Source organism: Lathyrus oleraceus, chromosome 7 (genome assembly GCF_024323335.1).
Source record: "Lathyrus oleraceus cultivar Zhongwan6 chromosome 7, CAAS_Psat_ZW6_1.0, whole genome shotgun sequence".
NCBI lineage: Eukaryota > Viridiplantae > Streptophyta > Magnoliopsida > Fabales > Fabaceae > Lathyrus > Lathyrus oleraceus.
The window spans coordinates 505,645,611-505,717,699 of record NC_066585.1 but is presented as its reverse complement, the minus strand read 5'-3'; the positions used below and the strand labels follow the sequence as shown (position 1 = coordinate 505,717,699).

Below are 72,089 nucleotides of genomic sequence, written 5' to 3'. Positions count from 1 at the left end.
GTCTATTACCTTATAGGCAAGAAAAGGTTTCAATTTCTTGGGTTCATAACCCTACAAGGAAAAAGGAATGTCAAGGTCTATCACCTTATAGGAAAGAATGAATTGAATTGCTTGGGTCCATAATCCTACAAGGAAAATGAAATGCCAAGGCCCATCACCTTATAGGCAAGGAAAGGTTACCAAAGTCTATTACCTTATAGGCAAAAAAGGTTTGAATTGCCTAGCTCCATAACCCTACAAGGCAAAAGAAATGACAAGGTCAATCACCTTATAGGCAAGAACGAATTGAATTACTTGGGTCCATAACCCTGCAAGGCAAATGAAATGCCAAGGTCTATCAGCTTATAGGCAAGGAAAGGTTGTCAAGGTCTATTACCTTATAGACAAGAAAAGGTTTGAATTTCCTAGGTCCATAACCCTAAAAGGCAAAAGGAATGCTAAGGTTTATCATCTTATAGGAAAAAAATGAATTTATCGAAAGAGGGTATACAACCATAAGGTGTTGATAGCAAAAGTGCTCCATTATTGAAGTGTTGAATGATTGATGCTTGCTTGAAGAAGACTTGCCAATTCTATGATTCAAATTTCACTAAAGTCTATGAATGAAGACGAATGCTTTGAATAGCTAGGGCCTACACCCCGTATGCAAAGTCATTCTAGACAAGGGTAGGAGAAACTATGTCTCATCATTCCTCATTACTTAAGGCTCATAGCGTGTAACCCTTATCACGATTGGCAAGTGTTATTAAGGCTTCTAATTATTGATCTTGATGATGCCATGTTGTTTGTTATGTTGAGAAAACTTGACAATTGTTTGATTCAAATTGTGCTAAAGTCTATGAACAAGGGTGAATGCTTTGAATAGCTACGACCTACGCCCCGTACGGAAAGTCACTCTAGACAAGGGTATGAGAAACTTTGTCTCATCATTCCTTATTACTTAAGGCTCGTAGCATACAATTTGAATCACAGTTACCAAGTGTTGACCTTCGATGTATCTTGTATAATCCGCTGCTTTATTTGACTGGGATGCCTTGCATGAAAGACTTGACTTGAAGCTTCGAGATCCACAGTATTTAAATTAGTCCCATCAAGTTATCAAGGGACTTTTGATCACTTGAATGGACTTTGGGATTATGCATGATCAAAGGATTTAGTTAGTCAAAATTGCTTTTGATCAACTTAAATCGGGGGGTTTTAATTAACTTGAAAATTATGATTAACCTAATCTAAGGGTTAAGATTATTCTCACTCTATTCCAAAGGGAGCATGTCATGTTAATCAGATACTTCATGAAAAAACTTGATTAAACTAGCTAACATTCTAAGTTAAAATTAAATCCTAAAGGAACATGCGTTTCTATGGCTAAAATAACAAAAATAACCCTACGGGTAAAATGGTCATTTCACATGAATATTCAGTTTAAGGACAAAATTAAAATTTAATTAATATCTTAACTAAAACCTAAAAATTAATCAAGTTCTAAGAAAATTATTTTAATCAAATCAAAGAAACCTAGTTATTTTTAGAAATCTAACTAAACTAAGAATAATAAATTAATATTCTAATTAATCCTAATTTTTATTCTAATTAAAATCTTAATTCTAATTAGTCCTAAAAATCTAACTTAATTAAATTAATCCTAAAAAAATCTAAATCGCCTAATTAATAAAAATAAAACTAAACAAAAAAAATAACAAAATGAATCAAGAAGAAAAGGGATAATTGACTCATATTGGGGGTGTAAAAAGCAATTAAAATAAGGCCCAATGGTCCAAAAGACCCACATAATCAGTTTTGTCTTATATGTTATGTTGAACCAATCATGCTGCGACACGTGGCATTGTCCAGAAAAGTGAAAAAAAAAGGAAAAAGAGGTAGGACACATGTCACGAGACTGTATGTTTTGAATTTGTGCATTTGTTCATCAATTGTCCATACATTCATGAATTTAATCTACCAAAATTATTAAATCCAATAAACAATATGCAAATTATATATTTCACCGGACTCGATTTTTCGCAAGGAATCCAAATATACGATCGAATTTTGCAAATGAGCCATGAATTTTGAAGAATCGACCGAAAAGATGAAGAACAAACTGTACAAAGAATTGATCGATTCACATTCAATATAATGATTCGTAAAAAAGTAATCACATATTCAGAATTGTGACAAAAAAATCGCTTCCAATGATATACTCACATGTAATTAACGGTTAAGAATTAAAAAATTACTATTTTTAAGTTTATGTGTTTTATGCAAAATCAATGTTTATTTAATAAGCAACATTCAAAATAGTAGCTAAAATTGATCAACAAGCAAAAATCCTATAATTCATGGCAAATGTGTGGAAGAGATAAAGGATTACTGACGAAGCAGAGATTTGCTCCGGTTAGTGTTGAAAATCGAAGCGTCGAAAAGAAACCCGGAAAAATTCAAGAATAAGCTCCATTAATCCAATCAACTCCCAAGTTTTGGTAATTATTCTTGACAATGAGTGAATGTAGAAGATGAATCATGAATGTAGAATATTTATGAATAAGTTTGAATTGATGAATCTTGGATGATGATTATTGATAAATCTTGATAAACTTTAGATGGTGATTGTTGATGATAATGTAGGATTGTTGATTGATGATTTATTGAAATTGGATTGTGGCTAAGTTCCACCATTTTAGAACTTTAATGTGAAGTTCTAAATGGTGATGAATATAAACTTTAGTGAGGGTGAGGGACAAGATGAATATTGAGAGAGAAATTGAGAATAAAAAGTGGTAGGAAAATAATGATTAATTGTGAATTTTCCAAGTTAGGTTAGTTTTCCCCAAAATGTGAAAAATAATATGTTTATATATAATTGCTAGCTGAATGATCATCCTTGGATTATGATCCAAATAATTGGTCTATCAATGGTAAGAAGTTAATTTAGTCCTTAGTTGTGGATCACCAATTTCAACCATATGATTAAATGTTAAGAGTGGCTAGGATTGAGTGAAAAAAAATGAAAGTTGAGATTTGTGTTTGTTTGGAAGTTTTGTGTTAGTTTGGAAGTTATGTTAGTTAAGGGTAATTAGGTAAATGAATGGATTGTGGAGAAATAGATAGTTATGGGTAGTTAAAGACCAATGGTGTTGGAGTTTAGCAAAAGTACCAAGTTAGGATGTAAGGCAAAGAGTCACTAGTAATTGAACTTGAATTTTCATGCATTTGCCTTGACTTTTCTACCACTTTTGCCTTGAACTTTTAGTGGCTTAATCCATGACTTTTAGTATTTTTTGAGATGTGATATTTTCCAATAAATGAATGGAATCTTCATTTTATTCCAACTTTGCCCTCTCTTTTTTTAATCCAAGAAAGTCTCTGAAATAATCATGAATCTCAAATAAAGATATGATCCCCACCACAAGTAATACGGGAAATAACCCCGAATAATTACCAAATAATATCCACCTTGAAAATCCACTTAAACCGGTTAAATATATTATCATCGAACCTTTGGCATAAATTTGTTACCATATGCAAATGTCGATGAATACATGATCAAATAGAAACCAAGTATGCAAATGAACAAAACCATAAGCTAGGGGAATTGATTAATAAAAAAAGTATGGCAAATTTTGGGGTAGGACAGCTGCCCATATTTAATCAACCTAAACCTGAATGGTAGAATTGCGAGAGCTTTTAGGATATGCGAGGTATAAGTGGATTAAATACCAAAGTATCTGAAAATTTTCCCGTTGAGAACGGTCATATGAAATATAGGGATGGCATTTTGACTTTTACCAGTTCATCTGTTGGGGTTTATTGATATATTGTAGGGGTGTTAATTGCAAATGAGGGTCATGATATGCATGTTGTTTGTATGTTTTACCATTTTCTGAAACATTAGGCCATGTATGCTAATCTCTGGTATGAGAATGGGGAGCCCATAAGTTTAAACACGAAAGCTCTAGAATACCCTTGCAAATAAGGGGTTTCAAAATGAATCATCAAATCAAAAAATGGAAACAAAGTCAACCATTGAGGTTTGAAAAAGAAGAAATATTATCAACCCTGAAGGTTGGGAAAAAGTCTATCAATCGTGTAGATTGAAAGAGGTTCATCAACCATGAAGGTTGAAAAAAGATTCAACAACCACGAAGGTTGGAAATAAAATATCATCAACCCTAAAGGTTGGAAAAAGATTCAACAACAACGAAGGTTGGAAAAGGATTTGTCAACCATGAAGGTCGGAAAAAGATTCGTCAACCATGAAGGTTAGAAACAAAGGGTTATCAACTATGAAGGTTGAAAAAAGGTTCATCAACCACGAAGGTTGAAAAAAAGGATCATCAACCTTAAAGGTTGGAAAAAGATTCATCAATCATGAATGTTGGAATAAAAGATCACCAACCCTAAAGGTTAAAAAAAACTTACCAATCAAATTGGGCTTTAAAAGATGCCAAGCAAGTTGGGTTTTGAAGGTGCCAATAAAATAACGGGCTTTGATTCCTCTGATTTGCACACACGGCTTCATATTATGCTAGATGAATGATATGCATGAGTGAAGTGATGTGGTTAATACATGATGACGATTCATGTAATGGTTACGCTAGATGCTCATATAGAGGGAGGTGGGAGTTTTGGGATAGGAAAAGGGATCATCCAAACGTGATTCTCCAACACCTACTTCGAGCTCAACAGCTATTGTCACACCTCTGGATCATGTCTGAAACATTGGGAGAGCTTGTACCTGCGTAGCCTCATCATCTGAATATTTCCACCTGGCTTGTCCCAGCGTCTTGAAACTATATTCTCTTGAGTAACCATCTCTGGAAGTGATTGATTTCTCGTGCTCTTGAGGTGGTCTTCCCCAATATGCGCCTTGAAGTAACTTTGCCCTTGTCTAGTTGATTCAGAGAGATTTATAGAATCTCGACGTGCTTTACCCAGATTGATTGGATTATGAAGAGATCTGAGCTTTGGGATATCTGAAGAAGTGTTCAATCTTCCCATTATGTAAGCTTTCTTGATGTCAAGTGACTATTCACGAGTAAAAATTCTGATTTTGAAAATGATAATTGTAATGTCATGCTCATGCAAGTTTTGAAACTCAAGTATGTCCACTAAGATTATGACATATAGTGAACAAATCACTCATCAAAATTCCATATCAGTATCAATATAAATGACAAACAAATCTTTAGGAGCCAGCTTTGACGCAATCTTACCGTAGTATGCTTTCAAAATAAACCTTGCTTGAATTAGGTCTTTTGAGGGTTGTAACGTGGTCTGGTTCACGATTTCAGAAAGAAAGGATATAAATCTCAAAACCTATTCTAACCCACCCATCCTCCGTGATGTTCTCCAGTTCCTATGTTCAGTTAGCTTAAAACAAGCGTTCATGTTTCAGAAAAGGAGTTTGAATATTAGCAATCGTGGTTAAGGAACCCATGATAGTTTGGAGCGATCATCATTCACCTTTTGCTTTTATTTGCAACCATAGAGATTTTCTCTTTCTGAGGAATTTGGTTATTAATCATCTATTTTTGTTTAGTATTTTCCCTTATTTTTGCCTAGGTTGATCCTCTAGATTTGCATCCCACCGGGATGCCCTAACTTTTGCCTAAGTCAATCTTGTTTTCAAGCTTTTGACTTAGCGGGCTTTTGATTTTGCATTTTATTTTTTTATTTCACCTTTTCTTTTGTATTGGATCAAATCCTGTGACACTTTCTTTCTTGATTTATTGTAAGATTTGTGATTGTCTCACTCCTTTTGTTGGTAAGGGATAACCATTCTGAATTTGTGATTTTATCCTCTTAAGAGGGATATGATTTGATTGATCACTTGATGGGATACTTTCCTTCTGAAATTTGAACGCAAGTTCAAACTAACTGACGACTACGCTTCCCCTGGTTAAACATGAGGATTTTATGTGTAAAGAAAGAAACTCATACTTCAAGGCCCAAAGGGGTTGACTAGGGATTATCTTCTATATATCTCCGGTATTTAGGGATTTGAACAATGCCTTACATCATCAACACGATTTTATTCAAAAGCATACAAGCAACGATCTTGTGCACTTTATATTGCATCATTCTCTTTTGATTTTGTTTGAGGAACAGTTTGATACTGATAAATAAAATATGCGTGAACACGAATGGATTTAAGAAAAACATGCACGTTTATTTCTTTATTATTATCATCTTAAAACTAGACAAGTTTTACAAATGAACAACAATTAACAAACAAGAAAATATTACAGATGAGACATGATTGAACAATATGATATTGCTAACTTTGATGCTCCTCTGAAGAAGTAACTGAATCTGAGCAATCTTCACCGATAACTGCATTCACTATCTGTCCATAGTGATCTGGCAACAGGTTAGTTATGACATTGAGTCTTACCTTAGAGAATGACAAGATCTTCTGATCAATCAGCTCTTATACCCTAGATTTGAGAGGTCAACAATCCTTGGTAGAATTTCCTGTATGCCCGGCTAGGTAGGCGCACGAGGCATTAGGATTGTGCTTTGCATGATTTAGGAAAGTGGCAGGCAGAATCTCCTTTGGCACAATTGCCCCTTACTGAACAAGATACTGGAGTAATTGAGCATATGATACAGGGATCTGGTCATGGTGAGGATGCTTTATATAATATGTCAAATGAATTTGTGGGACTTATTTCTATTATATTTATATTCTAACAAATTTAAAATTTGTAAAATATAAAATGTTGCAAAAAAAATTCAAAATTTAAGTTTTTTAGTTTGTATGCCAAAAATTCAATTATTTATTTGTTAGGGTGACCGAGTAGTTAGGATCATTTATTTAAATTGTAGTGATGGGCGAATATTTTGAGAGTTGAGGTAAAAAATTTCCACTTACATAGTTTTGATCTCCTGGACCCTTATAAATTTAAAGAGGAAAAAAGCTCAGCATGACTGGACAAGAGATTTTGTAAAGTATTTATTTGTACAATTTTTTGCTACAAAAATAAAATGATTGAAAAACAATTATATTTGACCTAATAAATAAAATAAATTATTAAATATTATAAGTCAATTTAGAAAGAGAGCTCTAACAGAGTTATAACTTTGAATCAAAGTGATATAAAATTCTAATTCCAAAAAATACAAATTAAATAAAATTAACTAAATTAGAGTGAGGGTTTAAGAAAAATAATTATAAGTCAAAGGACATACCACAAGGATCTTGATACAGTAAAAGGGAACACCGATTCTAATTGGATAATAATTATAACTCAAAGGACATACCACAAGAATCTTGATACAACGGCGTGAGAGAAAAATTGAGAGAGAAGATACAATTGTAAATCTTTGATCGTGAAATCCTAATATGAGAGCATAAATGTTTTATGTGATATGCAACTCCAGATTTTACAAACGTAGGTTTTACGGTCTTTTCTAAATTCTAGCGGTAATTTTAATTATTTATTTATTGTGTATATAACTTTTCCAAATGAAATCAGGTATCAACTTAAATTTTGATATCACATTTAATATTTCTAAAAGCAGATATGAATATATATATATATATATATATATATATATATATATATATATATATATATATATATATATATATATATATATATATATATTATCATTTTATTATTCTATATTTATTTTTCTTAAAAGCAGATATCTTACCTTAAAAAAAATTATTTATAATAAAAGTAACGCACGTTAGATACTAAATTTTCTAAATATGGGGTATTAATGATTAACATTAAATTAGAATTTTCATTTTAATTACAAAATTTTTATTGCATATAAATGTTATATCTTATTTTAATAAAATAGGTATTATGTCAATAATTCTAATGATATTTTTATACAAGTACCTTAAAATAACACTTATGCTACATAAAATAAACACAAAATGACATTCACCCAAAAAAGAACAGTATAGGTAATAGAACACAAAATATTTAATATTTCAAATACTCTGAATTATATTAAAGTGAAAATAAAATATTAATAAATGCCATAAAATCATTATATAATCATTGATTAGATAAATCATTTTCTCATCTTAATCCTATAAAATATTTATAAAATTAAATTCTAAAAATATATAACATATACACGATAATTATATATCGATATGTGATACAACACAATAATTTATAAAAAATTAAATTATTACAAACAAAATAATGAATAAAAATACACAAAATAAAACACATAAAAAAAAGAAAGAAAGTCGAGTAATAATAATAAAAATAATAGAGCTACCGTTACAAAAATAAATGAATTCTAATAAAATGACAAAAATTAATATTTCTTAAGGATAATTTAGAAATTTGATTTAAAAAATTAAGATAATTTTATCAATATAACAAAAATAACTTTTATCATAACTCCTCTCCCTCTCCATTTCTAAAAAAAAATCCTCAATCCATAAGTACTAAAAACTATTCCATAAGGGATCCTAATTATCTCCATTATTCTAACTTCCCATCCTAAAAAAATTAAACCAAACATAATTTAAAATATTATCTCCCCTAAAAAAACTCAAACCAAACATACCCTTATAGATAAGATCTTACCATATCATTCTTTTCTTCTTTTGTTTTTGTTTAAAGTCCAACATTTATGGCTAACAAAAGTTAAAGATGCAATTGACAGAAGGAAAGAACATTGCACTTGCTCTAACACCTTTGATAACTCGTTATATGTCGAAATTCAAGTTAAAACTCCTTTCTAAATTCGATTAAAACCTTAAACAAGTTATGAAAAATTGTCTTTTAGTTTTTACTTTTTAATATTTTTTCTGTCCTTCCTTACTACATATATGAACAACCAAAATTCCATGCACAGTCAGAATTTTATACATAAGCATTAAATAAACAAAACATACCCCCAATCGAATAAATAGTATATTTGATCATTATTATATATTTTTTTTATTATTTATAATAGTGATCAGATAATATATAAGTACAACCATCGAATGAAAGTTTGTCATTTTGAAAAACGGCTAGAATTGAATTCTAAACGTTTTACCGCAAAACTTGTTTAGGAATTTGAAATTGATATGAAGGGTGGCATTCAATGACTCCCAAATTTATAAAACAAAGTGGAGTAACTTATATTTATATTTGCAGTGTGAAAACTTTACGCAATCATTAATGTCTTTATATATAAATAGTTACATTGAAGAGACATTGTTGAATCTGTTGCCTGTTTGGCTTGGAAGGGATCAAGTAAAGAGACTCACATGATTTCTGGCATTTCAACCAAAAACGAGGCAATTAACTGGCTTGGGTTCAGTATCACCTTCAATGAAATGTGCTAGAGAACATGAGAAATAACTACTAGTGTTGGATTCTCAACCAAAATATTAGGCTTCTAATTCAGAGAAACAACACTTAAACACTATAAAGCAAAGGACCACATCGATAATAATTTAAACATAAATTAATTAAATATAATATACATAATTTTAAAAGTGTCGGTGTTACATAACTTAAATATAAAGAAGAATGGTGTGGAAACTAGCTATTATATTTAGTATCTTTGTCTTTTAAGTTTTAGACAAAATGGAGGAGTTGGAGAATATTAATTTAAATTTGAATGATACTTCCTTCGTATTAATTTATAAGAAAAAAATATTTATTTTATATTTATAAATTATAAATAAAAAATATTTATTTTATTTTATTTTAGAATTTTATTTTTAAAAAAATTATTTTTTTAAAGTAAAATTAAATATAAATTTGCATTTAATTTAATTTCTTTCTCATTTTTTCATAAACAACCATCAATTAAAATTATTTCTATATCTTTCTATAAAATATATTTTAAAAAATATACAAAAATTTAAACCTTTTTAATAAGTGTGAAGTATGAGTGTTTTACTTATAAATTAGGATGGATGGAGTAATCCATTACTAAAACATTTTTTTGTTGCAATAGCATTCGCGCTGAATTATGAAGGTGTTAGAAGGTCTTCCGTTTGTTTGGAACAAGGGCTATAAGAAGGTTGAGCTTTAGAATGATTAAATGACAATTATTAAGGCTATCAATGCAAGAGCTTCTTGCATTATAGAAAGAAGTGGCATTCTTCAGCAAAACAAAACCAAATTAAAGGAGGATTGAGGCGTGAGAGTTAAACACTTTCATACATAATCTAATTAACGCGTAGATGCCTTGACAAATATTAGCCTTTAGTATAGTCTAGGATTACAAATTTACCATGGTTATCCAGATTGTTGTGGTTGGAAAATTACAGAGTCACCATCATTCTTTATTCGTTTCTAAAAAATAGGAAAATAATCATAAAATCTAATGTTAAGAATGAGACATAAGCTTCAGGAGTCGGTTAGGAAGAAGAAGGTGTTAAGCACCTTTCATTTTCATTCTACTCAATTGGAGCCCTCTTTAATTCTAGGGTTAAGGGTGTTTGTTTACTAAAATCGATTATTCTTTATTTAATTAATTATTAATATATTTACAAAAAAAAAATATTTATATTATATTTTTAAGGAAAATAATTGATTTACTCGCTAGAGTGTTAGAACTATATGCCTACGTATCCTCATGCGTTATGAAGGATCAGAATACCAATGTTCGGCTAGAAAATGTTTGTTTGTTGATTTTAATTTTTAAAAAGTTCTCAACGTCTCGGGGACGGAGAAAAGTTTGATAAAAATGTCTCAATGCACAAGGGTAGAGAATATGTTATTTGAATATGTTGAAAGTTGATTTTAGATTGATTATGTTGATTGGTAAGGGATTTGCAAAAATATATTTTAAATTTATTTAGAAAATAGGGTGATATATATATATATATATATATATATATATATATATATATATATATATATATATATATATATCATCTTTTTGTTATTTTTGAATATTAAATTATAAAAAAAATTCTTTTTTTCATGATTTTACCAATTGAATTATATTTAGAGAAGGAAACACTATAAAAGAAATATTTCAGTGTAAAGAAAAAAATAAGAGTTAAACATTTTTTTTAATTTTAAGGGGATAAGATATTTATTTATTTTTTGGATTTTTGTATTTTTATGCATTCTAATATTTTTATAATCTAAATATATTAACTAGTAAATAAATAAAAATTAAAATGAATAAAGAAATTAGATTAATTTAAAACTAATGAATATTTTAGAGATTAAATTAAAGATTAATCTAAATAATTGAGTCATTAAATAGAATTAAAACTAAAATTGAAATTAAGAGAAGGTTTGATTCTAGGTCTAAACATCCTAATAAATTAGATCTCCTAATCTAATAACATATTTTGAATTTTTTTAACATTTTAATTTATGATAAAAATAAATTCCTTAAGCTAAATAAAGAAGAGTACTTTGTATTTTTAGAATTAAATGTAAAGAAATATTTTTGTTTAAAAAATTAGAGTGAACTATTATACCTACATAATTATTATATATTAAAAAATTGGAAACCTTTTGATCTTATAAAATTATTAGTCTAATTAAATTAAGTGGTTTTTTTTATTTTGCCTAATTATTAGTCTGAAGGAGTGTTTAAGAAGAACTTGGATCTCGACGTGCTATGATACGACCCTAATAAGGACGGCCCCTAGTATCTGAATCTTGCAAGGTATGCCCCTGATTAACTGGTGCTTGGAGGTGTGACCCTAGGTTGACCAATTCTTGGAATGATTTTCCCCTGGTCAATAGGATATTCAGATGATGTGCCCTTACGATCATTATGATTTTCCCCTGATTAGCATAACCTCTTATGTGCTTTGCCCCTAGTTATGAGCGTCTTGAAACAGTTCGCCTTTGATCAGACCATTGTTGAAGTTTCCTTAATGCTAAGTATTGATTTGCAAGCAAAATATTCTTTTTTAAAAAGTAATTCTAATGCAATGCATATGCAAGTTTTTGAAATTGAGAATTGTTATTAAAAAAAGGATATGGTGCATACATATGCCATGAGGTTGGCGCGAATGAAGATGTGATATTGTGATAAGAAAACGTGATTATGGATGATTTAATAAACATTTGGAGTCAGTTTAACAACAATTTTGCTTAGTATGCTTTCATAGTGAACCTAATTTCAATTAGGACTTTGTAAAGGTTATAATGTGGTTTGATTCACGATTTAAGAAACAAAAGATATAAGGCTCACATTTTAATTTTAACCCACCTCATTCTTCTTGATATTCTTCATTCCTAAATCCAATTAACTCAACATATGCGTTCAGTCTGCAAGAGAACTTTGGCAGTCATGGTGATGAAAGAGATACAACGATTTAAGCACTTGATGAGATCTTTGAGGTGGCAGTCACCTACTTTCGTTTACAAGCTTGTTTCCATTTTACCTTTTCCTATTTCTTTTTTGTTTTTGATCCATATTTTTGCATGGACCGATTTTGTTGAATTTGCGGTCCATCGAAATGCCCTAACTTATGCCTAAGTCTTCTTTTTTTTAGGTTTTTGACTTCTTCTTTTTCGAATTAGCAGGCTTTTTTTTGGGAAACAAATCTTGAGTTTTTGATTTTGGTTTAGAACGGTTGCGACTGCCATGTTGACTTTTGCGAATTTTATCTTCATTGCTTCCTCAATGTTGAATGATGTGAGGAAGAATATGTGGTGAGCTTTATTTCATTGCTTCCTCGATGTTGGATGATGTGCGTGAGGAAGGGGTGTGCTTAAACCTCTTACTTAGATAGACTGATTCTCCTAAGATTAGAATTCATCATTGAATTAATTGAAATCTACTCTGCCCCTGGTTAAGATTAAGGTTTTTTTAATACAAAGAACACCGGCTTCTGGATTGAGGAGGTTGACCATGGATTAACTCCTTATTTCTCTAGTGTTTAGTGAGTGAAACAATACCTTACATCGTCAGCCAGGTCTTACCATTAAAAGCACACGTCGGCAAATTCAGTTATTTTTATTTACATCATTCTCCCTCAAGTTTGCTAATGGTTGAAAAGTGAAATGGAAAAGTGTTGATTTTTTTGTATGGAAAGTGAAGGCATGTAAAATAGTGAATACGAATGGATTGACCTCAAAAGCATGCATGCTTATTTTATTTGAATTACTAATAAAAAAGTACAAATTTACAACAGATGAAACTTAGCAACAAAGAATTTACAAATGGAAATCAAAAGCCTAATGATCCTAAGGACGGGCTTCCTTGTCGGTCCACCAGTCTTGAGAGATTCTTCTTAGTTTTTTTGCACTTGTCCAAGTAAGGGGTGACCTTTATCTTTTCTTCAGCTAGGCATACCTATTATGTTGACAAGATAGTTGTTGATGCTGATACTATTGCTCTTGATGTGGGGGATCATCCATGGTAATGGCATCTGAGTTGTTGTGTAAGCATGTGGTTGTCATAGTGAAAGGGTGCCTTCTCTCCTTAATAAGACTCATATTTCTTGAGTTCATTAGCTTCTGAAGGCTTTCTTTGAGTTCATTTGTGAGTATCGAGAGACTCGCTAGCTGGACGACAGTTGGATAGGGGAGAAAGAGAAAAGGATATGCAAATGTATGTGTATGTATGCAAATGCATGAAAATGCATGGGTATGCAAAAATATTTGTCCTTCATTTTTTGGGTATATGCTAAAAGTTTTTTCATGGAGATGCAATGCAATGCGGGGTTATGATAAAGATAGATCTAAGGAAACTCAAATAGGTTTAGGGATAGTGACAAACATATGGAAACCCATACGGGTTCAGGGATTTTTCCAAACAAAAAGAAACCCTTATAGGTTTAGGGATTGTGACATACAAAAGGAAAGCCCTACGGGTTTAGAATAGTGATGGATATAGAACCCACATATGGGTTTAAGGATAATGTCAAATATAAGGACACCTTGTTTAAGAAGGCTCCTTATAGATAAGGATAATGACCGGCATGGGAAACCCAAACGGGTTTAGGGATAGGTAAGGTAGTATGTAAGCAGGACCTAACTAAGGTAGTCTTCTTATGACAAGTTAATTCTAAGTTTAGACTACACAATCCCTCACTTGTAGGATCTAGAATTTTAGGATAACAGCCATAGAGTCATGAATTATGATGTTGTTTTACCATGGGAATGGGCAAGCCTTTCTACGGTAACCCTTAGGGATAAGTCTCCTATACGAGGGACCTTAGTAACAACCCTTGCAGGTTGATAACGCAAGGTCACAATGGGTGAATTAGGTTCTAGATAATGGTTCTCAAAGTCATTGACCATATTCAAACCCTTAACATAGTGAGGGGTTAGCCCTACTATGAAGACAACCTTAGGGGGTCTATTCTGAGTGTAGCTTTCATGTCTCTTTGAGATGTGACATCTCACCGGTTAGCACTAGTTCTACTTCTTAACTTATGTTTTTTTCTCTAGATTGGGTTTTCAGCTTCCCACACATAACAATCTCAACCAAACGATATGTAGATATAATAATATAATAAAATAAAATAGAAAACATAAAAGAAAAAAGAAAAAGAAAATAATTAAAAGAAACTAAAAAAAAATAACAACAAACAAACAAACAAACACATAAAACCCTAGAGTTAGAGGTTAAAATGGACTCTCTTTAGGGAAACTTAGAAACTCCCCAGCATAATCGACCGTTATCGCGATTGGAAAATTACAGAGTCACCATAATTCAATGTGAGTCTTATCTAATTCTAGGGTTAAGGGTGTTTGTTTACTAAAGTCGATTATTCTTTGCTTAATTACTTATTCATTTTATTACAAGAAAATTATTTTTATTTTGTTTAAGGAAAGGAATTGATTTAATTACATCAAGGACCAAGAAAATATTTTTTATAATTGTACTCGCTAGACTGTTGCAACTTTATGTATACATACCCTCAAGCGTTATGAGGGATCAAAGTATCATAGTTCGGCTAGAAAATATTTGTTTGTCAATTTTAGTTTTTGAAAAATTATCAACGCATCGGGGGCGAAGAAAAGTTCGATAAAAATGTCTCAATGCACAAGGGTAAAAACATGTTATTTGAATGTGTTGAAAGTTGATTTTAGATTGATTAAGTTGATTGATAAGGTGTAACACCAATCAACCAACTTGATTTGCAAAAATATATATATTTTTTTATGAATATTAAACTATAAAAAGATAAATTTTATTTTTTTTCTTCATGATTTTAGCATTTGAATTATATTTAGAGAAGGAAACACTATAACAGAAATATTTCAATGTAAAGAAAAATATGAGTTTAACATTTTTTTTTAATTTTAAGGGGATAAGATATATTTTTTTTGTCTCTTTATGCATTCTAATATTGTTATAATCTAAATATTATAACTAGCAAATAAATACAAATTAAAATGAATAAAAGACTAGATTAAGTTAAAGATTTAAGTACAGTAATAATTAATTTAGAGACTAAATTAAAGATGAATCTAAATAATTGAGTCATTAAATAGAATTAAAATTAAAATTAGGGGTATGTTTGATTCTAGGTCTAAATTTCTTATAAATTAAATCTCCTAACCTAACATATTTTGTATTTTTTAATATTTTACTTTATGATAAAATAAATGCCTTAAACTAAATAAAGCAATGTTTTTTGTATTTTTAGAATTAAATGTAAACAAATATTTTTGTTTAGAAAATTAGAGTGAATTATACATACACAATTATTATATATAAGAATATTAGAAACATTTTGGTCTTATCAAATTATTACCCTAATAAAATTAACTATTTTTTTATTATCCCTAGTTATGCAAAATAAATCCTAAGATTATCTTAATTACCCTAATTACCCTAGCATCATCAAAATAGTATATAAAAATATTAAGTATTTGTTTTTGGAATTTTTAATATTAAGTATAAAATAAATGTTTTTTTGTTATAGATTTTTGAAGGTGAAGTGATAATTTTTTTGTTACTATATTTTTTCAGAAAAGGTGGGAGAGACCATTTTTTTTACAAATATTAAAAAAAAAAAAGAATTCTTAATTTTATTTAAAATATCTACAAAAATTCTTTTTAATGAAAACCATGTACAAAATCAAATATAAAAAATTATCAGAAACCCGAAAGCAGTATCAAATATGGATTAATTTATACAATTTCAAATCGATATTAATTTCAATCCATACAAAGATAAGACATAATCATGCCACCAATTTCAAATAGATATTAATTTCAACCTATAGGGAAGAGATTTTCGCTTTCTTCACGCCACCAATTTTAATCTTTGCCTTTTGATCCGATCTTTTCTCTTTTTCATAGATAAAATGGATGTTGTTAGGAGATTTAGGGTTTAGTTGTTGATGTTCTTCAATGTGAAAGCAACATTGGATAAGGATTTGTAAATTGTGGATGTTAGTCAGGATCCTGGGGGAGATAGTGGGTCTATTTATATCAACAAAATTAGGTTGAAATAATAATTGAGAAATTAAGAGGGAATTAAAATATAAAAGCAAAAATAATTTCTAATTAAACTAACAATTTTTTTATGATTTTATGCAATAAAGATGATATTTTATATTTATGATTTTTTACATTAAAAAATATTACAAAAAATAACATAAAACATGAAAAACTAAAAAACTAAAAATAGAATAAAATTAAATACAATATTTAAATGAAAAATAAACCCCTTTTAAACTTATTTTTTTGATTTATTTTAATTATCCATATTGATTATTTTCAAAAAAATGAAAATTTTATCCTAAAAACAGAATAATCTAAAAAGAACAAAAATATTTAATTATATTAAAACTCAAATAAAATGTTAAATGAAATTGGATTACTATCCAAAAATAAAATGTGAACGAAATATTTCCCAATCTCTTTATTTTATGTTTTTTGACTATTTTATGCAGAAAATTATGATTTTAATAAAAAAATGATATTTTAAAAAATTCCTAATAATACAAAATGAAAATTAATAATAAAACATAAAAAAATATAATTTTATGATTTTTTTATAAGTTTTAAAACAATGCAAAAAAATAAAAAAGTAAAAATAAAGTTTAAAGCAAATAAAAATGAAACAATGCAAAAAAGATGAAAAATGCAAGATTTGAACCTAGGACCTTGGGTTAGCAGAAGCCTTACATGTGCTCTCTTACCAACTATGTCATTTCACTTATTCAAAATAAAGAGGTACTAGAAAATATATGAAGGATGGTCGATATTTGGGGTACGACACAAACGATGTGGTTGGTTTACTCGCAAACGATATAGCAGGGATTTCGGTTTCCATGGTGATATCTATTAGTCTCATTTTTTGGTTTGGGTTTCGGCCTCCCCAGTAAAAAAAACACTTTCGTTAAGAAGTGTAGGAAAAAAATCAATCTAATTCATAAAAAGCATCAACTCCATTAATTATAGTAATTTCAATAAAATGACATTCATTCAATCTATCTATAAATTTTATAGAAAAAGTTATATTTTCTTTAATGGGTGAATACCTGTTTTTAAACAATTTAGTGGCTGAAGTCTACCTTATTAAAGATGAACAAGTGAAATGTCATGAGTTAGAATCCATGATCTTACACTCGATGTCCCTATACAACTACCAATTGAGTTGTCTTAACGGAACGGTGAAAACCTTTTAATATATGCATCATGATAAACGTGTTCAAAACCGAACCAACTCAATAGAAAACCGCAAATCGAACCAAAATAAACAAAAATTCGCATTTGGTTCAGATGTGTTTAGGTTATCTTTAACAAAACTGCACGGTTTGATTTGGTTCGCGGTTTGTATTTGCAAACTGTATCAAACCTCATTATGTTACAACCTAAATTTCACTTAACTCATATCCAACCCAAACCTAAATCTATTATGCTTTAGCCTTACAATTAAAAACGATTTTCTCTTCCTCAATTTCAGCCTTCTCAAATCTCTCCTAGCACCGTCGCACTTTATTCGTCACATACATATTGCCTCTTCTTCACTAATTTCTACTCTTTTATATTATTTATTTTTCACCTTCTCATTTTTGCAACTGTTTTCTCTTTCAATCACACATATTCTTCTCTAATCGCTCCTCTCTTTTGTTCTTTCTTTTTCATCTTCACAAATCTCTCATCTCCTCTATTTTTTAGTTTCATTATAATGTTTTTAATATTATTTTACGTTTATTATTCCACTCTTGTCCAATCAAATTTTTACATATTAAATGAGAAATTATTGTCAAAATATGATGAGTTTTTTTTGTTATTTATTAGTGTATGAATGAATAAATACAAATTTATGTTGTCATCTATATGTGTATGCATGACAAAACAAAGTCTACTTTTAATATATAAAAGTTAATTACCACCATAATTACTTAATTACCCTAATTACAATCCATAATACAGCTACTTTCATGTTCCTATGAGTAATTTCGTACTAAACTCTATTTATACTACTAAAAAAATATTACCGTTATTTTATTGTTGTTGCAATCTTATCATTCCAAAATGAAATCAATATTCTGAAATCAAATTAATTATTATTGTAGTTTTTTGCCAAATAATATCGTTACTTGATTTTCTTTAAATGACAAAATGAATATTTAATTGTATAATTATATGTTATTAAATTATAACTTTAAAATTAAAAATAACTATTTAATATAATTGATTAATATTAATTGAGTAATTTAATATTATTGTTAATTTGCCTACCAATTAATTATTATTATTGTTATTATTATTATTATTGATATTTACCCGCCATATATGATAAGAATATTTTTAAATATGCCAGCGTGTTATTGCAAAATTACAACTACACTATTTTCAAAACTAATTTATAACAAATTTATTTTTATTTGCCAAAAAAATGTATAACTAATTTATTTTTTGCTTTTACAATTTTAGAAAAGTTCCATCATTTTAAAACTAATAAAATAATTTTAAAATTATATTTATATTTTTTATGGAAATATTAAATTATACATAAAAAGACTTTTTTAGCCAAAAAAAATATATTTATTTATTGAATTTTTTTAACTTTGACTATCTATTTAATCTAATGAAATAATTATAAAAGTATATTATATTTTTTAAGGAAATATTAAATTATACATAAAAATAATTTATTAGTAAATGATTATTATTTAAATACATAACATGCATTTATACATAATTTAAAATACTTACGATCTACTCCTTATCTTCCAACAAAAAGGCATTAATATTTTATTCATAATTATTAATTAATTATGTATTCAAAATAAAAATATTGTTTGATGGTAATAAAAATATTGTTTGATGGTTGAGAGAGAGTTTGTTTCAATTAAAGATTATAATAAATAATATTTGAATATGTTTTTTCTTTTGTATATGGATTGAATACTTCTTAAACTTATTTATAAATTATTTTTTTATTTATAAAAAATAAAAAGAGTATTAATAGAAGAAGTTTAGATCGGATATCATCTTAGTAACTAAGTTGGAGGATGTATTTATTAAATATATCTTAATTCTATTAAATTAATAGTTAGTAGAATATCATTAGAATTAAATTGAAAAATAACATTTACAATGAATCATTAAACTTAAACATCACAAATTTGTGAGATTTTAATAAATAATAATAGAGGAAAAAGATTTTAAAATTTGCAAATTTTGTTCAAAAGAGAAAAGTGATCTTTTTTATAAAAGAAAAAAGAGAGACTTTAAACTTTTTTTTTAATCTTTATAATATTAGAACAATAATTATATTATAGGTGTACCGCGCAAATGTATTGATAAATTTTATTAAGTTATTATTAAAAATAAGTTTATTAGTGTAAAAATAATATAGATATATTAGCATGATTTATTTCTTTTAAATATTGTGTTTTTAATATAAAAATAATAATTTAATAACTTTTATTTTATGAAAAGTAATATATATATATATATATATATATATATATATATATATATATATATATATATATATATATATATATATATATATATATATATATAAAGAAAGAAATTGAGGAATCACTTGATAAAATGAAAAAAAAAACTAAACAACATAATCGAGAACACTTTAATTACATGTGTAATTCATTTATTTATGGCAGGTTGGGACTTACAAATACAAAATAATCCTAATAGCATAACATATAGTATTAATTTTAAATATATTATTAACCCATTAACTTTCAATATATTAATCCTAATATATTGCAAAATATGTCAGCGTGTTATTGCAAAATTACATCTATGTAAAATTCAATTAATAATAGATTGACATTGGAATGACCCTATATTATTGTTCATAATAAGTAACCGATTTTAATTTATAGAGTTTGGATCTCAATTAAATCAAATCAAATCAAATAATAAATATACTATTTAAATTTTAAAAATATTCTTATCATATATGGCGGGTAAATATCAATAATAATAATAACAATAATAATAATTAATTGGTAGGTAAATTAACAATAATATTAAATTACTCAATTAATATTAATCAACTATATTAAATAGTTATTTTTAATTTAAAGTTATAATTTAATAACATATAATTATACAATCAAAACGATGTTATATATGTGTAACATCAAAGGTTGGATCCTTTTCAGCATTTTGCCACACATCTCTATCAAATTTATATACTTTTTTTTTCTAGGTTATTAGGTTTGTAATTTTATAGTCATCTAAATTTGCAGTTACATTAATTTTTGAATTTTTTTTCAGTGAAAATGAGTAGAAAAGTTGATTATGTGAAAGACATCAATGACTCAAAAGAAACTTGGCGTCTTCCTGTTCGAATAATGGATGTTTGGAGTGTTGTGAATAATAAGGGTATTGAACATTTGGAGATGATTGTTATGGATTCCTTGGTAAATTGCTTTTCTTTTTTTAAGTATAGATTTTTGTATGATAGTTAGTAATTACAACAAAATGCTTTTTTGTATAACATATAAAAAGAAGATTATTTTCATTTTGTTAGGGTGATCGGATTCAGGTCCTTATTCGTCATGACCATTTACTGAAATGGAAAGAGGTCATTAAGGAGAATATGACCTGCATTATAAACAATGGCAGCGTCTATAACAATGATTTTCAGTGGAAGGTATGTGATCATTCAAAAAAAATTGTGTTTCTTGGTGGTACCACAATGAAGCCAATCGAACTTCAAAATATATTATATTTTAATTTTTTTAAAATAAATTATTGCACTTGCGCGACCCGTGCGAACGCACGGGTCCTTTACTAGTATTTGTAAAAAACAGATCGAACCAAACAAAATAGTACCTTTTTTTTTCTTGTTGTTCTGATGACATTTAGCGTCAAAATTGGACTCATCCTTCTCAAAATAAGTGTCGTATATAAAACTTTCACACAGATTAAAAAATATAATAAATGAAAGAGAGAATAATAATTTTACAAAATTATCTTTATTGATTATTGGTGTGTTATAATTATCATTAGTACATGTAAGAGGAATAATAAATTATGAATAATAATTAGATGGTAGAATTGAAAGATGAAATTTAAAGTTGTATTGAAAACTAAATATGACATTTTTTTGTCAAATAGTCTGGTGATTGGAATTCATCCTTTAAGGTGAACAAGTGGGATGTTGCAGGTTGGAACTTGCACCCCTGCATTTGATGTCCCTATTACTAACTGAATTGGTTTAATGAGATAATATGGCACTTATTTTATGACAAATTATTTGTTGAAATGTGACACTTATTTTGGTTTAACGAGATAAAAATACTTAAATATCAAAATTCAAAAATTTATTATATATACATGTGTTTTTTAAATTTACGGGAGAAGGTCTCACCATAAAGGGACCACATCTAATATCTGAGGATCAACCACGCAAGTGCCAAAGAAATGTCACTTATGTCATCACCACTAGATAAGTCGACAAACTCCATATTTTGATTTTTTATGTTGGTCGTAACTAAGCAATAAATGAGAACTACAGTAATGGAAAAAATAGAAACATTACCTCAAAGAAATTATAAATCCATTGACGAATAAGATATAGAAGAATTACCAGATGTAACACCCTAAACTCCAAAACACAAAAAAAGTGATAATAAAACAAATACACACATAGGGTGTCACTCAAACACAACAGAAACCTGCTCTGTAACATAAAACATGCATAATTTAACACCTAGCATCACATGATTGCCTTAACATAGGCTCATCGTAGCGAAATAATAAATTTAAAATGATTCAAGAACCAAGTATATCTCACATCATCAACATGGTTATGGAAATTTCCTTCAACATAAACAACATAAAAATAATAACAAATAGCAAAATAGAACGTTTGACCGTCCAATGTTACAGATCATAGCAACGAAATCTAAATAATCATATAAAATGAGAAAAAGAAGAACAACATATACTCCATCCTTCAACCTCTAAGCAGCTACTCATTTACCTGTTCGTTTGTACCCCAAGAAGGAGCACATAACCACACAAACAACAAAGGGGTGAGAATACGCTCATAATATATAATTATTAAAAAGTATGCAAGTGTAGCCTAAACAAACATCAATAATTAATCAATACAAGTCATTCACATACATCACCAAAGTATTCTCATTCACCAACATCAACATAATCATTTAATACATATGCAAATAATAGATGCAAATGCACTCAACACCACGACTCAACAATGCATGCGATACCATTATGGAAAATACATGTTCATCTCTCTCCTCAATCCCCACCATAGAACAAGAGCACATTAAATCGTTACCATCACCATAGGAAACGCTTCACCAATTCCCATATGAAACCGACTACTCGCTTTTGAATCCACACCATCTGACCAAAGCACACCAAAATTCATTACCATCACCATAGGTAATGCTTCACTAATTTCTCATTAAAATTAGCTACTCGCACTTGAATCCATACCACCGGACCAGAGAACACCAAAACTGGACTGAAACTCGTACACCATGATGCATGATTCACCATAACATTCAACGTCGCCAAAAATGATCACCACATAAATATCACCAATATGCACAACAACATTCTCCATACAACACGGTAAATTAATTCATCATAAACAACATAATAAACAACATCAAATACATCCAGGGACGGAGGCACATATATTGCAGTGGAGGCTGCTGCCTCCTGTTGGTACAGGGATAGAGTATCGGGATTTGTTATCGTCTCCACAGGGATTATGTGATATTGCCGCCGTTCGACAGTTGTTAAGTTCTTAACTTATAGTAACAAGGGGGTTTTAGTTTTCGGTTACGGTAGCTTGCATAAAAAGTAAGAAATTGCGGTAAAAGTTTTGGTTTTACGATTTGAGAAAGATTGTCAAAGTTAGGGTTCGACGATCACTTTGCATGCATATGTTCGATCAAACAAAACTCATAAACTCCATTAGATGATAAACACATTCACAAAATCCTCCCAATATGTTTATTTCTAACACACATTGTGGTTTTTCCCATTTTGATCCATTGTTGATTTCTCACACAATCTATCAAAATGACAACTTTTAGGTTTAACCTTTTAGTGAACAAACTCATTCAAAACTATCTCTAGCTAAAGAACAAGGATGGATGAAAACCTAGGTCAAGAGTTGGAAAACACCTTTCAATGATAAACCAACACAAAGAGTTATCAATAAAACAAGGTTTTCACCATACATTCATCATCAAAGAGTTTACAAATGAAGATTAACCCATATACATACAAAGCTTATGCTCATCTACATCTAACCTTGACAAAATGAAAGACTTAGCTACTCATTTTCATGGTAGCTTGAACAACAAGTTTCGGAAGAAGGTTGATCAACATCCGAGTCGAAGAATCGAGATTGGATGGGAATCCATCTTCTTTTTGTAAAATATTGTCAAGAGAAGAAGAAGAATGAGAAATGGGATTTCTAGGGCACAAAAATCACCTCTAAGCAAAAAACAAGTAAAAAGATGATAAAAAAGATATGTTCCAAAAAGTAGCCCATACTACTTATAGAAATGGTTGCTGAGCTGTCATGCTCGCTAGGCGAGCAGAATGGTTCGCCTAGCAAGCCCCAAAATAAGTCACCAGAAGAGCCTGCGTCCAGAGGAATCATCCCAGACCAGTTTGCATCTGTTCTCTAGGCGAACAATCCTTCGCTAGGCGAAGCCCTCGCTTCTCTCATTCGCTCCAGCGAGTCTTGATGTTTTTGCTACTGGAATTGTTCGCTACCTGCTCACTAGATGCTCGCCTAGCGAGTTTTGATCTTTTTGGTTCTGTCCAAGTCTGGGAGTGTCCGCTGACATCTCGCTGCGTGCTCGCCTAGCGAGTACTTCGCTACCTCACTCGCCTAGCGAGCTTGCTTATGTTTGCTTTCTTTCTTGGTTCCTTTGCCATCTTTCTTGTGCCTTAATTTTCTACTCTTTCATGCCTAATTCCTACACAATAACATACAAATTAAAGGTACCAAGATCATTTCACATAGTATTGCAAATCAACAAAAGCAAGGGCGGTTTCAAACACTTTTTCGACAAAAATGAGTGAAAGATGCCCACATTTGATAGCTCAAATAAGCAAACTTGGGCATCTAACAACTCTCCCCAACTAGATTCTTGCTTTCCCTCAAGCAAAGTATGCCTCTTGAAGGACAAGAGGATTTGCTTAAAGAAAAAGATTTCTCCGAAATCGGATAAAATGGCTCAAATACAAGAGAATCAACCAGACACAAGTTCCCAATGGTTAGAATAACACAATACACAAGAACTAAAGCCTTATAGCAATGCAAAACATGTATCAATCCACAACAATGTTATCCTAAATGAATCACCCCATCTCTCCTCTTCGAATAAGGTTTGAAGAAATTACGCGTTTGCAACCGCGGGGACAATTTCACTCTCCAACAAACAATGCAAAAGTCAATTCAATTCATACAATGTCTAACAATTATAAATGAAAATGCGGAAGCACGAAGATCACTAAGGTCTTTTCCGGTTGTAGTTTGGTCAAGTTTACAAACAAGGGTCATATCTAAGGGCATTGAAAACGAACTTGCCGATGCAAAAGAGACATTCACTGTACAAGCTATTCACACATCTTAACTTCGTTCCACTTGTTTCTCATTTGAAACCTTCACAACTCTTATTTCACAACTCAATTTTGTTTTTCACTATTTTTCTTCCAAGCAAGCATTCATTTTCATTTTTTTTTCACATCGTATTCACAAAATAGATGTTTCTCTTTTCTAATTTTTTTTTCAATGCTTGCTCGGTTATTCAAGAGTTGTGGCACCTACCGATTCTCATTTTTGTTCTCCCCAACTTATCTTTTACTCACCCCAAGTGAATGCTCTTGACTTTTTACGGCAAAAGAACAATTATAAAAAATTTCAGGGTTTCAAGAAAAAAGATTTTGACGTCTCGCATTATTTCAAGCTGAGATTCAACTGTTTAAGCTCAAAGGGGTTCACGAATACTCTCTGCTCACAGGTAAGTTGTATTTGGAACTGGTTGTGCTCGAAAGAAAACAATTGCCTTGATCATTTCTAATTGCTTCCACAAATTCACAATAATAAAAGACAAAGCATGAATCAAATGAATCAACACAGTTTATTAGAATCCAGCATTTTAGTGTACAATGGAGGTTTCCTCACAATTTGTGGTTTTATGCCCTAGGTGAATCATTCATTCAATTATGTTGCAAAAGGAACAATATTCAATTATGAAAAGAGTAAAGTTCTTAATGCATTCTAAAATTCTAACCGGAGGTAACCATGTACCTTAGCACTATTCGCTTGTTTATTTTTATCATCGCCATCCAAGCTCGGATGCACCTTCATTGGATACTTCTTTGAGGAGCAACCAATCGGCCTCAGAACCGGAACCATCATCATCACCATCATCATCATCTTCATCATCAGCGCCACCAGAACCATTAGCACCAGAAGCACCATGTAACACCTCAAAATTTGCCCTCCTCTCGTGGGACTAAGCATTAACATATTTGCATTTCATTTTAGGGCATTAGGCATTTCATGTTGCATATCATGTGGTTACATTGTGCAAGCCATCTTCCCAAGTCTTGATCAGGAGATGAGGAAGTCAAAGGTGCAAGCCAGGGTTTTATTGATTGATCATGGGCCATCTGAGGATTGGGCTGTGAATCAGGGTTTCATGATTCTCAAAGGATATTGGTCTTCACTTTGATTGCAATGATACATCATCATCATCATGGTTTGGTGTCATCAGGAGATTGAAGAAGATTCCTTGAGATTAGGGTTTTGACCACTGGTCAACCCTAATCAGTTGTATTGGGCCAATCAGGGCATAATCAGAAGATGAGGTTTGTGATGGAGATGAGGATCATTTTGTGATTATATTGTGCTTATTGAGGCTAGGGTTTCACCCTTGAGCCATTTCAGTTGAAGATTGGGGTTCAATTTGATCTATGCATTGCCAATTTCATCTATCAGTTGAAAAGTCAACTGTGGTCAACTGTACATGATCTGATGGATTTGGAGGTGGAAATGAGTTGGATACACTTCATTCATGTTGGAACAAGTGTTATATGACATCTCAAAGCTTAAGAATGAAGAAAATCAAGTCAGGACCAAAACTGCCAAAAATAGCAAGTGACTTGTAACTGAAGTTTCCAAAAATGGAAAGTTTTGGACCTCAAGGCCACGTGTCCAAGGAAGCTTCAAATGAAAATTTGTTCAACATGAAAGTTGTAGATCTTGTTCTCACCTTTCCAAAAAGTCCAAGAACTTGAAAATCCAATGTATGGTTTGGAAATTAGGGCTCAGTGAATTTCCAAAATGACCCGTAATCAGGAGGCCATAATTACCACATACTTTGTCCAAATTGCAAGTTCTTTATATGCACAAACTCCATTTGACATGTACTTTGAGGGTGCATCATTGGATTTGTTCAAAAATGGCCAAGGCAAAAAGTCACTTTTCAACTGGACAGCTGAATTGGACCAGGGGCAAAATTGTCCAACTCTCAAAATAATTGGAATTTTTGAATGGGACTTTTTCCAACACCTCAGGAATGGCATTTAGAATGTGTTTGAATCCTCATTTCATGGCTAGGCTTTGCAAATTGAGTTTTGGTTTGAAAAGTGCAATGGTTGAAATTGGACATTATGCCATCAAAGGGTGAAATTGCAAAATACATGACCAATTGAAATGAGAATTGTTTCTACACATTACATATGGTATTTTGGACTTGTTGGAACCAAATTTGAGCTGGCATGTGCTGTCATGTGGAAGTTACAATTATGCCCTCACTTGTTAATAACCAATTTCACTTAACATTTCCAAATTGCTAATTATGTGATTAGAGCTTGGATTAAGTGCACATATATATTCATAATCATTGGTTAATCATAACAGAATGCACAATTACCAAGTTTGGATCTGAAATCTCTCAAACTCTTCCAAAATCATCAAGAACTCAAGAATCTTCAACTTCCTCAAACTTCCTCAAGAATTGATCAAATTTCGAATTTCTTTTTGTGTTGATCCTACATCACATTCCTCTTCATCTGTTCGTGGTCATCATCATCCATTACCACACCAATTGCAACTGTTCAACATCACCTCATCAATGGCAAATCCGGATTGTGGACACTAGGAGTGGAAGTAATTGAAACGGAGCATAGCATTCATCTTCCTGAAGCTTGCTGCGTTGCTGTTTTGAGTTCATAAGCTTGGAAACATCACGAATCACTGCTGCATTTCCAGGTTAGAGGTTTTTTGAATCTCATGTTTCTTTGATTGTTCATATGCGTTTGAAAGTGCTAGTCACGTAGGTCATGGATATGTGCTTGGTTTTGAGAATAGTGGATTGATTAGGGAGAAATCTGGATTCGAAAGTATGAACACAAACCCTAAGTGCTTCGATTCTCTTGATATAGGAACAATTAGGACAAATAGAGTGCATATTTGGATTGTGTGTGGAGAGACCTTTCCAACGACTATAAGTTTGCTAATTTCCATTGAGATTTCGTGTTCATCATTTTTTTCAATTTTCTGGAAAATTCATGGCTGGAACGATGATAGGAAGCTTGCTAGATCCAAAATCCTGTTCAAATTTTCAAATAACAAGTTTCCCTCCCGCGCCAAGCATAAATTACGAAACTGCCATTATGAACTTTAATTAATTCATTTAATTATTAAAAAATTGCAAACATCTTTAAAAATTCATAAAAAATAGTAGAAAATTCCTAAAAATATGGAAATTTTTTCTATAGCTTCCTTGTTGAGTGTAGGTTTTTTTTGACCTATTGGTCAAAGTTGTGCTTGGTAGAAATTCCATTTGACCTAGGGTTTTTCCACATGTGCCATATTTTGCTACATTTTGCTAATTGATTCATGAAATGCTCATATCATTAAATAAATTCTTGAAAATTTTTGTGATGATTCTTGACTGGTTGATGTTCATTTATATGTAAATTTCATGCATTTTTGATACCTGGTCATTGAGCAGAAAATTATGGAACTTAGGTGTGACAATTTGTGTCACACCTCTTGATGTCAACTTTCTGGAATTTTTTACATGACCTATACTTGTTAGAATTGATTGAAATTTTGCATGATGATTGGTTGGCATGTTGAGATATTGTATGAATTTTTGTGGAATTTTACACTGCATTTTCAATTTGATCATGATTTTTCATTTCTGGTGATCATTTGTGCAAGCTCATGTGACCTAGGTTGGTAGATTGATTGAGAAATCCTCATATGGTACTGTATGATCATGAAATTTGATATGCATGTAATAGACACATAATGTGACATCCCTGTTTTGGTCCCATCCATTTCTATTTTGTTTTCAATGAGATGTGAATTTTTGAAGTGAATGTATGCATTGATGTTGTGGTTTGAAGCATGAAATTGTGTCTGTTTTTGTTGATTTTCATTAACATGGTTCCATTTGCCCAAATGAGCTCAAATTTGACATGGTAGACCTTGGTGATCCCCTGTTTAGGTGTAATTAATTTGAGAATTTTTGGATTTGTTTTGATGTGGATTTGAATGCAATAGTTCTGTTTATATGCTTGGTGCTTCATTTGAACTATTGTGCATAACATGAGCATAAGGAATGACATAAACATGAGACCAATGATGTTTGCTCTTGTTTGACTTTAATTTGAGATTGGTTTGTGAATGCCTTGCTGTTTAAGGATTTTTTCTTGTTTTGGACCCTAGGCTTGGCCTAGTGGTCTAGTTGCTAATGTTTGCTTGATTTTTCAGGATCAAAGGCATAATGCACATGGAGAATGATCCAAATCAATTTTAAATGATGTGGTTTGATGTTTGTACACTAACATAACGTTGTTTTGTAGGTGGTAAAGCTTAGGCTTAAGCTTTGAGCTTGCTTTGTTGTGCATTGCTTTGTATAGTTTGATTGATTGAACACTTGCTGTTTGGTTTTGTCTGTCTGAGTACTAACTGTGTTGGATTGTTTCCAGGTACTTTAGTTGCTCAGTTCCTTGTGAACTTTTGCTTTGCGTTGCTTAAGCAACTCGCATTGAGGTAAGTCCTCTTGACTTCATGTAGTCTGGAGACCCGGCTGTTACCGGGCCGGGCAAATAAATGTCTGAAGTCCTCCTTAAGAGGCAATGATTGTGGTTGTTTATTTTTAAGCCCAAGCAGGTGAAAGTCCTTTAAATAAGGCAATTGGTGGAAGGTAGGGGTATGCAGTCTACCCCCCACTATTCAGTTGAGTCTTCTCCTTGCTCCCATTACATGGTTGTAGCATTGAGATCAAAAGCCCAAGATCTTGTGCAGTGCACATTGTGTCAGAGTCGAGTATAGAAGGGTTCCCCTATTCTGGACCCATGCTCATTTGTCAGCTCTCCCTGGTTAGGGATAAGAGCTGTGAGGTCTGATCCTCACTTCATCCCATCATCTGCTTCACCTTAGCCTCGTAATGGCAAGGTTAAGAGCCAACACAGCCTGTACAGACGATTGCTTAGGCAGTCAAACCTGATTGATTGAGCCCCCTTGTTTGGCTATAGTGCGTGTTATGTGGATATCTGATTGACATGCTTGTTTGAGATACCTGTTCTCATTTGATGATATATGATTGTATGCTTGTGTGCTAGCTTCTTTCCTGGTTAGGTTAGTTTGCTTATGCAAGTAGAATAGAAAACCGAACTTAGGGTTAACGATGCATGACAACATTAGGCTCGAGTCTCAGCTCCCTAGTTGTGTATCTTTCCCCGGTTTCTGGTTAGCAATTTAGTCCCTTTCAGGGGAACTACATCGCCCTGATCCTCGTGCCAGACGAGGTATGTAGGCAGGTGGTCGTGCGAGACCACTCCGGGCAACCTTTTTCTTTTTTGCGTGTGTTTACTTGTTACCTGACTGTGCTGTTTGGTGTTTTTGGTTCGGATGCCGACGTAAGCCCAGTGATTGGCAGTCGGGCTCCACGTTTGCCGTTTTGTGTGTGTTTTGGTTCGGATGCCGACGTAATTCCATCCAGTGGTTGTCGGGCTCCATGTTTGCCACCCGTGCTTGTTTGTATGTTTTGTGTTGTTTGGCGTGCGTAAGCCGAACTACAGTGGCTCTGATTCTTGTTCCAGACAAGATATGTAGGCATAAGGTGCGATACCTTATCGAGCCCGTTTCTCTTAACCCCACCTGCGTTCCCTGTGTGTGTGTGTGATGTTTAGCAACCTTTTCTTTTCTTAGAACGTGGATCCCGTCGAGTACGACGGACGTGAGGGGTGCTAATACCTTCCCCTCGCGTAACCGACTCCCGAACCTTTTCTCTCTGGTCGCGAGACCATGTCTTTCCAGGTTTCTCTGAGCGTTTCCTTTCCCTATCTTGGGATAAATAACGTTTAGTGGCGGCTCTGTGTGTGTTTTTATTTTTAGCTCGCCGGTTGATTTTTCGCAGGATGCGACAGCTGGCGACTCCACTGGGGAGCAAGTGTAGACCTATGCTGGTCCATCTTCCCTAAGCGAGTCCTTCCTAGCGTTCTAGGATAGTTTAGGTTGCTAGTTTTGTGTGATTTATTGCATTTATTATCCTAACCAGTGTATATATTTGCATAAATGTCTGCATGCATCATACTATCATGTTGCTGTCCTCCGTGCAGGTGTTCCCTCTGTTTGGGGTGGGTGTTCTGAGTGGGGCTAAAACCCAGGCCCGAGTATACACCTAGGATTAGCGTGGTCTCGCGTCGCCCACATGTCGGTTGGGCATGATGTTGCGACGTGACATACCACAAGCCGGACGAGGTTCATCTGAGAAATGCTCTTCCAGTGGGATTTTCCACTTTGGTTGGGTTATCTCTTTTGGGCTGTTGACTCTGGTGACCGATCATTTCCCGGATCTTTGGTTTAGACGATCTCAGGAGAGCTACAATGGCACACCCGAAAGGGCAAACCCATTGAGTATCTCTGCCCGATTGTCGAAACTATTATCCGCCTTAGGATGACCTGTTTAGAATTTACCTGTGAGGGGAGGGTGATTCTTACAGATGCATGTTCTGTTGGTGACTCAGATGGTGACTAATGGTTCAGTTGATCAGAGTCCTATTTATAAGTCGGATTTATGGCCGTTTATTTCCGAGACGCCGGAATGCTGTCCGTGATGTATCAGTGGGGATCCGTTTATTTCAGGATTCCCCGGGCCGAGTTATTTATCAGTGGGGATCCGTTTATTTCAGGATTCCCCGGGCCGATTCAGATGATGACGGGTATCTGCTCAGAGATTGGTGATGGTGATGATGATGATGTATCTGTCTTCCGTTTATTTCGGAACCCTTGAGTTGGATTTGTGGTTACATGTTCCCTCAGATGGTTGTGATCAGTTCAGAGATCAGAGATTCAGTACAGATGATCAGATGACTTGGAGGATGGCCCAGTGCATTGCATACATCTGCATCATTCTCATTTTGCATTCATCTGCACCTAACCTATGTCTGGCCATATGGGGAGTATTATGGATTGAGAATCTGGTTGAGAGACATCTTGAATTTCAGAATATGGATGTCAAAATATTATCTGTCTCGATGAAACCAGAATCAAAAGACAGAAGCTTCCTCGTATGGATAGACGCTGCATTCATGCATATTAACCTGTTTGCTGTTTTGCAGGAATCATTGCTCGGGCTCGCAGAACTGTACCTTTGCACTCAACACGCCCTCACAGATACTTCACCAGGCGCAATACTCCCAGACTCATGGAGCTTCCCAGTGCAGATATGCTCGAACTGAAAGATAAAATGAACGAGCTGATCAATATAATGCAAGGCTTTGCAGTTGGTCAGAAGGCTCTGGCAGATAAAGTTGAAAAGCTCGAGCGGGCTTCTGCAGCAAACAGTGCTGTTAACCTGGATGGAGTCTCCAACCAGGGGCAAGGATCCAGAGACGGTGGAAAAAGAGAAACTGTGGGTATGGTGAACGACAATGCTGCTGGTTTTGGTGCTGGTGGTCAACCTGAGCCCGGTCTGGGGCAGAATTTGAAGGACAATTGTGTGCCTCCTTTCTATGGGTTTGATGATGATAGGGAGGAGGACAGAGAGGCTGATCAGTTCTCTATGCACAGTGAGCCATTCGGTCAATATGGTGTTCAACCACAAAACAAAGAAATTCAGTTACTGGCAGAGAAGGTAAGGGCTCTGGAAAGCCATGCTACTCCGGGATTTGTCAACATGTCCAACATGGGGCTGGTAGAGGGGATTGTGATCCCACAAAAATTCAAGGCGCCCGCATTTGACAAGTACAATGGGAGTTCTTGCCCTGAGACTCACCTCCAAGCTTTCGTCCGCAAGATCTCTGCGTATACGACTGATCAGAAGCTATGGATGTACTTCTTCCAGGACAGTCTGTCTGGAGGATCCTTGGAGTGGTATACCAAGCTTAAGTCGTCCGATATCAAGAGCTGGCAGGATCTTGGTGACGCATTCTTTAAACAATATCAGTTCAATGCTGATATGGCCCCGAGTCGTACCCAGCTGCAGGGTATGTCTCAGAAGAATAACGAGGGGTTTAAAGAATATGCTCAGAGGTGGAGGGAGTTGGCTGCCAGAGTGCAACCTCCACTGGTGGACAGAGAGATGTCTGATCTCTTCATGGGTACCTTGCAAGGGGTTTTCGCTGAAAGGATGGTTGGATGCCCGGTAACCAACTTTGCTGACATTGTGGTGGCAGGAGAAAGAATTGAAAGTTGGTTGAAAATGGGGAAGATTCAAGGTAGTGCTTCGTCATCAGCATCGAAGAAGCCATTCGGGAACGGTCAGCGCAAGAATGAGGGCGAATCGAGTGCTGTGTATGCCCAGGGAGGACACAGTAGGGATCGTTACTACCAGCACACTGCTGCTGTAACCATTCCTACTGGTAATCAGTCAGTACGACAGCAACGTCAGCCACCTCAACAGAGAGCCGGGTATCAAGTGAGAGGAAAAGGGGTTGATCGCCATTTTGACAAGCCACCCGTGACATATGCGGTTCTGTTCAAAAAGTTGATGGATCTTGGGTTGGTTCAGCCGAGGGCGATGGTTCCGATGAGATCAGATCAGAGGCCACCCAATTATGATGAGAACGCCCAGTGTGAATTTCATTCTGGAACACCGGGGCATAACATTGAGGGCTGTAGAGCATTCAAGAACGTTGTCCAGGATCTGGTAGACTCCAAGGCTATTAACTTTGCACCATCTCCGAATGTTAATGCCAATCCCATGCTGGCACATGGTCAGGCAATGGTGAGTGCAATTGTTGAAGATTCGGATCACGTCTATACCGTGGGTGAAGAGACTGATGGTAACTGCAAGTCTGATGGTTGGATAAAGCCGTGCGTACCAGGGCAGCAAGTCCTGAACTGGAAGGCTTAAAGGGATCATCACTGTTACTCAGCCTGAAGAGTAATGATTTTCTGTTTTCAATTTTATATGCATGGAAGCCATATGTGTTGCCCGACACGTAATGGTTCATTGTAAGGGCCACCTCATGTTCATAAATTTGCATTTTCTGCATCATTAATAAATGGATGTTTTTCAGTCAAAAAGCGGTGTTCCCTGTTTTTCATTTATTTTTGCAGTTTAAAAACAAATAAAAATGGCAATGTTTATTTTCATTTTTCCTTTTAGTTTTGTCTCGTCCCAAAGTCGAAAAATAATTCTCCGGATCTCGTTGATAACGATTCGGTTACCCCTCATATGGCTTCGACAAACCGAGCAATCATGCCGAAGAAGAAGGCGAAGAAGATTGTGACCTGCTGGAATTAGCCAGGTTGTTGAGACAAGAGGAGAAGGTGATTCAGCCGCACGCGGAGCGGATTGAGGTTGTTATTCCAAGCACCGCCGAGGTCAGGAAGTGAAAATTAGAGCCGCTTCAGAGGCAAGTCAAGAGCAGAATGGTAGCCTTGTTGAAAGAGCATGTGGATACTTTTACCTGGTCATGTCAGGATATGCCAGGTCTAGTACCAATGTCGTTGTGCACACGCTGCCATGGAGAGAAGACTGTCCTCTAGAGGAGCAGAACGCCGGTGCTACTTAGCAGAGAGCCATGGTGACTTTGTTTCATGACATGATTCGTCATGAAATTGAATGTTATGCTATGACACGATAGCAAAGTCCCAAACAAGAGTGGGGCATCTGGCGGACCGGGGCAAGTTGTTTGACCGGTTGAAACAATTCAAACTGAGGTTGAATTCAAGTCAGTGCAATATCAGAGTGCGAGCCGGTAAGCTGCTGGGGGTTCATTGTAAGGGAGGAATCGAGGTTCATCCTGCTAAAAAAAAAAAAAAAAAAAAAAAAAAAAAAAAAAACAATAAGAGAAATGCCTGAACCGAGAAAGAAAAAAAGAGGTTCGTGGTTTCTTAGAAAGATTGAACTATCTGTCATGGTTCACATCTCATCTAACAGCCACGTGCGAACCTATATTCAAGATGTTGAAAAAAAAAGATCAAACGGTCAGGTGAAATAATGATTGCCAAGGGGCATTGAAGAATAAAAAAGAATAAGTTGCAGGAACCTCTGATTCTGATACCTCCTATGGAAAGAGACTGTTAATCTGTACTTGACAGCCTTCGAGGGGTCTACGAGGTGTATTGGGTCAGCATGACGCGTCTTGTCGAAAAGAGCATGCAATTTACCTTAGCAAAAAGTTTACCGACTGTGAAACAATACATTCACTGTTCGCGAAAACTGGCTGTACTTTGGCATAGGCTGCTCGCCGACTGAGACAGTTTATGCTGGTTCATGCCACTTTGTGGATTTCAAGATGGATCCAATCAAGTATGTGTTTGGGAAGCCAGCATTGACCGGACGGGTTGCGAGAAGAGCAAGAGAATGTTGACTGATTTGTGATACTCTCAGAAAGCAATAAAAGGGTGTATTGTCTGATTACATCGCTCCGCAACCTATGGAGGATTATCAACCGATGAAGTTTGAGTTCCCTGATGAGGACATCTCGAGGTGCTCTGATCGAAAGATTAAGAGTGACCGATCCCGGAGGAGGGGCCTGACCCTGAATCCGAACGGATTCCGATGTCTGATGGGGAGGTTAAGGTGAATGAGCTTTCGTTGCCCGGGTAACGTTGGAATGCACCGACGGTGTGGTTGTGCAGAAAATGATGGTAACCTACAGAGACTGGCATGAGATGTTGCCGTTTGCATTACATGGGTATCGAACATCGGTGCGCACGCCTACTGGGGCAGCGCCTTTCTCATTGGTATATGGGATGGAGGCGGTATTACCTGTTGAGGTTCAGATTCCCTCTTTGAGAGTCCTGATGGACGTGAAATTGCAAGAGGCTGAATGGGTAAGGACCCGGTATGAAGAGTTGAGCCTGATCGAGGAAAAGAGGCTAGCAGCCATCTGTCATGGGCAGTTGTACCAGCAAAGGATGAAGCGTGCTTTTGACAAAAAGGTACGACCTCGGGTATATCACGTGGGTGATATGGTGCTGAAAGGGATCCTTCCTCCTCAAAACGAGCATAGGGGCAAACGGACACTCAGTCATGAATCCCCAGCATGGTCAAGAAGGTTTTCTCCGATAGAGCCTTGTTGCTAACGACCGTGGATGGCGAGGATTTTCCATCCCCTGTGAATGCGGACGCAGTTAAAAAATACTTCGTGTAAAAGAGACCCGCTGGACGAAAAGAACAAAATAATCCAGGCAAAAATGGGCATCCCGGCGAACCAAAAACAGAAAGAAAGGTTCGGGCAAAAATTAGGGATAAAATGAAAAAATGTACACCCGGCAAGTCGAAAACCTGAAAAGGCGACTTGGGCAAAAATGGGTATCCCGGTGGACTGAAAACCCGAAAGGGCGGTCCAGGCAAAAGAGGGATTGAAACGAACAACTGCGTTCAGCATGATCGTTTTTGCTTTGGTTAAAGCATCGTGGATAATACCCGGTAGGGATCAGTCGGAATCGTCTTGTTCAGAAGGCAGAAAGCATGGAGAGTCTGAGGACATATGGGGTGTAACTGAGTTGGAACTCGATGAGATTACGGGTTTCACATTGCCATCAGGATAGACTTTTCCTTTTGTGCGCAATTACCTCTTTTCAGGAATTGCTTCCTTTGTATTGCTCATTTGAGCCACACATTTTTCCAGTCGATAAAATGCATATTCAGTCAAATAATTTTGTTTTTGTTTTTCATTACCGATTTGATTGCAAAAACATCCGATTATTTTGATAAAGAATCTTGCATTTTAAAACATACAGGTTTCCTTCCAATGCATGTTTATAAGATTGAAAGCTTGAAATCTTATTTGGAAGGATGAGTGACCCAAGTGTTGAGATCTTGACACGCCTGGGGCACGGTTTTATCTAACGATCTGTTTTGCGGGAACTGTTAGATATTTTCACTCACTTGCAGGTTGTGATGTGGAAGCTTTGTAATAAATCCCCAGAGAGTTCGCTCAGGAACGAATGTGTGAATGGAAAAACGACGAAGTGACGTTGAGACGTACGACGATCCTTGAATGATATCAAGAAGACTCTTCAAAATCGGAAGATTTGAAAGTTTGTAGAAATTCCCCAGAGGAGGACGGTAGGAAGAGACGACGCGAGACGTCCGACGACCTTTGGAAATAATCAAGAAGACTCTTCAAAGTCGGAAGATTGAAATTTCTGTATAATCCCAGGAGTACGTCTCTCGTCGAGCGCGGGGCGATTTTGGAATACAAGATGATGGAGCAGAAAAGGTCCAGATGAGTCTGGGAATTCTCAAAAGCGGAAAGCTGATACGAGATTGGGAGGTGGATACCATGGTTCGATGAGTCGATGGGTGTTCTGTACCTACTTTTCTCATTTCCCAGCTAGGTCCCCAAGCAGAATTAGAGGACTAGCTCCCCTGCAGATCCAAGGTCTGTGGACTTTCTCCAGCCGAGTCATGGTGGTTATCTCCGACAGGTTCAAAATGGTGTTTCCTCAGCAGCCAGGTCTGAAGGTTGCTATTCCCCGAGTGGAGCGGGTCTTTTTCAAAGAAATATATCTCCAACAGTGTTTATCCTACCAGAGGATTGAACAAGTTCCCGTAGCAGACGAATTTCTGCATCCCCAGCTGAGCTGATTCTACCTATGGATTGCAGGGGTTGTCCCAGCGGAGTAGTATGCGGTTCCCTAGCAGGGTCAAGGTGGTTATCCTCAGCAGGTGATATATGGATGTTTCCCCAGTTGAGCCTGGAGGTTGGTATTCCCCTAGCAGAGCCTCTGTGAGTATTTCCCCAGTGAAGTTGCCAGGTGTCTGTGAGGGTTCTCCAAGCAAGGTGGGGATGTATATCCCCAGCAAGTCAAAGATTGTTGTATCCCCACAGAGTGCATTGGTGGTTCTTATCCCCAGCAAATTCCCGAGCGGATTGGGTACAAAGGAGGGTTCCCCAGCAAGGGTTGCCTATTTCCCAGCAGCAGTGCTATTCCCCAGCAGGGTGGAGTTGGAGCAATGGCGAGTTCCTCAGCAGAGTGTCTCGTGCTTCCCAGAAGAGTCCCTTGAGGGGGATATTTTTTATGCATTCATCATGTAAATAAGCATATCATATTGCATAGAAAAAATAAATAATCGCGTAGCATTTCCATAATTATGGAGCATTACGCAGAAAAATCAATCATGCATCATTGCAAGCATAGGCTAGTCTCAAGCCGTGGATACCGCTTGATATTTGGTTTCACCGGATGGTGAATATGTTACTTGGATAAGTTCAACATCGTGACGCGATCAGCGCGATTCAAGCCGTGGATACCGCTTGATATTTGGTTTCACCGGATGGTGAAGATGTTACTTGGATAAGTTCAACATCGTGACGCGATCAGCGCGACTCAAGCCGTGGATACCGCTTGATATTTGGTTTCACCGGATGGTGAAGATGTTACTTGGATAAGTTCAACATCGTGACGCGATCAGCGCGATTCAAGCCGTGGATACCGCTTGATATTTGGTTTCACCGGATGGTGAAGATGTTACTTGGATAAGTTCAACATCGTGACGCGATCAGCGCAATTCAAGCCGTGGATACTGCTTGATATTTGGTTTCACCGGATGGTGAAGATGTTACTTGGATAAGCTCAACATCATGACGCGATCAGCGCGATTCAAGCCGTGGATACAGCTTGATATTTGGTTTCACCGGATGGTGAAGATGTTACTTGGATAAGTTCAACATCGTGACGCGATCAGCGCGATTCAAGCCGTGGATACCGCTTGATATTTGGTTTCACCGGATGGTGAAGATGTTACTTGGATAAGCTCAACATCATGACGCGATCAGCGCGATTCAAGCCGTGGGTACAGCTTGATATTTGGTTTCACCGGATGGTGAAGATGTTACTTGGATAAGTTCAACATCGTGACGCGATCAGCGCAATTCAAGCCGTGGATACCGCTTGATATTTGGTTTCACCGGATGGTGAAGATGTTACTTGGATAAGTTCAACATCGTGACGCGATCAGCGCAATTCAAGCCGTGGATACCGCTTGATATTTGGTTTCACCGGATGGTGAAGATGTTACTTGGATAAGCTCAACATCGTGACGCGATCAGCGCGATTCAAGCCGTGGATACCGCTTGATATTTGGTTTCACCGGATGGTGAAGATGTTACTTGGATAAGTTCAACATCATGACGCGTTCAGCATGACTCAAGCCGTGGTTACCGCTTGAAGGTTTGGTTTCACCAGATGGTGAAGATGTTACTCTGAGGAGTCTAGCATCATGACGTCAGATCAACAATGTTCCCCAGTAGTGCGATACTGGAGGAAAGGTTTCCGTCGAACAGAGATGGAAGTAAAATCAGAGGACGTTACGCGATCAGCGCGGTTCAGGGGTTCAAATGCAATGATTGGGGATCATTGGCGCAAGCAATTTTCCGGAGTTCAGACCGAAGCGGAGTTCAGACCGAAGCGGAGATCAGACCGACGTGGTTTTCAGACCAAGAAGAAGAAAAGAAAATTTCGGGGTCCAAGAAAAGAAGAAAAAGGGGAGAATAATAATCCCGAGTGGATGTGTGGTGATCAGGCCATGGTTATCCCTGAGTTACCATTTATTTTGGTATCCAGGTCGACGTTTCAGAGTTTGTTTCTTCGCCGATGCTGACAGGCGTTACTTATATCCCATCAGAGTGCAAATTGTTCGTCTGTTCTTGGTATTCAATCACTCTTCATCCTGATCATCCGAAAGCCGAGGCTATTTCGTATCGACAGGTTCACAGTGGATTGAATAGGGGCAGCTGTAACACCTCAAAATTTGCCCTCCTCTCGTGGGACTAAGCATTAACATATTTGCATTTCATTTTAGGGCATTAGGCATTTCATGTTGCATATCATGTGGTTACATTGTGCAAGCCATCTTCCCAAGTCTTGATCAGGAGATGAGGAAGTCAAAGGTGCAAGCCAGGGTTTTATTGATTGATCATGGGCCATCTGAGGATTGGGCTGTGAATCAGGGTTTCATGATTCTCAAAGGATATTGGTCTTCACTTTGATTGCAATGATACATCATCATCATCATGGTTTGGTGTCATCAGGAGATTGAAGAAGATTCCTTGAGATTAGGGTTTTGACCACTGGTCAACCCTAATCAGTTGTATTGGGCCAATCAGGGCATAATCAGAAGATGAGGTTTGTGATGGAGATGAGGATCATTTTGTGATTATATTGTGCTTATTGAGGCTAGGGTTTCACCCTTGAGCCATTTCAGTTGAAGATTGGGGTTCAATTTGATCTATGCATTGCCAATTTCATCTATCAGTTGAAAAGTCAACTGTGGTCAACTGTACATGATCTGATGGATTTGGAGGTGGAAATGAGTTGGATACACTTCATTCATGTTGGAACAAGTGTTATATGACATCTCAAAGCTTAAGAATGAAGAAAATCAAGTCAGGACCAAAACTGCCAAAAATAGCAAGTGACTTGTAACTGAAGTTTCCAAAAATGGAAAGTTTTGGACCTCAAGGCCACGTGTCCAAGGAAGCTTCAAATGAAAATTTGTTCAACATGAAAGTTGTAGATCTTGTTCTCACCTTTCCAAAAAGTCCAAGAACTTGAAAATCCAATGTATGGTTTGGAAATTAGGGCTCAGTGAATTTCCAAAATGACCCGTAATCAGGAGGCCATAATTACCACATACTTTGTCCAAATTGCAAGTTCTTTATATGCACAAACTCCATTTGACATGTACTTTGAGGGTGCATCATTGGATTTGTTCAAAAATGGCCAAGGCAAAAAGTCACTTTTCAACTGGACAGCTGAATTGGACCAGGGGCAAAATTGTCCAACTCTCAAAATAATTGGAATTTTTGAATGGGACTTTTTCCAACACCTCAGGAATGGCATTTAGAATGTGTTTGAATCCTCATTTCATGGCTAGGCTTTGCAAATTGAGTTTTGGTTTGAAAAGTGCAATGGTTGAAATTGGACATTATGCCATCAAAGGGTGAAATTGCAAAATACATGACCAATTGAAATGAGAATTGTTTCTACACATTACATATGGTATTTTGGACTTGTTGGAACCAAATTTGAGCTGGCATGTGCTGTCATGTGGAAGTTACAATTATGCCCTCACTTGTTAATAACCAATTTCACTTAACATTTCCAAATTGCTAATTATGTGATTAGAGCTTGGATTAAGTGCACATATATATTCATAATCATTGGTTAATCATAACAGAATGCACAATTACCAAGTTTGGATCTGAAATCTCTCAAACTCTTCCAAAATCATCAAGAACTCAAGAATCTTCAACTTCCTCAAACTTCCTCAAGAATTGATCAAATTTCGAATTTCTTTTTGTGTTGATCCTACATCACATTCCTCTTCATCTGTTCGTGGTCATCATCATCCATTACCACACCAATTGCAACTGTTCAACATCACCTCATCAATGGCAAATCCGGATTGTGGACACTAGGAGTGGAAGTAATTGAAACAGAGCATAGCATTCATCTTCCTGAAGCTTGCTGCGTTGCTGTTTTGAGTTCATAAGCTTGGAAACATCACGAATCACTGCTGCATTTCCAGGTTAGAGGTTTTTTGAATCTCATGTTTCTTTGATTGTTCATATGCGTTTGAAAGTGCTAGTCACGTAGGTCATGGATATGTGCTTGGTTTTGAGAATAGTGGATTGATTAGGGAGAAATCTGGATTCGAAAGTATGAACACAAACCCTAAGTGCTTCGATTCTCTTGATATAGGAACAATTAGGACAAATAGAGTGCATATTTGGATTGTGTGTGGAGAGACCTTTCCAACGACTATAAGTTTGCTAATTTCCATTGAGATTTCGTGTTCATCATTTTTTTCAATTTTCTGGAAAATTCATGGCTGGAACGATGATAGGAAGCTTGCTAGATCCAAAATCCTGTTCAAATTTTCAAATAACAAGTTTCCCTCCCGCGCCAAGCATAAATTACGAAACTGCCATTATGAACTTTAATTAATTCATTTAATTATTAAAAAATTGCAAACATCTTTAAAAATTCATAAAAAATAGTAGAAAATTCCTAAAATATGGAAAATTTTTCTATAGCTTCCTTGTTGAGTGTAGGTTTTTTTTGACCTATTGGTCAAAGTTGTGCTTGGTAGAAATTCCATTTGACCTAGGGTTTTTCCACATGTGCCATATTTTGCTACATTTTGCTAATTGATTCATGAAATGCTCATATCATTAAATAAATTCTTGAAAATTTTTGTGATGATTCTTGACTGGTTGATGTTCATTTATATGTAAATTTCATGCATTTTTGATACCTGGTCATTGAGCAGCAAATTATGGAACTTAGGTGTGACAATTTGTGTCACACCTCTTGATGTCAACTTTCTGGAATTTTTTACATGACCTATACTTGTTAGAATTGATTGAAATTTTGCATGATGATTGGTTGGCATGTTGAGATATTGTATGAATTTTTGTGGAATTTTACACTGCATTTTCAATTTGATCATGATTTTTCATTTCTGGTGATCATTTGTGCAAGCTCATGTGACCTAGGTTGGTAGATTGATTGAGAAATCCTCATATGGTACTGTATGATCATGAAATTTGATATGCATGTAATAGACACATAATGTGACATCCCTGTTTTGGTCCCATCCATTTCTATTTTGTTTTCAATGAGATGTGAATTTTTGAAGTGAATGTATGCATTGATGTTGTGGTTTGAAGCATGAAATTGTGTCTGTTTTTGTTGATTTTCATTAACATGGTTCCATTTGCCCAAATGAGCTCAAATTTGACATGGTAGACCTTGGTGATCCCCTGTTTAGGTGTAATTAATTTGAGAATTTTTGGATTTGTTTTGATGTGGATTTGAATGCAATAGTTCTGTTTATATGCTTGGTGCTTCATTTGAACTATTGTGCATAACATGAGCATAAGGAATGATATAAACATGAGACCAATGATGTTTGCTCTTGTTTGACTTTAATTTGAGATTGGTTTGTGAATGCCTTGCTGTTTAAGGATTTTTTCTTGTTTTGGACCCTAGGCTTGGCCTAGTGGTCTAGTTGCTAATGTTTGCTTGATTTTTCAGGATCAAAGGCATAATGCACATGGAGAATGATCCAAATCAATTTTAAATGATGTGGTTTGATGTTTGTACACTAACATAACGTTGTTTTGTAGGTGGTAAAGCTTAGGCTTAAGCTTTGAGCTTGCTTTGTTGTGCATTGCTTTGTATAGTTTGATTGATTGAACACTTGCTGTTTGGTTTTGTCTGTCTGAGTACTAACTGTGTTGGATTGTTTCCAGGTACTTTAGTTGCTCAGTTCCTTGTGAACTTTTGCTTTGCGTTGCTTAAGCAACTCGCATTGAGGTAAGTCCTCTTGACTTCATGTAGTCTGGAGACCCGGCTGTTACCGGGCCGGGCAAATAAATGTCTGAAGTCCTCCTTAAGAGGCAATGATTGTGGTTGTTTATTTTTAAGCCCAAGCAGGTGAAAGTCCTTTAAATAAGGCAATTGGTGGAAGGTAGGGGTATGCAGTCTACCCCCCACTATTCAGTTGAGTCTTCTCCTTGCTCCCATTACATGGTTGTAGCATTGAGATCAAAAGCCCAAGATCTTGTGCAGTGCACATTGTGTCAGAGTCGAGTATAGAAGGGTTCCCCTATTCTGGACCCATGCTCATTTGTCAGCTCTCCCTGGTTAGGGATAAGAGCTGTGAGGTCTGATCCTCACTTCATCCCATCATCTGCTTCACCTTAGCCTCGTAATGGCAAGGTTAAGAGCCAACACAGCCTGTACAGACGATTGCTTAGGCAGTCAAACCTGATTGATTGAGCCCCCTTGTTTGGCTATAGTGCGTGTTATGTGGATATCTGATTGACATGCTTGTTTGAGATACCTGTTCTCATTTGATGATATATGATTGTATGCTTGTGTGCTAGCTTCTTTCCTGGTTAGGTTAGTTTGCTTATGCAAGTAGAATAGAAAACCGAACTTAGGGTTAACGATGCATGACAACATTAGGCTCGAGTCTCAGCTCCCTAGTTGTGTATCTTTCCCCGGTTTCTGGTTAGCAATTTAGTCCCTTTCAGGGGAACTACATCGCCCTGATCCTCGTGCCAGACGAGGTATGTAGGCAGGTGGTCGTGCGAGACCACTCCGGGCAACCTTTTTCTTTTTTGCGTGTGTTTACTTGTTACCTGACTGTGCTGTTTGGTGTTTTTGGTTCGGATGCCGACGTAAGCCCAGTGATTGGCAGTCGGGCTCCACGTTTGCCGTTTTGTGCGTGTTTTGGTTCGGATGCCGACGTAATTCCATCCAGTGGTTGTCGGGCTCCATGTTTGCCACCCGTGCTTGTTTGTATGTTTTGTGTTGTTTGGCGTGCGTAAGCCGAACTACAGTGGCTCTGATTCTTGTTCCAGACAAGATATGTAGGCATAAGGTGCGATACCTTATCGAGCCCGTTTCTCTTAACCCCACATGCGTTCCCTGTGTGTGTGTGTGATGTTTAGCAACCTTTTCTTTTCTTAGAACGTGGATCCCGTCGAGTACGACGGACGTGAGGGGTGCTAATACCTTCCCCTCGCGTAACCGACTCCCGAACCTTTTCTCTCTGGTCGCGAGACCATGTCTTTCCAGGTTTCTCTGAGCGTTTCCTTTCCCTATCTTGGGATAAATAACGTTTAGTGGCGGCTCTGTGTGTGTTTTTATTTTTAGCTCGCCGGTTGATTTTTCGCAGGATGCGACACACCAGCACCCGCCCCATCTCCGAAAACAGGTTTGTCCTCAGGCCAGCTAGCATGTTGCAGGAACTGCACAACTGTCATCATAGGATGCTCTCCAGAAGGGTCACGTACCTGCAACTGTAATAAGTGCATAGAGTCATGTATATCAATCATGGCGCGCTGAGTCACCGCCATCCAATCCCAATTGTAATTGCAAACAACTTGCTGGAAAGGATCAAACCCCTGAGAAAAAGCACCAGGACCATCAGCAGCCCCGGTATCATCAGCAGTTGTACTACCTCGGAAGTTCTTCGGCTTACAGTACTTGGCCACATATCGATCGTCGATTGCGGACGGAATCCTTACCTGACTGCGGGAGGGTAGCTTCACCCTCGACTGTAGGCACAAAGCCATGATGAGGCAAGGAAAAGCAAGGGGGCAGTTAACTCGCGCCCCCGACTTCAGCCCGCTCTCAACCACGGACTTCATTTCAATCACAATGATTCGCGCCACATCGATCTGTACATTAGTTAGAATACAGTGGACCAAGTGTGCCACTGGGATCGGCACGGTCGACATGTGTGACTTGGGCTTAATGTTAGTCAGAACCATCATCAAGATCAGCTGAGCCAAGGGAATCATATCCTCCCGATGGTACCTCACAGGAACCCCAGACCGGTTCACCTCAACCGACTTTCCCTCAAACAACAGGGCCGCAGAAATAGTATCAGTGTCCCTGTGGAGCCTCAGATCTCTGTGGTATGCATCCCTCTCATTAACTCCCAGATGGAGCGGTTCACCAAGCACTCAGTTAATAGCATCCCTATCAAAAGCGACCTGACGTCCTGACACTCTTGTAGTCCAAGTGAAAGGCTCGTCGTCATTTGGCAGCATGTTCGCATAGAACTCGCGCACTATCTCAATATCATAGCTTTCGAGTGGAGAGATCAACTTGTCCCATTTCTTGCTATTTATCAACCCTGCAAATGTCTGATATTCGCCTTGTGGGTTGATCAAAAACCTCTTCTCAGGTAAGATTTTCCTTTTCTCCAACGCCACATAACGTGCGGCTTGCTTTGCCTCAACGAATTTATCATTGTCAGATTGAATTGGCACAGTGCGGGAAGTGCTCCCGACCTTTCTCTTTTTTGCAGCACTTGATCTGGATGCCATCTGTAAAATCATAGAAAAGAAACAGCACACAACCACAAAACAGATTAGAGATCAAAACAGAAAAACCAGATATTATCATGGTCGCTACAGCTTCGCTTAGCGAGGACCCAGCGAAGATTCGCTACGGGTTCGCTTAGCAAAGTGACAGCGAATGCTCGCCACAGATTCGCCTAGCGAAGATGCTAGCGAATGTTACGGGATTCTGAGTTCTCCACTGTTAACAATCCAATTTCAGAAAACCCAAAGTCTAATGATACCCATTCCAGAAACAAAGTAATTTAACATGCTAGGAATCGTTCTAAACATACATGCAAACCTAAAATTCAACCCAATCTCCCAGTCTCCCAAATTCAACCCTAATGACTCATTCTTCAGAATTTACAACATTGAAAGCACAAAGGAATGGAGACAGAACAAACCTGATTGAAGAGGTTGATTGATTCTGAAATGCAACAGTTAGGGTTTGCACAAGGATGATTCTCGAAGTTTTTGTGTGAGATGGAAGTGAAAAGTGTGAAAGTGAGAGTGAGTTCGTGACAGTTCAGACTAAAACAAAATAAATGGGTTTTTGGCCCAAATGAGCGGCCCTCTGAAAAATAAAATAAAGTTCCGTCACGCAACGTTCGCCTAGCGAAGAGCTAGCGAACGGCTCGCTACTGTCTTCGCCTAGCGAACAGCTCGCTACTGTCTTCGCCTAGCGAGCAGCTAGCGAATATGACAGGATCTTGTTTTTTTCAAAACAGCACTGCACAACACAATTCAGCAAGGTTCCACCAATTTGAACACCAATACCATACAACACAAAGTTGTAAATACTTACAATGTTGGGGTGCCTCCCAACAAGCGCTTGTTTAACGTCGGAAAAGCTCGACGGTTCGAGATGCTCACAGAGGAGCAGCCAAGCAGATTGCACAACTCTCGCGATCCACAAGACCGCCAAGATAAATCTTCAAACGTTGGCCGTTAACCGTCCAACTATCTTTCTTCTCCAAGTCCTCAATGACAACAGCTCCATACTCTTTGACTTCTTTGACACGATATGGTCCGGACCATTTAGATTTCAATTTTCCGGGGAATAGCCTCAACCTAGAATTGAACAAAAGGACCAACTGTCCGGGCACAAATTCCTTCTTCCTAAGCTTTTTGTCATGATACTCTTTCACCTTTTCTTTGTACAACCAACTCGAGTGATATGCGACATTGCGCATTTCTTCAAACTCAAGCAATTGCACTTTTCTTTTTTCATCGGCCAAATCCTTATCAAAGTTCAATAATTTCAGAGCCCACAAAGCTTTGTGCTCCAATTCGACCGACAAATGGCAAGTCTTACCAAATACCAATTGAAAAGGAGTTAGCCCAATTGGAGCTTTAAAAGCGGTACGGTATGCCCATAAAGCTTCATCCAACTTTTGCGACCACTCTTTTTTAGAATTCGACACGGTTTTTCAAGAATTCTCTTAATCTCACGATTAGAGACTTCGGCTTGACCGTTTTCTTGTGGGTGATACGGAGTCGCCACTCTATGTGATACACTGTAATGTTTCAAAACGCTTTCTAACGGTGCATTACAAAAGTGCGACCCTCCGTCACTAATCAACACACGGGGGGTTCCAAAACGGGAAAAGATGTTTTTCTTCAAAAAATTTATTACCGTTTTAGCATCCGCCCGAGGTGAGGCAATCTCCTCAACCCACTTAGAAACATAGTCAACCGCCACAAGCATATATTCATTACCATATGAGGGTGGGAATGGTCCAACAAAGTCGATACCCCAACAATCGAATACTTCAACCTCTTGGATGTTTTGGAGAGGCATCTTATCTCTCTTACCAATCCCACCACTTCTTTGGCAACTATCACAACTTTGCGCATGGGCATTTGCGTCTTTGAAAATAGTAGGCCAATAAAATCCTGACTGAAGGACTTTAGTGGCCGTTCTTGCCCCATTGTAGTGTCCGTCGTAAGGCGAGTTGTGACAATGCCAAAGAATGCTTTGCGCTTCATCGCCAGTAACACACCTCCTCAAAAGGTTATCACCACCCAATTTAAACAAGTATGGGTCATCCCACACGTAGTACTTAGCATCCGAGAGAAATTTCCTTTTTTGGTTCGAAGTTAGGTCGGGAGGCACCAAACCACTAGCCTTATGGTTCGCAAAGTCCGCAAACCACGGCCTAACTTGAACTTTGAAAAGTTTTTCATCAGGAAACTCTTCCCGGATTTCCTTCTCGGAAGCGGTAACCTCCACATTAACTAAGAGAGATAAATGATCCGCCACCAAATTTTCCGATCCTTTCTTGTCTTTGATTTCAAGATCAAATTCTTGCAACAAGAGGATCCAACGGATGAGCCTTTGCTTCGAGTCCGGTTTGGTGAGCAAATATTTAATCGCCGAGTGGTCGGTATACACTATGACCTTGGAACCAATAAGATAGGACCTAAACTTTTCAAGCGCATACACTATCGCAAGTAATTTTTTTTCAGTGGTGGCATAGTTAACTTGAGCCTCATTAAGAACTTTACTTGCGTAGTGTATCGCATGAAAAAATTTCTCTTTTCTTTGGCCTAATACCGCTCTGATTGCATAGTCGCTCGCATCACACATGAGCTCAAAATTTAAATTTCAATTTGGAGCGACTATAATTGGAGCGGTAACCAATTTTTCCTTTAAAATTTCAAAAGCTTGTAAACACTCATCAGTTAAAAGAAATACCTGATCCTTAGCCAACAAGTTACTCAAAGGCCTAGCTACCTTTGAGAAGTCTTTGATAAAGCGCCGATAGAAACCGGCGTTCCCCAGAAAGCTTCGGACTCCCTTCAAATTCACCGGAGGAGGCAACTTTTCAATCACTTCAACTTTAGCACGATCAACTTCAAGCCCTCTTGAAGAGACTTTATGACCAAGCACTATCCCCTCGGTCACCATGAAGTGGCACTTCTCCCAATTAAGAACAAGATTTGTCTTCACACATCTTTCAAGAACCGTTTCCAAGTTGTCCAAGCATAGACCAAAGGAACCACAAAATATGGAGAAGTCGTCCATAAAGACTTCCATTGTTTTCTCGATAAGGTCGGCAAAAATAGCTTGCACACATCTTTGGAAAGTCCCCGGTGCATTGCACAACCCAAAGGGAATTTTACGGTATGCGAAAATTCCAAAAGGACATGTGAAAGCCGTCTTTTCTTGATCGGCCGGGTCAACCGCAATTTGGTTATACCCGGAATAGCCATCTAAGAAACAATAGTATTGTTGCCCAGAAAGTCTTTCTAGCATTTGATCCATGAACGGGAGTGGAAGGTGATCCTTTCGAGTTGCGGTATTCAACCGCCTATAATCAATGCACATACGCCACCCCATTTCCACTTTTGTCGGGATCAACTCATCCTTTTCATTTCGAATCACGGCAATGCCACCTTTGTTCGGAACCACATGTACAGGACTAACCCATGGGCTATCCGAAATCGGGTAAATCATTCCCGCATCCAACAACTTAACAACCTCCTTTCTAACAACTTCCTTCATAGTAGGATTTAAGCGGCGTTGCGGTTGAGCTACCGACTTAAAGTCCTCTTCCATTAAGATCTTGTGCATGCAATAGGAAGGACTAATTCCTTTGAGATTGGAAAGAGTCCAACCCATGGCTTCTTGATTCTTTTTCAAAACATTAATCAAACGGGCTTCTTCATTCTTTGACAAAAGATTGCTTATGATAACCGGCTTTGCTTCGGTCTCGTCGAGGAATGCATACTTCAAATTAGAAGGTAACATTTTCAATTCAATCGGCAATTTTTCTTCATTAACCTCCTTCTTCAATACTTCCTCCTCAACTTCCCACGGATGTAACTCTTTTAGACTATCAAGTTCCCTTAGGCATTCATCAAGAGCTTGCTCTTCTTCAATTGTGAAAACTTCAAAGAAGTCATCAAGAGCTAACTCCATAGGAGATATCTCATGAATATGTTTAGAAACTTCAAAAGTTGCCTCTTCGATCACATCAATGCGAAAGCTATCACGACTATCCTTTGAATGCTTCATGGCTTCGAATAGATCAAAAGTAACGTCTTCATTTTGGACCCTTACTTTCATCAAACTGTCGTCAACGTCAATCATCATGCGTGCGGTTTTCATGAACGGTCGGCCAAGAATAAGCGGAGCATCGTCATCCTCTTCCATATCAATCACAATGAAATCAACCGGGAAGAAGAATTTGTCAACTTTGACCAATACATCTTGGGCTAACCCATGAGGATGGGTAGTCGACTTATCGGCCAATTGCAAAGTCATCCGGATGGCCTTCATTTCAATGTTGCCAAGCCTCTTCACAATAGACAATGGTATTAGATTAATGCTTGACCCCAAATCAATTAGCCCTTTTACGACATAGACATCACCAATTGTAACCGGCAAAGTAACTCGTCCCGGGTCAACCTCTTTTCTCGGAAGCATCCGTTGAATGATTGCACTACAACTAGCATCTAGGACAATTGTCTCCGGTTCCGTGTACCTCCGCTTTTTAGTAAGTATGTCTTTCATGAATTTCGCATACTTAGGCATTTTCTCCAATGCTTCGACAAACGGAATGTTCACTTGAAGTTGTTTGAATATATCCATGAACCAGGTGTAATGCCGTTCATTCTCCCTCTTAGATGGAGCATGTGGATACGGAAGGTTTTGGATTGGAGTAGCGCCCACTACCTTCTTTCCTTTAGAAACTCTAGAATTCCTCTCTCTTTTCTTTTTTACTCCCTCCACCTTCACTTCATCACTCTTATTTTTTTCAACTTCCACACTTTCTTTATTTTCTACTTCACCATTTTTTTCATTCTTTTCAACTTCTTCCTCACTCCACTCCCCAACTTCAACATCAATGTTATCCTCTATTTTTTTCTCCTCATATTTTTTCTCATCCTCTCTTTTTTCACTCTCATCTCTTTTTTTACTCTCACTAATCAACTCCCTTCCACTTCTCGTCGTTATCGCTTTACAATGCTCTTTTGGATTCGTTTGCGTGTTCGCCGAAAAAGATGGTCTGGGTTGTTGTTCCGCTAGTTGTTTAGCAAGTTGACCGACTTGAGTTTCGAGATTTTTGATTGCCGCATCGTTGCTCTTTTGATTAGCCATCGACAATTGCATAAATTGTGTCAATGTCTCTTCTAACTTTGAAGTCACGACCGGCGGTTGTTAAGGTTGGTAAGGATTTTGACGGCTAGAAGTACCACCCCCATAACCTTGGTTATGGTGATAGTTAGCCCTTGGTTGGAACCCTTGATTCCCTTGAAAGTGTTGTTGTTGATTTTGAGGATTTTGTTGATACGGTTGTTGTTGTTGTTGCCTCGGTTGGTAGTCTTGTTGGTTCGCCATGTAATTCACCTCTTCGAACCCGGGAGGTGGACAAAACCCGGTGTCATGATCACCCTTGCAAAGCTCACAACAAGCTATTTGTTTAGCTTTTTAAGGCTCTCTCAACTCTTTTATTTGTTGGGTTAAGAGTTCAACTTGTTGTGAAATGAGTTTATTTTGGGCAAGAATAGCATCGTTTGTCCCAAGTTCAAGCACTCCCGGTTTCTTCAAAGTGTTGCCTCTAATTTGACTTTGGAGGTCATTTAGAGCCATACGGTTAATGATATCAGTAGCTTCGGCGGCACTTTTAGACAACAAAGAACCACCCGAGGTAGCATCCAATAAGGTCTTGCAATTAGGTTGAAGGCCATTCTTGAAAATGTGGATTTGCGTCAATTCGTCAAAACCATGCCCTTTGCACTTTCGAAGCATGGATTTAAATCTTTCCCATGCCTCATTCAATGATTCGTTGGCTCCTTGCGAAAACACGGAGATAGCCGTTTTGGATTCCATGAACCGGTTGTGGGAGAAAAATCTTTCAATGAACTTCTCTTCCAACACGTTCCAATCCGTCATGACTGCAGGTGTTTGATCCAAGTACCAATCTTTGGCTTTGCCGAGAAAAGCATGAGGAAATAGTCTTTTGAACAACGGTAGCTCTTGAGCTTGATCAACTCCGGCCGCCAATGCTATCTCGTAAAATTTGGTGAGAAAAGCAAAGGGGTCTTCATGGTCCATTCCGGTGAATGGACTTCCGTATAGCAAGTTAAGAGTTCTCGTCTTCATCTCGGCTTGCCTTCCCATATGGTTGGCAAACTGAGCTGTATTCCTCGGACTGTTGACACATGGTGTGGAAACGGGCGGTGGTGGTGGTGGATCCATGATAGGTGTGAAAGGTGGTGGGTGTGTTGTAGAAGAACCTTCTCCTTGTTCTTGTCGTTGTCTAGCTTGTTACCACCTTCGTCTCGTTCTGCTATTCAGTCTCCTTGCGGTTCTTTCGATCTCGGGATCAAAAAGAAGTTAGTCCTCAGGAACCTGCCCTCGCATAAAACGAAAGTTGCACACTAAACCAAACAAATTAACAAGCACACGTCAAAAATTCAGAAGTTAAAAATTCAGCAACTATTGTGATGCTCGCAATATCAATTCACAATCCCCGGCAACGGCGCCATTTTGTTGGTACAGGGATAGAGTATCGGGATTTGTTATCGTCTCCACAGGGATTATGTGATATTGCCGCCGTTCGACAGTTGTTAAGTTCTTAACTTATAGTAACAAGGGGTTTTTAGTTTTCGGTTACGGTAGCTTGCATAAAAAGTAAGAAATTGCGGTAAAAGTTTTGGTTTTACGATTTGAGAAAGATTGTCAAAGTTAGGGTTCGACGATCACTTTGCATGCATATGTTCGATCAAACAAAACTCATAAACTCCATTAGATGATAAACACATTCACAAAATCCTCCCAATGTGTTTATTTCGAACACACATTGTGGTTTTTCCCATTTTGATCCATTGTTGATTTCTCACACAATCTATCAAAATGACAACTTTTAGGTTTAACTTTTTAGTGAACAAACTCATTCAAAACTATCTCTAGCTAAAGAACAAGGATGGATGAAAACCTAGGTCAAGAGTTGGAAAACACCTTTCAATGATAAACCAACACAAAGAGTTATCAATAAAACAAGGTTTTCACCATACATTCATCATCAAAGAGTTTACAAATGAAGATAAACCCATATACATACAAAGCTTATGATCATCTACATCTAACCTTGACAAAATGAAAGACTTAGCTACTCATTTTCATGGTAGCTTGAACAACAAGTTTCGGAAGAAGGTTGATCAACATCCGAGTCGAAGAATCGAGATTGGATGGGAATCCACCTTCTTTTTGTAAAATATTGTCAAGAGAAGAAGAAGAATGAGAAATGGGGTTTCTAGGGCACAAAAATCACCTCTAAGCAAAAAACAAGTAAAAAGATGATAAAAAAGATATGTTCCAAAAAGTAGCCCATACTACTTATAGAAATGGTTGCTGAGCTGTCATGCTCGCTAGGCGGGCAGAATGGTTCGCCTAGCGAGCCCTAAAATAAGTCACTAGAAGAGCCTGCGTCCAGAGGAATCATCCCAGACCAGTTTGCATCTGTTCGCTAGGCGAACAATCCTTCGCTAGGCGAAGCCCTCGCTTCTCTCATTCGCTCCAGCGAATCTTGATGTTTTTGCTACTGGAATTGTTCGCTACCTGCTCACTGGATGCTCGCCTAGCGAGTTTTGATCTTTTTGGTTTTGTCCAAGTCTGGGAGTGTTCGCTGACATCTCGCTGCGTGCTCGTCTAGCGAGTACTTCGCTACCTCACTCGCCTAGCGAGCTTGCTTATGTTTGCTTTCTTTCTTGGTTCCTTTGCCATCTTTCTTGTGCCTTAGTTTTCTACTCTTTCATGCCTAATTCCTGCACAATAACACACAAATTAAAGGTACCAAGATCATTTCACATAGTATTGCAAATCAACAAAAGCAAGGGCGATTTCGAACACTTTTTCGACAAAAAGGAGTGAAAGATGTCCACATTTGATAGCTCAAATAAGCAAACTTGGGCATCTAACACCTCCACTTACTTTTTAAAATTAATTATACTAATTTTTTTTATTATTACTTAAGTGATAATACTTTAATAACTTAATATTTGTTTAAGTATAATTTAAGATATTTCTCCTACTAAATTGATTTTTCCTTAAAAGAATATCGGTACAATTTTTTTTGTATTTATTGATATATTTATTTTTTGATATTATAAATTAACAATTTTAAAAAATAAATAATGATGTATTTATTTTAAATTTTATTTTTTGTTTTGTGTACAAAAATTATGAGTAATAAAATTATTTTTTTAATAGAGATTAAAGATGGTGCCTTGAAATTATAAAATAGTTTTACATTATTCTTAAATAAAAATTCATTAATCTGCCATGTCATTAATGTAATTTTAAAATATAAGTGTGATTTGACGGAATATAAGTTGTTGATTGATTGACAGTGTAAAATTATTTTAAATGGTTGAAGTATATTCCTTTTTCCCGTTTCAACGATACTTTATGAAAAATCAAATATCTAACAATATAAAATATTAAATATTAAATAAAAATTTGATTACATCATAAAAATATATATTTTTAATAACATTAAAAAATAAATTAATCATACAATAATTTAATTAAAATTTATTTGCCCCCACTTGTTAATATTTCTGACTCCGTCCCTGAATACATTTGAATAATGGCCAAACACCATCAAATTCACAACAACACATAAAAAATCAGAACGACAAGGAAATTCCACACAACTGAGCGAATTACACGCATTTTGGAAGTCTGACCCATCACTAAGGTGACACTTGTCACCTTTCACGTCATCTCACACGACGTTCTAGTGACGATCGTCCCAACCAACCCTGCCCAGGGACCATGACGGTCTACCCGTCAGGCAGTTGTCGTCCGTCATCACCTTCAAAATGATGACGACTAAGGCGTCATTAGGGTGACGCTCGTCACCCTGAACCAGAAGCATAATCTGCGTTTTCTACATTGGAGTTCAAAACAAAACTCTGATTTCACATCCCCTAACCCCAAATCACAGAGTAACATCAAGGGAGATAATATTTAGCATCTAAACATCAATTATTTACCCTTAACATGCAATTTCAGTCATTTAATCATGGATTTCACATGGTTTGTTCATCAATTTCACAATAATATATGAACACACTCTTATGGAAATTTCATCTACAAGAACACATCATTTTCAAATTATAACAGTGCACAAATTTCATATATTGCATCACACATAGCATACAATTACAAAACTCAACCACTCATTCATCCAACATTCATCAAAAAAGATAAAGTAAGGAAAATCTAATGGGATTAAGGATTTCCCTCTACCCCATCATGCAATATACACCATATTAGGAGTAATCTCCCTATCTTAGATTGCTTTAGAAATTTAGAATTCTTCCCAAGTTCTTCTTTCCTCTTCAAGCTCTAACCTTGCCTCTTTCTCCCAATCATGTTTTCACGTACTAATTCTCAAACTCTTATTAATTTCTTCTTATTAGAGTCCTAAACTCTCTAATGAGTAATTCCCACCTTGCCCTCACTTATTATTTTATTCACCAAAATGCACCTATTGACTCTAATATTCTTTTAATAAAAATACTAATAATATTCTCCCTCATTCTTTACTATTTTCTACTTTTTCAATTAAATAAAATAGCTACATTCTAATTATTTTAATAATAAAACTATCATTATTATTAAATCTATTATTTGTTTAAATAGTTAGAACTATACACTACCAACTCAAAGCATCAACTACTAATATTAATCATCCATATATCACTCAATGCACATAGAATCCGATATAAATAATTAAATACATACAATTTCAATTAAACTAAATAAATTAGAAAAATAGGGTGTTACACTAGAGACTCAGAAACACTTCTTAAGTAAAAAGACAAAAAAGGAAGGAAAACTAATGATAGATCACTAGGAATGTCGCATGAGTTTAGGGAAAGATGATCGAAAGTGAAAGAAATGTAAGGCGTTTTGACAATGAGGTGAAAATGTAAGTCATGGTAAAAAAAATCCTTAATAAAAGAGAAAAAGACATATCCACGGTTGGAAATTAAGAGAAGGCTAGAAGGTGGAATAAAAGGATCAAGATTAACCTCGAGATCACAACGCCACTTGAGTGGTTTAAGTAACATCACCCATCCCTACACTGGGGACCTAGAGCCACATGTAGGATTTTCGCTATAAAAAGATTCAATTATAAGACAAACAGTTAATGCGCATGTTCCCAAAGCCACCTACTCACACTTTACAGACTCCTCCACTCCCCTTCTCCAAGTTGAAGACCTACCCAGATAACCCAAGATGGGGAAGAAGAATGACATTGAAATGAATCATCAATCTTCCAACGTAATCCTTGCTTCATGCGTGACATCAAGGACTTATAGTAGTTGTTTTGGACTGGTAAAATGCCCAACATAATTAGCCCAACTACAAAGGCCCAATCCAAAAACACCATCATTAAAGGACAACAAACAAGTGAAACCTCTCCAAAAAGGTCTCAATCTTAATTTGAATTGCAAATCCACTGACCAGCTTCTTATTTGATCGGACGACCCTCACAACTAACGTCAGACCAAACACATATGGTTTTAACCATCTGTCACATATAAATCATGACATGCACCATAATATTTATTCTCTAATTCTCACTCTTACAAGTTACATTTATCCGATCTTAATGACTTGTACGTTGGAGTGTTAATCTTGTATGTTCATTCCATTTTGTCGCATTTAAGACTCGTGTCACCACATCAGAAGAACTCACTCTTTCTACATCACTGATCTCTCATTTTGTTACCACAACAATGTGTTAATGTGAGTTTTCAACCACCAACAACCATGTCGCCACTACCTCTGATCTTGTTTTCCTCCTTTACAAAATATCTATGAAAGAGAGAGTGGATAATCAAGTGTATACAATCTATAATAAAATCTGTGCACTTCATCGATCTAATCTAATAGATCTAAAAAAATAGATTATGATGGACCAATTTTTATGTGGGTTATACTAAATGTCACCCTAAACCAATGGTTGTTATTCAATGGACCACGATTGACCAATCCCTACAAAATAGTCTATGACCACCCCCCTCTACCATAATATAGTCATTCATTCTCTCAATAAATACAATCTATTAAAAAAATGTTTTTTTATTGTTTCAACTAAAATGTTCCTATGTTAGCTTAAAAAATGTTGTTTTGTTGTTGAAGGAGTTTATTTTATTAGAAAATATCTAACCACGCTAAACGCGAGCAAACAATGACATCACACTTTAGTGTTTTATGTTTTTGTTTTATTGAATACTTTTCTATTTATTTCTTACATTATAAAACTATATCATATACTATATATTAATTATACACTTCGTGGCTCTCGTGGTACACTCACGTGCTTTTTTTAATCATAAAAATCATATTCATTTCTATATCATCGAATCCTTATATTGTAACACCTATGAGTTTTCTTTGAGCATTACACCAAACCACAAAAAAATGGAAAACTTAGGAATATTATTATCATCACTAAGTTTGAAACCTACTAAAGTTGCAGTTATCACTGTGATTATTACAGTGTTCATATGGTGGATTTGGAGTGCACTAGATTGGATTTGGCTCACACCAAAAAGAATAGAGAAACGTCTGAAACAACAAGGTCTTAAAGGAAACTCATATCGAATCATGGTTGGAGATATTAGAGACATGGTGAAAATGATTAAAGAAGCTAAATCTAAACCTATGGATCCTTACTCTAATGATATTGCTCCTCGTGTTTTGCCTTTTGTTGTTCATACTATTGCTAAATATGGTACGTTATATATTATTGTAGCTTTTTTTATAGTATCATCTGATGTGCTCTAGGCTGAGTTCGAACGCAGAATCTCTGAGAAATATTTTATCATCTCATTCGAGTATTATATTATGCAGGGAAGAGTTCATTTATGTGGCTTGGTCCAAGACCTAGGATATTCATAATGGATCCTGACAAGATCAAAGAAATGACTACTAAGGTGTATGATTTTCAAAAACCAGATGTAAGTCCATTATTCAGACTTCTAGCATCAGGCTTTGCAAACTATGATGGAGACAAATGGGCCAAACACAGAAAAATTGTCACCCCAGCATTCAATGTTGACAAAATGAAGGTTGGTGTATATATTTTTAATGATGTTTTATTTTATTATTTTTTACTGATTTTTATTTTTATTTTTACTATATCCAGTACTTTCTTCTCAGATGAATTAGAAGTAGGGTGACAAACAGTACTATTCTGTCTAAATATAAGTCTGTTATACAAAAGTCTGTAAAAAAATATATTGGACAAAGTGGGAAGTGCGGGTAAAAATCGTTGGTCGGCCCCATGAAAAAACTGAAGGTGGGGCCAGTATGTTGGTCTTGCACGTATTAAAATTTATAAAAAGATGCGGTAGAACGAACTGTCATATTAGAGAATGCGGATTTAAAACTTTGATCTACCCTGACCCAACTTATTTTTCCAGTCTAAACGAAATTAGAAAGTATATTAGTTATAAGGGATGTTTATGATTTTTGAAAATTTTATGCAGATGTTGATACCAATATTTTGTCAATCATGCGATGATATGATAAGCAAATTGGACAAAGTAGTAACTTCATCCAATGGGCCATGTGATTTAGATGTATGGCCTTTTGTCCAAAATGTTTCAAGTGATGTTCTAGCTCGTGCTGGCTTTGGAAGTAGCTTTGAAGAAGGAAAAAGAGTTTTTCAACTTCAAAAAGAAATGATTTCACTCACAATGACCCTTTTCAAGTTTGCTTTCATTCCAGGTTACAGGTTAGACTTCACTGCAGTTCGGTTCGGTTCAGCGATTCGGTTCAGTTCTCTGGAATTTTTTTTAAACAATCTTAATTCTAATCGTGGTTATTTATTGCTAGGTTCTTGCCAACTTATACGAACAGAAGAATGAAAGCAATTGACAAAGAAATAAGAACATCACTGATGAAAATCATAGATAGAAGGCTAAAAGCAATAAAAGCTGGGGAACCTACAAACAATGACTTATTAGGCATACTTTTGGAGTCAAATTATAAGGAATCTGAAAAAGCTAATGGTGGTGGAGGAATGAGTTTGAGAGAAGTAATTGATGAAGTTAAGCTATTTTATTTGGCAGGACAAGAAGCAAATGCTGAATTGCTTGTTTGGACTTTGTTATTGCTTGCCAAGAATCCTGAATGGCAAACAAAGGCTAGGGAAGAAGCTTTTCAAGTTTTTGGTCATGAAAATCCGGATTATGAAAAGATTGGTCAACTTAAAATCGTAAGTTTTCTCTTTACATAATCAAAAACGAATATTCATGATTTATATTCAATTCGCATATTCCGTCTAAATTGAACTCTAAATTGAACTGTCATCGATCAAGTCACTATAAAAAAGAGGATGACTGCTCATGTTTCTACATCTAGTGACGTCCAACGTTTTAAATTGCAATCCGCAACACCTTGTAGCAGCAATATTGCTGACACGATAACCTCTGCAACTGTATCTAATCACAATTGCAATGTGATTAAAACTACAATTTTAAATTGCGGTTACGGTCGTAGACGTAGTTAGTTGCATTAATTGCGGGTGTTACGATTGTGGTTCTTGTGGTTGCTACGATGCGCATTACGATCATTGCAACGTAATTTTTTTTTTAAGAATAGTTTGAAAAACACGGTTAAAGACCCTTAATGTTATGATTTTTCACAAATAAATTGAGTTTTGGGTTCTCAATTTTAAGATTTTACAAAAATACTTGGAAAATTGAAGTTGTTTGATGTGGTTCCTAATGTGAAAGACAGGGATTTCACATTACAATTTCGGTCGGTTGCAGAGACTACTACATCAGTAAAATTGTAACCGCAATTGTAATTGGAAACTGTAATTTAAAATCATGATTAAAATCACATGTTCGACCGCCATTAGAAATCCCATCGGAAAAAACTTCATATTTTTTCAAGTATCTCAACATTTCAAAATGCAAAGTTTACTTTACTTTTTGTGAAATGAAAAATATTAATATCAAGTGTTTTTATATATTTCAAACACCTTCGAGTTAAAATCCAAGTTAAAATTCATGTCGCAATAGTCCACTTTGCATCCCAATGACCAAAATGATCGCAACAATAACATTTGCAGTCGTAACCGCAATTTAAAATCATACTAACGCTACCATCTTTCGAATTTCAAGTATATTAAATAATTTTTGATTTTAGTAACCCTAATTATGAAACAGATATCGATGATTCTACAAGAGAGTCTAAGGCTATATCCACCGGTTATCATGCTCTCTCGATTCCTCCGCAAAGACACAAAACTCGGAGACCTAACCCTTCCCGCCGGAGTCGAACTCATAGTACCGGTATCAATGATGCACCAAGAAAAAGAATTTTGGGGTGACAATGCTGGAGAGTTCAATCCAGAAAGATTCTCCGAAGGAGTATCAAAGGCAACAAATAGCAAAGTTTGTTACTTGCCATTTGGATGGGGTCCTAGGCTTTGTATTGGTCAAAACTTTGGTTTATTAGAAGCTAAAATTGCTGTGGCTATGATCCTTAGAAAATTTTCTTTGGAGTTTTCAACTTCCTATACTCATGCTCCTTCCTTTATTATTACTCTTCAACCTGAGCATGGTGCACATCTTATTTTGCATAAACTTTAGAGTGAAGTTTGGTTATTACTCTTTTTAGTTGTTATTGAATAAATTAGGGTCCTTTAATTTGAAACTCTTGGTTTTGGTTTTGGTTTTTTTATTGTGTTGTTTATTATGTCAATTTTGTTACTTTGGCTAGTATGTCATTGAAATCATCAATTTGTACTCTTTTGTTACCCTATATTTTATTAATTTAGTAATATAAGATTGTTATGTGTAATCTTTTTGTTCCCATTCTTCTCATAGCAAAGAATTTGTTTTCAAGGTGACGGAGTTTCTGTCTTCCCATTCCATTGTTCTTTGTTGTGTTTGTGTTCTAAAAAAAATATCATTTGTGGTTAGTCTTGTATGGTTTGAATATGTGGGGATGGAGTGTGAAAGGCTGAGTTGTTGGTTCCAAATTAGGGAGAGTTATTATCAAAAGGCAAAACAAGTTATGAAGATAAAAAATTAAAGGGGGTTGGAGTTAGATTAGAAACGATTAATCAAAATATATATATTTAAGAAATTATAATATATAATTTAAGTGCGAAAATTAAATATGTATATAATTAAAGGATCGATAAAATAATTTTGGAATATCTGAATTTATTGAGAAAAATCCCTTTGTCTCTAATTATAAAATATGGAAATTGATAGTTTTTGTAGTTCTTTCTCAATCGATATTTTGTATGCCTCAAATTTTCTTTAGATGGGGAGAAGAGATAACCGACTTGTGTACGATCATATCCACTTAAATTTGATAAAATAGCTAATATATATATATATATATATATATATATATATATATATATATATATATATATATATATATATATATATATATATATATATATATATATATATATATATATATATATATATATATATCACTTGGGCGATATATCACAATAGTTTTATCACAGTTCTTTAGGCGCACACACGAATGCTATTTATCCTTAGATTTCAGCTTTACAATCTGGTCCACCTCATACATCAATAATGGGACAACCGTGTCTGTCGTCACTAACGTATAATGTGACGAAACCCCGACGAACACCGCATCAACGTACTTAATGACATATATCGATATGAATGAGTGGCATGGAAATTTCATGTTATGTGATCTCTAAATCATGCATATTTCTAAATGGTCCTACTGGAATCTTTAGTGAGATCAAACTGAAGTTCCTTAGGTGCAATTCAAAAATATAATATTTGCAACAAACAAAAAGAAAAAAAACTTAACATTGTTATAACAATAATACCTCATACATTTTTATTTCTGCAGAAAATCAAACATAACATAAAGTTTGTACCAAAACAAATCCAAAATATAGAACATAGAAAATTAAGGAAAAATACTTTCACTAATCTAAGGCAATCTCAAAACCAAGATCCATGTGACCAACATGCCCATGAAAAGCCTTAGGTGTCAAACCTTTGATTAGTGGGTCAGCTAACATTAAGTTTGTCCTTATATGTTCTATAAAAATTCCCTTCTCCTGAACTCTCTCTTTCACAACAAGATACTTGATATCAATTTTTTTTATTTTGTAGCATATTGTTATTGGAGTAGAGCACAATTGCGTTATTGTCACAACAAACCTTCAAGGGCCTTTTGATGTTCCCAACAATGTGTAGGCTTGTGACGATTTTTGGCAACCAAATTGCATGATTTAATGCCTCAAAGCAAGCCACAAACTCTGCTGCCATGGTGGAGAGAGCCACTAAAGTCTGCTTGAAAGACTTCCAGGAGACAGCTCCTCCAAGCAAGAGAAAGATGTAAGAAATATGGAACGTCTGCTATTCGGACGTCCTACAAAACCTGAGTTAGAATACCTAATGATCTCCAAGTTATCTGACTTCTGATAAGTGAACGCGAAGTCTATTATTCTCTTCAGGTAGCGCATGACACGGTTTACTACTATTCAGTGCTACATACCAGGGTTGCTTAAATATCTCCGAAGAACTCCAACAATGAATGCTTAGTTGGGACGGGTGCAAACTTGAGCATACATAAGACTTCCCACAGCTGAAGTATATGAAACCCTATGCATTTGTTCCATTTCAAGATCTGTAGTAGGGCATTGTTTAAGACAAAACTTGTCTCCTTTTAGCAATGGGTGTGTCTCATGGTTTACTATCTTTCATGGAGAATATATCTGGAACTTGCTAGACAATAGGCTTCGACCTAGAGGGGGTGAATAGATCACAAGTTAAAAACTTTAACAAAAAACTGTTTTGAAAATTTTATGGCGAGCGAAAGTATCCGGATCGAATCGTCTAACCGAACAACTATAAAAAAGTTAGGATATGCGTAATTACAATCAACGTATGATAATGAACACAAATTAGATCAACAAACTATCAACCACAATCAATTGAATGCAATGCTAGAAGTAGAGACTATTTTAAATGATAAATCACACAAAAATACTATTGAGACAAATTATCGAACACCTTCTGTGAAATCTATTTTGTTTGGAAATTTGTATGGTTTTGTTTATCTTCAAATTCAACCACAATCAAATTGATTGTGATCACCTCAACAAAACCTCTTTCAAAAGGTTATCAAAATTGTAGCCAAAGGTATAGATCGCACAATCGATGAATCCAATAATTCACAAATGAATTATAAAAGATATAGAGAGAGACTATACAAGGATTTCTTTAGGAAGTTTCCCAATCGATCTCTCTATGGGTATGTATGCCATCAATTCAAACTCGAATTGAGATAATAAAATTAACCTTACTTTGTGTCATACCCCAAAATTTGCCCATTAATATTTCAAGATATTTTTCAGGGCACTCCGACTCATTTTTATGACACTGATCTTAAAGGAACAAAGGCCCAGCTCACGAGTGGCCCAATCCAGAAAATGGCCCAAACTGGCCTGCTCGCTAGGCGAGCAAATCCTTCGCCTAGCGAACGTTTGCTACACGCTCGCCTAGCGAAGCTGGCAGATAACAGAAAATTCTGGGCTTCATTCTGAGCCCATTAGGTCACCACGATCACTATAAATACTGGCACTTCAGCCACGAAAATGGACAGACCAAGACGGACAGAGAAGGACGTATAGAAACCCTGGCATAGAAACCCTGCTAATCCAGAGAATTCAGAAGGAGGAAACCCTGAAGGCAGCTTATCCGCACCGGAGCTACCGCCGCCCAACTCAATCCGGTATCCAGAGTGATCAGTCCCTGTCAACATCGCAATTGCAAACAGGTTTGCGCATCACCACTGTTTTATGCTTTCAATCGGTATTCTTTATATGCATAATGCGTTATGATTAAAGTTTTGACATGTAATTTGATTTCACATGTGAGTCTAAGTATGCCTGAATATCCTGAATGTTTGTCCATGCTATTCATGCAACTATATGCCATAAAGTTCCAGGTTCCGGAGATAGTGCTGTTGTCAAATTCAAAACCCGTAGACGCTCGCTAGCACATCGCTAAGCGAGCCCGTAGCGAGTCCTCGCTAAGCCTTCGCTAGGCGAGGCAGGGGCGAACGTACCAGTAGCTGTTTTTGTGTTTGGTCTTATGTTTGTCTTATTATAATCATGCATTATTTGGCCTTATGACTGTAGTGTTCATTTTGTAGTGCAATTTTCAATTGCACTTTATCTCGGTATTCTCACCCGTGTGTTTGAATTGTGTAAAGCTTGCATATTCCCGAAGAAACGGTCGGCTAGGTATTCCACTTTATTTGTGGGATACCCTCATGGAGATGTATTCAGAATTGCTTAATTAACTTTAGTGTGGAGATGCATCCTAATGGACTAATTAATATGAATATGCATCCTAATTGCCTAATTAATTTTAATGTGGAGGTTCATCCTAATTGATTGTAATACGGAAATTCATCTTAAAATATTGCCTTCGAATATGTGATCTTGGACCTCTCTTTATTGCCTTCGGTCTTACGGTATAACGGTCATGTCCCGCGAATGTGGGGATACACCTAGTAATGGCCCTTCGATTAAATCATCATAAAATAAATCATAGTCCCTCGGATGTTGCCTTCGAATATATGATTTCGTCCCTCGATGACCCTTCGGTGTAGCCTACGGTTAAATGATGATCGTCCCTTCGAATGCTAAGGTATCCTTACAACTGTTGCCTTCAATGACCTATCGATGACCCTACGATGACCCTTAAACATCCAAAGGGTGAAATTACTTACTTCTCAATAGTAAGGACAGTTTTACCCTCATAAGGATAGGAAACGTTCATAACGACCTTAGGAAGGTATAACTCTCAATTGCTGGATCATAACCTAAAACATTTCCCACCCGTCACACTTTGCAAATCCTAGAAAATCACCACTTGGTATACATTCATACTAGAATCATTACCAAGTTACATTTTTCTAAACCGTTTTCAAAATCAAACGAGATAAATACTTTGTATACATTCATACGAGAATCATTACAAAGTTAAACTCTCTTTTCGAAACATTTTTTAAACAATTCACGAACACTTTTCAGACAAAAATATAAGTGATCCAGCAATTAAGAGCCCATTGATAACCATGGATACAAAGGGTGCTAACACCTTCCCTTTGTATAATGTACCTCCCGAACCCAAAATCTATTGAGGTCTTTCCTGTTCTTTTCCACCTTTCCTTATTGGATAAAAGAAAAGTCGGTGGCGACTCTTGCTATCCGCGACATTGCGATAAAAAGCAAAATACCCCAAGTCAGTTCACCGTATGACAGAACTGGCGACTCTGCTGGGGACACTTTAAAAAGAGAGGTTACCTTAAAAACAAGATCACTTATTCCAAACTGTCTGATTTACTTTTAAGGGATTGCTTGGGTATTTTTGAGTGAAAGATCCTACACCCGGATCTAGTGTACCTTAGGTAAGTAGCAATAGATCATCGCGACTATCCGGCGTATACTGGAATGGTTAAAATGATGGCTACGGTTAATGTGACACTTTGGATGTCCTGATGTTCCTCATGTTCAATTGAGGAAAAATTTGGCTTCCGCGTGGTGTCATTAAAGCATTAACCAGACCTTTAGAACCCTAATTGACTCATCCTGGCCATTAGAAAGTAGTGAGATAACTGACTTCGGTTCCGACTGGGGTTGGTTGAGACTCGATACTACACTCTTTGAGATTGGACTTTAGGGAAGCTTCGGTCAACCACTTGGTGTTGCACTGAAGTGGACTTAAAGGAAGGTCGGTGATTTGAGATCCTTCTAGAACCCGGTTACTATTCTAGGACAGGTTGAACCAACTAAACTTCAGTGGGGAGGGTACTTACCTATGGAACTCATGCAAGCCTTAAAACCTAGGAATGACGGTTGTGTGACTTGCTTGTGCTTGTTATTTATTTAACCTCATAACATCATAACATCATAACATCATGACATCATAACATTGTACTAACCATTTCAAGGACTTAGGGATTTAACTTTGCTCCGTTTTGTAAGGCTATGGCTCCCAGGAAGACCATCCGGATCAATTTTGTAGCCATCTCTCCTCAACTCAAGAACTTAGTGTCAGAACTTTCCGATCATGCGCAGTTCATCAAGAGACATGGTTCTCTTCTCAATTTAGTTACCACTGGGTTCAAAGAAGATATGATGAGAGTTTTATTCCAGTTCTTCGACCCTAAACATCATTGCTTCACATTCCCAGATTATCAGTTGGTACCCACATTGGAAGAATTCTCCAGACTGCTTGGGATACCTATCCTTGATCAACTACCGTTCAGTGGTTTAGAAAAGGTTCCGAAGTCTGAAGAAGTTGCCGCAGCTTTACACATGACGAAGCCCGACATTGAAGCTAATTGGGTAACAAGGAGTGGAGTTAAGGGGTTACTTGCCAAATTCCTGACAAATAAGGCCCGAGAATTCTTAAAAGTTATGAATGTCCGTGCTTTCGAAGACATCCTGGCATTGCTAATCTATGGCTTGGTGTTATTCCCTAATCCAGACCAATTCATAGACATGAATGCTATTAAGATATTTCTCACTCATAACCCTGTACCTACCTTGCTGGGAGACATTTTGCATTCCCTCCACACTCGTACCACGAAGAAGCAAGGGACTCTCATGTGCTGCATACCTTTGTTGTCTAGGTGGTTTATTTCGCACCTTCCTCAATCGGTCTTGAAGAACGAGCAGAATTTGAAATGGTCTCAAAGGGATAATGTCGCTCTCCCACCCAGACATCTGTTGGTGTCCTCAGTTCAAGGAGAATGTTACCATCATTGACCGTTGTGGCGAGTTCCCTAATGTACCACTCCTAGGAATAAGAGGAGGTATTACTTATAATCCTGCTTTAGCTCTGCGACAGTTTGGTTGTGCTCGAAGAGATGGTCCACATGAAATGATCATCGAAGGCATTGTGTTCGACTATGACAACGATTCCCAAGGCCTCCGTCAAAGATTTGTACGAGCTTGGGGCATGGCGAAGAGAGGTACGTTAGGACAGAAAAATTCTATTCCTATGGAACCTTATCTCAGATGGGTACGCGCCAGAGCTCGTGAATTTGTCATGCCATATCTTGCAATCGGACCTCAGATTGTCGAACTTGAAGCTGAAGGAGGTGCTCCTCAGATCATTCCTTATCCGGATATGCCTACCAATGTTGAGGAACTAAAGAGATCCTGGATCCAGTTGACAGAAGAAAGGGATACTTTCGAGACTCAGTTCGTCGCAGAAAGGAAGAAAGTGTTAGAACTTACCAGTCAGCTTAATGAGGAACGAAGACTCAATGCGTATCTTCGCCCAAAAAGAAGCCGCCCCTGGGAGACTTGAGCTTTCATTGTATTTTTATTATTCCTTTTGTAATGAACATTGGTCAAAGAAATTAGCAATAAACATTTCTCTCTTGTTGATGATTTACGCAAAGTTAAATTCCAAAAGTCCTTGAAAACATTTCATACATTGCATAGCATAACATAACACTGCATAACAGGTATTCTACAAGTTCAATGTTCTCACGGTCTTCCTTCTAAACAGAAAAATGGATCTCGAACAAACTGTCAAAGATCTCCAGACTCAGAATGCTCAATTCAAGGAGATGATGCTAAGCTTATCCAAGGGGCAGGAGGAACTGAAGGCTCTTTTGCTCGAAAAGAAGAAAGACAAGAAAGCTGTGAGTTTCATTAACCCGGGAAGAAGGCGTAAAGGACAGGCCGCAGGAGTCAAGTTTGGGATCCCGAATGGTCCAGAAGAGGAGACAGAGAATGATTCAGAAGAGGAGAATGTCGATCTCTTCAACCCTGAGGACGACGATGAAGATTATGAAAATGAACAGTACTCTCCAAGAGATGATAAGTACAAGTTGCTGGAAGAACGTATGCTAGCTATGGAGGGTCAGAAGGCGCCCGGTCTGGATTTCGAAAGTTTGGGTCTGGTCTCCGATGTGACCATTCCTCGCAAATTCAAAATCCCCACTTTCACTAAGTACGATGGTGCGTCCTGTCCTCAGATGCATCTGAGAGCTTATGTGAGAAAGATTCAGCCGCATACCACTGACAGGAAGCTATGGATCCATTTCTTCCAAGAGAGCCTGTCTGGCACACAGTTGGAATGGTATTATCAGCTCGAGAGCTCTGACATCCGCACCTGGACTGATTTAGCAACAACTTTCTATAAACAGTACCAGTATAACTCTGAGCTAGCGCCTACCCGGCTACAACTGCAGAATATGACTATGGGATCTAAAGAAAGCTTTAAAGAATATGCTCAAAAGTGGAGAGATTTGGCTGGCAGAGTCAAACCCCCTATGACTGACAGAGAATTGGTGGATATGTTCATGGGCACACTGACCGGCCCATTCTACAGCCATCTACTGGGAAGTTCTTCATCAGGTTTCACTGAACTTATATTGACAGGTGAACGTGTTGAAAGCGGCATCCGAAGTGGAAAGATACAGGCGGCTGCCTCTGCAAGCACCAAAAGGTCCTATCAGGGGAGGAATGAATCAAATGCTGTGTACGGTCAAAAGGGTCGTAACAAGAAAAACCGTGACCATGACATCGGAGCAGTTACGATTGCAGCACCACCATCTCAAAACTTCCAGCCCAAACAAGACAGGCCAAGAAGGCAGTTTACCAGGATCAATATGACCTTGGCACAAGCACTGCAGGGAATGCTAAAGGCAAATTTGATCACCCTCAGAGATCCTCCTACGAATCCCAACACTACTTCTTCTCGTTACAACCCTAATGCCAGGTGTGCATATCACTCCGATAGCCCCGGGCATGATACAAACGATTGCTGGTCATTGAAGAATAAGATTCAGGATATGATCGAAGCTGGAGAAATTGAGTTTGAGCCTCCGGAGACCCCTAATGTCATCACTGCTCCTATGCCTAATCATGACAAGACGGTTAATGCCGTGGATGACGACGATCACGTTTCCAATGTGGCGGACTTAACATCTCCTCTCCCGATCATAAAGAGGAATTTATTGCAAGCTGGTTTATTTCCAGGTTGTGCTGAAGATTGCAATCTCTGTATATTCCAACCAGATGATTGTTGGGAATTGAAGAATGGTATTCAACGGCTGATGGATGATCGTACAGTTCTCTTCGAAAAGATTCCTAAGGCGGAAAACCCTATTGAAGAAATATCTGTGATTGTTAGGTCCAAAGTTCCAGTGAAGATTACCGCTACTAGGGCGCCTGTGAAGATTACTGTTGAGCCCAGGGTAGCTCCCCTAATCATTACTGCACCTGGCCCGATCCCGTATTCCTCAAGCAAAGCTATTCCGTGGAATTATGGCGGTGATGTTTACGTCCATGGCGTAAAGCAAATTGACAATTCTACTAATCCTAATGGCATCGTTGGGACTAGTAAAATTACTCGAAGTGGAAGGATCTTCTCTCCAGAAATCTCACCTCCTGTCCTTGAAACTCGAGGAAAGGAACCAGTCAATCCTTCTCAGTCAGAGACACCGGTCGAAGTTACTCCCGAAGATGTTGCCAAACAGGAAATGGAAGAAGTGCTGAAAATCATCCGCAAGAGTGATTTCGATGTGGTAGAACAGTTGGGGCATACCCCGTCTAAGATCTCGATGTTATCCTTGCTGTTATCTTCTGAATCTCATGCCAATGCATTGATAAAATTCTTGAAGACTGCTCATGTGCCTCAGGAAACATCTGTCGATCAGTTCGAAAATTATGTTGCTCACTTGGCTGTTGACAATGGCCTAGGCTTTTCCGATGCTGACCTGACACCAGCGGGAAAGAATCACAATAAAGCCCTGCATATCTCCATTGAGTGTAGGGGAATCACTTTGTCTCATGTGTTGATCGATAATGGCTCTTCCTTGAATGTGCTGCCAACAGCTGTGCTGGATAAGCTGGACTGTAAAAGCATCGAACTGAAACCTAGTGACATTGTGGTACGTGCTTACGATGGTGCGAAGAGTGTTGTCCATGGCGAAGTAGTCCTCCCTATCAAGATAGGACCTCAAGTCTTCAATACTACCTTCCATGTAATGAACATTCGTCCTGCCTATTCCTGCTTACTGGGACGCCCTTGGATTCATGGGTCAGGTGCTGTAGCTTCGTCTCTCCATCAAAAGCTGAGGTATCCCACAGAGGGCAAAATTGTCACCGTGTGTGAAGAAGAAGAGTACATTGTCAGTAGTGTGCATGCCTTCAGATACGTCGAGATGGATGGTGAATTCATTGAGACTCCTTGTCAGTCATTTGAAGTAGTTCCTCCGACCAATCCTGTCCTTAAGCCAACTTCCGGTGTGCCCAAGGTTATTCGGACTCCTCCTGCTATGATTTCCCTGAAGGACGCTCAAGCTGTGGTTGAAGATGGTGGCTGTACTGGCTGGGGTCAACTGATCGACGTACCGTACAAGTCTGACAAATTTAGCCTGGGGTTTAGCTCTGAGAAGGTAGCCAAGAGTCAAATTAATGTTGTAGAAGACGCTGACAGCGATTGCGACCTGGATAGCTGGATTTTCCCAACAATTGGCGACGGACTCAATAATTGGAAGGCTGAAGACACTATCCCGATTTCCTTTAGTCAGGAGTAATTGTTATTGTCTATTTTGGTGTTGCAAATTTTTGTTTTTTTTTACAATTGAACTTCTCCAAGCGTTGTGTCTATGCCCGGGGCACAATAGCTAATTTGTTAAGGGTTTTGTCATTTTCATAAGCATATTCATATTCAATAAATCAATGGACTTTTTGCATTCAAATATTGCGCTCTTTGTCTTTTCTGTCATCTTCCAAACAAGCTATGTTTTCTTACACACACTCACGTAACGAATTGCAGATCCATACCCACTCTGGATCCTGTTGATAATAGTTCTACTACTGTTCATTATGACTTTGAAAATCCGATCTACCAAGCCGAGGATGGAAGTGTGGAAGATTGTGAAGTACCTGGAGAACTTGCCAGACTGTTACTGCAGGAAGAGAGGATTATACAGCCGCACGAGGAGTCAGTTGAGATTGTAAATCTGGGTACCGAAGTAGACAAGAAAGAAGTCAAAATAGGAGCAGGCTTGGAAAACAGTGTCAAAAGAAGGTTGATTCAGATGTTACATGACTATGTAGAGATTTTTGCTTGGTCTTATGACGACATGCCAGGACTGGATACTGATATAGTAGTACATCGGCTGCCAACGAGGGAAGATTGTTGTCCTGTTAAGCAAAAGGTTCGTCGCATGCGTCCTGAAATGTCTGAGAAAATCAAAGCCGAAGTTATGAAACAATTCAATGCCGGTTTTCTGGCTGTTACTTCTTATCCTCAATGGGTTGCTAATGTGGTACCAGTGCCGAAGAAGGATGGCAAGGTGCGAATGTGCGTAGATTACAGAGATTTGAATAAAGCGAGTCCCAAAGATGACTTTCCACTCCCGCACATCGATGTGTTGGTAGATAACACCGCTCAACACAAAGTATTCTCCTTCATGGATGGATTCTCGGGTTATAATCAAATTAAGATGGCACCTGAGGACATGGAGAAAACTACGTTTATGACGCAATGGGGCACTTTCTGTTACAAAGTGATGCCATTCGGTTTAAAGAACGCCGGGGCAACGTACCAGCGTGCTATGGTGGTTTTGTTCCATGACATGATCCATCATGAAATAGAGGTATATGTGGATGACATGATAGCCAGATCTCATACTGAAGAAGAACATCTCGATCATTTATACAAACTGTTTGAGAGGTTGAAGAAGTACAAGTTGAGATTGAACCCGAACAAGTGCACCTTTGGAGTAAGATCCGGTAAACTCTTGGGCTTTATTGTCAGTGGTAAAGGAATTGAGGTCGACCCGGCCAAGGTGAGAGCTATTCAAGAAATGCCAGTTCCCCGTATAGATAAAGAAGTCAGAGGTTTCTTGGGACGTTTGAATTATATTGCCCAATTTATCTCCCACTTGACTGCTACCTGCAAACCCCTCTTCAAACTACTGAGGAAGAATCAAGAGATGACATGGAATGACGAATGTCAAGAAGCTTTTGACAAAATCAAGAAGTATCTCCAAGAACCTCCGATCCTGATACCACCAGTTGAAGGAAGACCTCTAATCATGTATTTGACCGTGTTAGAAAATTCAATGGGGTGTGTGTTGGGGCAACATGACGAGTCTGGTCGAAAAGAGCATGCCATATACTACCTTAGCAAAAAGTTTACCGACTGTGAAACAAGATACTCACTGCTCGAGAGAACTTGCTGTGCTTTGGCCTGGGCTGCTCGCCGACTAAGACAGTATATGTTGAATCATACCACTTTGTTGATTTCTAAGATGGATCCCATCAAATATATATTTG

The 72,089-nt window shown here is 36.7% G+C and overlaps 1 protein-coding gene across 1 annotated transcript; it reads left to right on the top strand.

Annotated features, from left to right (window-relative positions):
- The first annotated feature begins 57,050 nt into the window (after positions 1-57,050).
- On the top strand, positions 57,051-60,556 carry LOC127105950 (cytochrome P450 72A15). The gene is made up of 5 exons (XM_051043166.1): positions 57,051-57,473; positions 57,593-57,810; positions 58,231-58,478; positions 58,580-58,961; positions 59,920-60,556. The coding sequence occupies exons 1-5, from the start codon at positions 57,161-57,163 to the stop codon at positions 60,343-60,345; spliced, it is 1,587 nt and encodes a 528-aa protein (XP_050899123.1). The 5' UTR covers positions 57,051-57,160; the 3' UTR covers positions 60,346-60,556.
- The last annotated feature ends 11,533 nt before the right edge of the window (positions 60,557-72,089 follow it).

Coding starts and splice junctions, on each gene's coding strand:
- LOC127105950 (XM_051043166.1), top strand. CDS start 57,161: ATGGAAAACTTAGGAATATTATTATCATCACTAAGTTTGAAACCTACT. Junction 58,479..58,579: donor GCTTTCATTCCAGGTTACAG/GTTAGACTTCAC, acceptor ATTTATTGCTAG/GTTCTTGCCAACTTATACGA. Junction 58,962..59,919: donor AGATTGGTCAACTTAAAATC/GTAAGTTTTCTC, acceptor ATTATGAAACAG/ATATCGATGATTCTACAAGA.